Below are 70,080 nucleotides of genomic sequence, written 5' to 3'. Positions count from 1 at the left end.
GAGCCATAGGTAATTGCTGGGCATATTATGGTAAGAGTGGGGTCTAGGGACACAAAAAAGTAAAGTTTCACTTTAAGGTGCATTCACATGAAAGTTAAGACCTGAGTATTCATGTTTGCAGACTTTGACATTAGCACCTGGCTGCAAGCCTCTATTGATCTGTATGATGAATGAAGGTTACCATAAACCACAAGGCAGTGCAGGTCAACAAATCAGCTGACCATAAATGCCCATAACTGCATTCCTGAGCTGTGTGGACCTGCTGTGCCCTGTGGTAGTCACGGAGAATGTGAGTCAGTCTTTATGATACACCAGAAATATTTTACTGATAGAAAGTGACCAGTATAACCTTATTCCAGGTTTCCTGAGTACCATACATTAAGTAAAAAAATACATTTTGTGTGGCGTGGGGAAAGGCTCAAACCCCAACAATGGTCTTCCATGCGAAATCCTGTAGGCTCATATGTGAAATATGAAGGTGAAAAGAGCTGGCACTCATAGGAATCCTCTTAATGGTGTTTCTTTATTGATAAGCCATAAAAGCAACTACAAAGATACTGTATGTGAGACTACAAAAATAATTTGCAGGCTCCCTATGTCATATTCTGGTATAAATTGGTACAATCAGATAATCTCAGAGCATTGGCAGAGATTCCAGACTGCAGAAACTTGGCAGGGGATTGAGCCCCAACCCATTCCAGATACAACTGAGAAATCTAATTCAGATGAAATAATTCTTTATATTTCTCCTTTTATGTGCACATCATTTTGCTATACTTTTCCAACCCATTAACACTTCATTTAAAAAAGTCTTCCACTAAAATATGCAATACGTTTCATTGAAATATGCAAATGTTTTAAATTAATCGATAATGGCATCACACGGCCCTGAATCATCAGTGTCTATGCTTTAATAAAGAGTCACAAGTAAGAAATTGGTTTGGGAGGGATGGTATTCAGATATTTACAACATAAAAGATCCATCTGTTGGGATGATGTCTGTTGCTACCATTAACTTTTTTACAGGAAGAAAAGAATATGTAACTGATTATTTCATAGAGTGGATCATCCAATATGTGCCTCTAGAGGGGTCACTTATTAGCCAGCTCAGCACACAAGCGATGGGCAGGACAGAAGCTTCTGTGTCTACATATCTGGAGATGGACTGGACACCGAATGAAATCTATTCTGATTAGGTAATTTCAGGATTCCAGGCTGATGGGATGACCTTTGAAATATGCTGATGTTATAGAGAACACCACCCTATTTTTGTTTTGTTTCTTGTTATGAGCAAAACTGCATCCCAACATAAATAAAAAACCTAGAATCATAGGCAAGCATTACGCTTCTTTGTCCCATTCCCACCCCCACCAACACAAGACATGAGCCCTCCCTACATATAACATTCCTCTTCTTTCTTTCATGGTAAGGGTGCCAACTCATTACAGTTACAGTGGTGCTAGGTATGATTAAATCTAAACTACAGACAGATCTAAGGCAGAAATATTATATCTCTGTAATCATTAATGTATCAGTAAATGTATTTTTTTAATGCAAGCAGCGTGAGTACCTCATTTTGGCTTGCTATCAACCTCTTGCAGTCTACTGTACAGTCAGCACAGCGGAGCTCAGAGACAGACAGAGAGAAGCACCACAAAGAGCCAATCAGATGTGCTGCAGTGCAATTAGCATGCTGATGGGAGGAAAAAGCAGAGTGACAGAGAGATTAGCTCATCACTGTGCTGCTTCTCCTTTCACTTTCCGCTCACAGACTGGGGGTTTAGAGGAGACATGTAATTAAAAGCATAGAAGATCAGGTCCCCTCCCCTTCTAGATATGCTTGTGCTATGTGGCAGAGTTGTATAAATCATAGGAGAAAATGAACAGACATAAAAATCCATTGGCTGATAAAACAACTCTTATATAATATATATGGATTACAACGCACAAGCTAGGTGGGTTGGGTTGCCATAGTGCAATGCAGTGCACCTAGATCAAGCACCTAGCATGGTTCTGTGTGATGCAATAACACGTATGGGAACACAGACATTCCCATATTGCCTAGACGTGATTGGGGGCTTAAGAAATAGCAGTGGTGAAAAAAACAGTTGTTAGGTTTAACCAGTAATTTTGGGGGTATTACTTCTTAGTAGATGACGTTACTGGAGTTTGTCCCTTATCTACAAACTTGCTAAAATGTGTCTCTCTTTCTCGTCTATGAAAGTTGGGAGTAAAGTTGGCCACTCTTTGGAGATAGATGTATGTCCTCTGTGATAGCCTCCAGGGACAAACTATTGTAGATTCATTTTTTTTTATCAAGCCTACTACACTCCTTCTCTATTATATACTTTTGGCCTCCGACCCAACCCACGTTGCTTTAAGAGCTGTAGTCATGAAGCCGATTTCCTCCACTTCTTTTGGTCTTGCTCACACATACGGCCTTTTGGTCTGAGGTTACTTCCTTCATGGAGGTTAGCCTTGGTTTCCGCAACATATGCAACCCTGTGTTTTGCCTCCTGGGTCTGTTTGGTGAGTTGCCATTAGCTTCGGGAGCTCAGACACTACTCCGCCTGCTTTTATTTTATGCCAGGAAGGCTATTCTCCTAGTCTGGGGTAGCCCTAAGGTTCCCTACCTGGGCGACTGGAAGCGATTGGTTGATCAAGCATTGCCCCTCTATAAACTTACATATGAGCAGCAGGGCAACCCGCTACTCTTTGCTCGCATTTCGGACCTCCTTCTAATACAACTGTAGATTTCATTTAAATGCACCTACTGCTTTGTGTTATACTGGAGTTCTTGGTCTTCTCCCCCATTCCATAAAGTGTACTGCAATCAATTGCTACGTCTGCTATTACATCTGTAATGAACCTATATTCTACATGTGGATTCTCTTCTCTGCTCTGGAGTCTGTAAGCTTGTATGACAATTGTTTCTGGGTTTAGTCCTGCTTGTGCAAAGCAGGACTAAATGTAGAGAGGGCAACTTCCCCACAAGGACACCGCTGCCGCCCCTCTGCGCCCTGCCGCCCCGAGGCCGGGCCTCTGTGGCCTTGTGGGGAATCCGGGCCTGGTTATGTTGACCCGGTTGTTTTTGTTTTGTTTGTTTGGTGTTAATTTATACAACATTTGATAACACCAATAAAAAGCATCTTTAAAAAAAAAAAAATAAGTTGGCCACTAACTGTTTGGATTTTGGCCGATTCACAGGGACTGGATGAGTAGCCCTGTCAGAACCACAAGACTCGACAATCCTTGACCCAAAAAAGCCAATCAGCTGCCCACGCTGTTTCAGTATTCCGACAGACAGAAGCAGAATCTAGCAGTGTATGGTCACCTTTATTCTCATCATGAACATAGATGTGTGTCTATTTGTGTGGAAGGAACATACACAATGCTGTCTTAGCTTTGATACAACAAGACACCTGATATTAAGCTGCTCTTACAGATACAGAATATGTTGGTTGTATGGTCTAGTTTGAGCGGCTCCTCTGGGTGTTTCATTGAGTGGAATAAAATAAAGCATTGAGTTGTCTTAACAACATTTGGGATGAGACTTTTCACAACATATCCCTTTTACTTCTCTGTCATGAAAGTATAACATTCCCTGGTCTCGTTCAGAACAGACAGAAACAAAGACACATTATCTGCTATTTTGTGATAAGATAGGCGCCCACTAGGCTCCAAGGCTAGGTAAGAAGGGACGCCAATGAGACTTCTAGATAAGGTCTTTTCTTGATAAGAAGAGAATGTAAATGCTCTTCTTATGAGTAATATTTGGACAACCACCCCCCCCCCCCCCCACCCCGCTCCCTCACTCTGCTTAGATATAGCCATACATGACAGGCACTAAATTTGAGTTTCGATGGTGTAGCTTGAGGGTTGTGGTACTGCATGACTGACTACACTCTTATATTATATGTAAACCTGATCACTAAAATCTTATATAATGCTTTACATGTTCATGTCCTTTCAAAGATATTTTGCAATATCTTTAAATCTGCAGCATTTATTAATATAATACCTGGTAATAGGAAGCCTGATAGCCATGTAGGTTCTTATTCCGGCATTTACTGTTATTGGGTGACAAAGCTTTGTCTCCAAAATGCTATCCTGCATTGTCACCCCATCACATGTGCTTCTACAAGCAGCCATGTTGACATACATTATGCAATCAATGGCCCACCACTATTAGAAGGTTGGTCCAGAGTAATGAAGCAGATCAGCGGCACTGAAAAAAAAGAAAGAAAGAAAAAAATGTGGTGTTTATGATATATTGTATATTGCTTTAGCAAGGTAAAAGCCAACCAGGTAGGGGTTAGAGTTAATCTACAGGCATCTTTAGGGCCCATTCAGGTAAGTATTACATGTTGCATGTCTGCGCACCCACAATTGTGAATGAAATTGTATGTACATGGGTGGAAAACTGGCTGCACGCATAGATCCAGAGGTTAGTAATAAATGGTTAATTATCTAATTGGGCAAAGGTTGTGAGTGGGGTGCCCCAGGGTTCGGTCCTGGGACCGATTCTGTTTATCTTATTCATAAACAACATCGAAAATAAATAGTTAAATCTCTGTGTATGTGAATGATACTAAACTGCGTAGGGCAGTACATTCTCAGCAAGACATAAGTTCACTTCAACACGATAGATAAATAGATAAAATTGAGGCGTAGGCTACAAGATGGCAAATGCGATTTAATATTATAAATTGCAAGGTTAGGCAAATGGGAGCAAAGAATGTGCATGCAAGCTACTACCTAGGGGGTGCTCCACTGGGGAAGTCGGATATGGAGAAAGACCAGGGGGTCCTAATTAGAGATGGGCTAGATGTTCGAGTCGAACAAGAGTTGGACTTGTGGTTCGTGTGATAGAACACACAAGCTATGAGTGCCCCACAAGGCACTGCGCACCGCACCGTGCACCACAGGTCAGTAATGATTACTTTGCCCAATCATGGCTCACAGCTAATTCCCAGACCCACACTAAATAAGGCCGCGTATAACCGGTTGTTACTTTCATCCAATGTCTGCAAAAGAGGCAACAGAATTTATCCAAAAAATCTCTAACCTTGTTCCTACAATGTGTCCTCTTCATACAGGCTGCCTCCATACAGGTTTAACCTTACTCTGTCTTTGCCACACGCTCCCGTCTGAAAATCCAAAACTGTTCGGGGCGGGCCGCAGAGCATCTTGGGGCGGGCGCATGCGCAGTTTTGATTTTCAGCCGGGAGACGAGCAGAGACGCAAGATAAGCCTATGGACGCGTTCCCCCGCATGCAGACACCGCGGGATCGGAAGTGCCAGCAAGGACTGAGGAGTCAGCACTGGATCGGAGAGCAGCCGCACCGCTGGAGGGACAGATGAAAACATCAAGAAAGAAGAAGAAGATCGGTTTGAGAGACATCATTTAATGCAGGGGTGCCCATAAGGTCGATCGCGATGTCCTCTCCTCCCGCCCTTTACATATCAGTTATATGTACCGGTCCTCTGTGCAGGACAAACACTGGAGCGATCAGCTGATCACTCCAGTAATTGTAAATAACTGGGGACACATAGCACTATATGTCCCCAGTTATGAATGAACAGTATATGATTTTAAATATTTTCTGAATGAATGGGAAGCCTCTGTGCAGAAAAAGAGATTGAGGACTTTGTGTCCTCAATTTCTTTTTCTATTTTAAAAGGGAAATATCAGGAGGCTGTTTAGACCCCAGATATTTCAACATAGCCTCCCCAAGAGTTAAAAAAAAATGAAAATAAATAAATAATGAAATAAGAAATAATAACAATAAAATAAAAAAATAAAAGAAATCCTGGTGGCAGGGCGCTGGGTGACATCACACGCGTGTTGGGGGAGGGCGCAAAAGGAGCTGGCTACGGCTATACTCCCACGGTGCTCGTGCGGCTGTCGGCTGAATGTGTCAGAGGCTGCAGATGGAAAGGGGCAGGACACCTCTCGCCATGTGCAATGTCGGCCACACGAGCACCGCGGCCTCTAGGACGCACTGGAATGTAAGCCGGCCGACTCGTTCAGGGGCAGGAGGGGGTGTGGGGTTTTATTGAAGTCAATGGCACCGCAGCCATGCCCCCCACCCACAGTGTGATCGCCCGCACCCAGAATGCAGGTACATTAGTGCCTGCATTCCGGTCCAGTGCGATCTGCAAAAATAGTGCTTGCAGCATTTTTGCGGATTGCACTGGACTGGAACACAGGCACTAATGTGCCTGGGTTCTGGGTGCAGGCGATCGCACTGTGGGCGAGGGGCCTGCCCGCGGTGCCTGGCTGCGGTGCCATTGAAATCAATGCACCGCCACACCTCCTCCCGCCCCTGAATGCAGGTGTTTTTTCGTTGGTAGATCCCATTGAGCTCGTCATTTGAAAAGTAGATCTCCAGACGAAAAATTGTTTTAAGATAAGTGCTAACATTAACATTGAGGGGATGGAATTTTTTTTGACTTTAATGTCACTTTAAAGGAAAACCAATTATCGGCAATTTAAATGTCATTTTTGTCTTTAGAAATGTCAGTCTTGCTGCAGCAGGTTCTATGCATTGTACAGATCCGCCACTTCACAGGCAGTTTAAGGGGACCCCCCAGGCATAATACTTAAAGGATTTTTTTCATTTTTATTGTTTCACTTTAAGCAATGTTAAAATCACTGCTCCTTTAAAAACTGTATTTTTTAAAAGTGTTTTTTTGCATTAATACCTGTCCCCCAGGGTGGTACCCACATCCACATACACTTTTTTATGTTCAATAACTTGCATACAAACCTTCAAAATAGGGATTTTCCTAGTTCTGGTCGCATAGAATTTCATTGAGTTCCAGTTAGAACTTTTTCTATGTTCTAAAGTTCAGCCCATCACTATAGATCACAGATTCAGCAATAGCATGCAGTGCCAAGCAGCAGCCAGCAAAACAAGCAGAATATTATCCTGTATTAAAAGAGGGATTTTGGCAAGGGATAAAAACAAAATGTTACCACTTTCTAAATCACTGGTTCAGCTTCACCTTGAGTATGCGGTTCAGTTTTGGTCACCAACCCTCCGGAAAGACGTCCTCGAACTTGAGAGAGTTCAGCGAAGGACAACCAAATTAATAAAGGGGATGGAGGGTCTGAGCTATGAAGATCACCTCCAGAAATTAAACTTGTTCTCCTTAGAAAAGGCACTTAAGAGGGGGCCTAATTGCAATGTTCAAAATCACTAATGGGGACCACAATATCTGGAATAAGATGTTTACCCCAAGAACTGTATTGGTGACACAAGGACACAACAAGAGGTTAGCAGAGAGGTGGTTTAATCTTAGACTGCATAAGGGGTTTTCTACTGTGCGAGTAGTAAAAATGGGGAATTCTCTTCCACAGTCAGTGGTATCCGCTGATAGCATTGATAAATTCAAGAAACTTTTAGATGAGTTTCTTAATTCACTAAATATATCAGGATATGGGAACTGCTAGAACCAAGTAAGTATAGAGACACACACGTATACACACAAACACACACACACACACATACACTCACTCACTCACTCACTCACTCACTCACTCACTCACTCACTCACACACACAAGCACACACACATAGGTTGAACTAGATGGACTTGTGTCTTTATTCAACCTTACCTACTATGTTACTATGGTACTACGTTACTAAAGTAAAGCTAGGCATACATCGGCATACACTGACCTTCCTATGTAGCACTGGGACTCACCGCTGGTTTTCACGTCACTTGTGGCATGTGGCAAATGTATGATTTAGACTGAAAAAAAAGCTTTTTTTGAGCAATAAGAAATTATAACAACCAGTGGCGTCACTAGGGTGGTTCTGGGGGTGCGGGCTGCAACCGGTTGACACCATTGGAAGGGTGACACCAAAATTACTGACAGTTATTTTGGTGTCACCCCCTCTAAAAACTCAGGCACTCAGTCATGGACCAAGAGCTTGACAGTTGCATGAGAGAGGAGGGGACCCAGCGGTATACTTTATTCCGCCGGCTAACAGCTAGTGAGTGAAGGCCCATATAGCCTTTGAGTCCAGGAACTGGTATTGAGCAGGAAACAGATGAAGGTAATCCCAGCAACAAAAAAAAGGTAAAAGAGGCAGAAATCGGACTACAGCCATAGCAGGTAGGTAGGTCAGTCAAATGGAAACTAGTCTTCAGATGTTAGAGTTAGTGGTAGAGGAACCTTAGAAGCACCTGGCTTCACCCAGAACCACTAAAGAAGTACAAAGAATTTCTTCCAGAATGCACCGCCATGGTTTACTCAACCGGGAACAAGCAGAAGTAAATTTACACAACCCAGAAGTGGGCAGAAGCTTGAGTGGTGAACCCACATTTAGGAGATAAGGTCAGAATCAAGCAAGGAGTCAAAATTGAGCGTCATCAGCGTACTGAAGATGGTGGTAAGCCATGGTAGAGTATCAGTGCATGAAGTAACTGGTCCAATTTGCTAAGAGTCAAAGGTAGAGGTTTCAGGCCAGAGGCCGAATGCATAAGCGGCGTCTAGGCAGCTGAACACTGAATATGAAACACTGAATTATTTGCACTTCCATAAACGGATTGCAGGTTTACTTTAGCTGTTAGGAAAGAAGGAAGGGTTCTTGTTAGAATACACATTATTGTATCTATAGCAACAACTTCTGCAGTATACAATTTCAGTCAGTAGATGGCAGTGTTTATAAGTTCTGTTATATATCTTTGGTAGATACGCTGTTGTATTGAATAAGGTAGAGAATAAAGCTGTGGCTTCCTTTCTGTTTTTAAGCCATGTGTAGCATGCATATCAGATTGTGTGCTTGTGTTTCTCTGTGCAAGAAGTTCCAACAGTTCTGCCATCACTGACCCAGAACAAATGAGCAAAATTCCTTTTCTCTATAACATTTCCAGGTCATTGACAATACAGAAAGTACTGACCCCAGCACAGCAGCATAACAGCCAGGGGACTAACAATTTCACATAGAAGGTAGCCATGGCAGCTCTCCCATGTCTCCTATAAAAGGTTTACAAAGGGAATCACAGAAACCTGTATTCTTTTCACATTTTTGGCAGCAATTCCTAACTACTCAACAGTTTTAATGCAATCAGAGTCTCTTATGGTAACATAGCTCAAAAGAAACACACACTAATGTATGGAACTCACACACACAAGAACCCATGTGTGCTGAAATGTTCACAATATACTATAAACCAGCTTCATTAAAATGCTTTTCATAGTGTAATGTGGATGTCCTGACTTGGAGCCAAGTCTAGAATAACTTGCAGGTGATTTATCATGCAATTATTGTATGTCAGCATCTTGTTACCCTGTCACTTATTATTTTTGCTATTTTATCCTATTTTTTTATAGGATTAGTAACTGTATTTAGTTTTCAACTGTTAACACTGAGAAACAAAATGTAACTGGCAGTTGAAACTTCAGATGACAGAATAGGTTGGTGTCAGTGAGGCACACAGCTGGCATGAACAACGGACTGCCACTCTCATCGTCTCCCTACAGTGAACGCCAAAACAGCAGAGTGGGTGGGGAGGGGGTGGTTGAGGCTGCATTTTAGGAAAGCCTAAACATCACTGCTCCAGCCCATGAAACTCCCCCTGGCTCACACACAGCCTCTCACAAAACTCTTACATAAAACACAAGCCAGACTCAGCCACATACACTATACACTGTGCAATAGGATCCTGGCCATCCCTGCCTGTCTCCAATGCAGAAAGAGCACAGCTGCACTCAGCATCCTGGTACTCTGCTGTATTCCATCAACCTGGCTGGCGGGGTATAGAAGATTGAGTGCCCACAGGAGTGAGAGCCAGCCTGCTTGGTAGAGGGGACAGAGATCAATGCCCATATAGCTCCAGCCTGCAAGGTAGAGAAGAAAGGGCTAAGTGCCCACAAAGGAGTGAGCATCAGCCTGCAGGATAAAGAATATAGAGCTCAGAACCCAGCTGACATCCACCTGCAGGGTAGAGGGGATAGAGCTTAGTACCCAGCTGAGATACAGCCTGCAGGGTAGAAGGGATAGTCCTCAGTACCCCCTAGGGTAGTGTGCTACAGCCTGCAGGGTACAAAGGTGACCTTTTACTACCCATGTAGTGGTGAACTCCAACTTGCAGAGTAGAGAGGATAGCCCTCAGTGCCCATAGAGTGGTGAACTCCAGCCTGCAGTATAGAGAGGATAGCCCTCATTACCTATACAGTGGTGAGCTCCAGTCTGCAAAGTAGAGAGGATAGCCTTCAGTGCCCAGTGTGATCCAGTCTGCCCATCTGTGCCCACCATGAAGGGGTCTCCCTGCTGCCCAGCAATGCTCATCCTGATTTTCCATTCCCTCCTCCTCCTCCGTGGCTCCTCAGCCTGCCCATCCCGCTGTGATGTCACCAGGTGCCCGAGCCCCGTCTGCCCCAGCGGGTACATCCCTGACCGCTGCAACTGCTGCCTGATCTGTGCCGCAGGGGAAGGAGAGTCCTGTGGTCGGGAAGGGGATCCCCCTTGTGGAGATACTTTACACTGCAAGACACCGACTGGCAAGAGAGGTACCAAGGGCACATGCCAGTGCAAGCATGACTACCAGGTGTGTGCCAACGATGGCCAGACCTATGACAACCTGTGCCAACTGAAGCTGGCAAGTCGGAGAGCACTGCAGCAAGGACACCCCCCAGTGGTGCAGGTGCACAAGGGAGCTTGTCAATCGGGTAAGGAGCGCCATGACATGTGGGGTGACTCTATGGGAAAAATATATTGTGGAGTACTGGTGCTGATGGGTAAGACTGGGTGTGTAAAACTGCAAGTCTCAGCATACCTTGGCTGGCTTATGTTCTTTCTGAATTAAAGAGCTGCCCAAGCTCTGGGAATCCAGTTCATGCATGGGTACCATTATTATCATTTAATTGTATTTAAAGCATATAACATTGAGGATATATTTGATTGCACTGAATTATGATATATATTCATTCTATCTATATCACATTTGACTGAAGTATGAAGTATTGTTTAAAGTCCATCTAAAGACAGAACTTTTATTTTATTTTTAGTTATAGATAGGGTAGGAAGGTTTGGAAAATGTGTGCCCAGGAAGATTCACCCTCTTTATTTTTTCCAAGCAACAATTGCCCTTTTTTGGGTTGTCACTAGAACTGGAAATGTTCCAATGGGGACACATGTTTTAGTGACAACTGAAGACAGATTTCATCAAGCAACCTGTTGATGCTGATATGTTTTTATTTTGTTACTACTTCCGCATATTCGTGGAAGGGGAGGAGAGAGTTAGTAGTTGTAAATGTGTGTGTGAATGGTACTATATGTGTTCCCATGACAGTGCATGGTTCTATTCCTCGCACTTTATTTCGGGCCCCGGGGTCTGTGTTCCTGCTGTTTAATGTTTAAAATGTGCAAAAAAAGGAAAAATAATTACCTTTCTAAAAAGAAGCACCCTGTTGTGTCTACGGGGCATTAAATAATGGGAAATCTCCCCAGTGGGACACAGGTGATAACCCCCCGATAGTCAACCCTTACCTATTCTTCTTCTACTCTTCCCAAAACTAAAAAGAAAAAATTAGATTTTGGATATACTTTAAAGAGCAACTGAAGCCAATTTTTTTTTTAGTTTTGGATAGAGTGGAGAGGGATTAGGACACATCAGGTTTTTATTGACGTGTGGTGTGCATGGTGCACGCACGCTGCAATGCATAGCTAAAAAAAGCAAAATGTCCTGTTTTTTTCTGCCCACACCAACACAGCATGTTGGTGTGAACTGAAGGAATAGGACATAAGGTAGTATGGGACATCTGTGCATTGGGACTGTGTTTTCAAATGAGCCCTTAGCCCCCATTCACTTAAAGGGTTTCCAGAGGCCCTTCATGCTTGACACTCAGATTTCCATGTTATTCTATTGTGTCCATTCACATCTGATTGATGCGCCGAAGACATACAGGAGCTACTTTGAGGCGTGATCACACATTGTAGGCCCCCATAGACTTCAATGGAAGCACCTAAAAAATGCTTAGAAAATGCCTTGTGTGATTCCACATCTAGCAACTGTCTCGTCCTCTAAGGAAGTACACTGCCTGGCCAAAAAAAAGTTACACACTCTTATATGTCATTGGGCCTCCTTTAGCTATGTTTACTGTACGCAATTCGCTGTGACATCATATTGGTAAGCTTATGCAATGTCACAACATTTATATCCGCCCAGAGTTGCATTAATTTTTCACCAAGATCTTGTAGTGATGATGGGAGAGTCGGACCACTGAGTAATGTCTTCTCCAGCACATCCCAAATATTCTAAATGGAGTAAGGTTTTTGAAAATGATGTCTCATGCTCCCTGAACAAGTCTTTCACAATCTGAATCCTGGCATTGTCATCTTGGAATATGCCCATGCCAACAGGGAAGAAAAAACCCATTGATGGAAAAACCTGGTCATTCAGTATATTCAGGTAGGCAGCTGACCTCATTTTTGGGCACACAACATTGCTGAACCTAGACCTAACCAACTGAAGCAACCCCAGATCACAACAATTATCCAAAGGGAGGTACTTATTTTTCTTAGCTAAATCCAGGTGGTGACTTTTTTGGGCCAGGCAGTGTAGCTTTCCATTGGCTGAAACAAAAATGTTGAGCCTGAACACGCACACAAAATGCAAAACAAACATGCTTAAAAACGCACAAATAATGACCAAAGAAGCCAACACTGAAGTGTGAATGTAAATAAGTAAATTTCCGCTTCCTGTTTTATCTTCGTTATGTCAAGGAAAATTACACCTGCATGGCTCAATCAGACAAACAAAATTACTGAGCGGGGTTTGAACCATTCTTCCCTACAAGCAATGCGCAGTAAGTTACAAATTGGAAATCGCTTGTTCCGTGTCCTAATCTGACACTGTAAAATGAGGTTTATGGTTGCAATGGCTTTCTGCAAATGGTCGCTCGGTGCCCATCGCAATACCTGTGCACCAACTCCGAATGACTGATCTGTAGAAAAACATTTATATGGTCCTGATATAATGGAGCAAAGTTAATCTAGAGCAGTTGCCCATGGAAACCATTCAGCTTCTTTCTTTTGTTTTCAAAGCTTAATTGAATATATGAAAGAGAGAAGCTGATTGGTTGCCATGAGTAACTGCTCCAGATTCTGCCTGCTCCAGTTTTGATAGTCTTTCTCTGATACTTTGTTATGTTGTACAATAGGAGGCACGTTATTATTACTACATGGGAGAGTGCTTTATAATACAGTGAGGACTGTAATAATAAAAGCCCTTTCTCAAGGCACTCTGCCAGCTGTCTTTGAGAATTTGTGTCTGGCGAGTGCAAACATTTCCTCATTTGTAAAAGAACATTTGATAATATCAATGCCGGCACTCCGGGAAGGGTAAACAGGCTGGTAATTACTATTGTTGACTACGTAAGCAATTAATGTTATTAATGCTCAGACGGCATTAGGAGCAATCACAATACATGCCAGCAAAACAAATGTACATAAAACAACTTTCTTTATATGATGGGAAGACTTAGAAAACACTCTCCGCTCTACAACGGGAATAGATTACTGAGAAGATGCCGTTGGTAAAACAAATGCTGGCGGGTTATTGACATTGTGGACTCCAGCTATTCGTTTATGTTCAAAGACTGCCCCAAGATGGCCAGCCCTATTGTACACTGTCGGTAGAGCATTCCTGGTTGCAAAAAGCCCGGGCAGGGAGATGTGTATGGGAGAGGGATGGGGAGAGAAAAAAAGTCAGATGTCCATGGGCACACTTTCACTGACCCATGGAGCTGGTCAACATATGCCATATGTGCCATACCCTGGATATGTCACTGATGGTCAGGAAGGTAAACTTAGCCTGTAAGTCTTCCCCAGTTTATACAGAAGTACAGGGTGCACCATGATTTGTATAACTCAGGTCCAAGTAATCAGGAATGCTACTGGTAATACATAAAAGCAAGGTGTTTTCCTTTAAGACTGAAAAGTACTATTGGCTATTGCAAATTGAAATAGCCAATAGTAATGTCCCAATGCTTTTCAATGGGAAATTTCTCTATTCTGACATCGCTCCGTGTCAGAATAAAGAAAAAAAAAGACACAGTGGGGTTTCTCTCCTGGGCAGCCGGACGCGGGAGGCTCCCAGAGTGCCCGGGAGATTCTGTTCGGCTCACTTCACTTCTGATCGGTCATTCACTTGGCTGCCCTCGGCAGCTTAGTGAATAGACCCCTAAGTGTCAAACGTTTTACTACTATAACTGTGTCCATTGTGTGTTCTGTGCTGCATTCATCGTAGCGCCGTGCCTTCTGTGCTGGGTGAGGCATCCCCCAGCCCGCGGAAGCTCTGCCCCACCCCGATGAAGCCTCACCCCCATCCCGCCAAAGTCCCATCCCCATCCAGCCGAAGTCCCGCCCCAGCTCGATAACCAAGCTGTGTGGGGAGGAGGAAGGGAGAAGACAGGAAGGAGCCTCCCGGTCCCTCACTTGCTGGTCACTGGTGAGTCATTGCTGAGGCATCGAGATCGATGACCTCAGTGGGGTTTTTTTTTCTTCATAATACTAGGTGAGGCTCTGCCGCACCTGCCACCCCAGACCGCACGTCCCTGATTCATTGTATCTGCCATTACCCATTTGACCATTGCAAGCACAGGTGGTCACTCATCACTCATTGTAATATGTCATGTATGACACCCCTAGGACTGAGATGACCTACACAAGTTCACTGCATTTATGTGAAAATTATATGGACTCACCAAAATAAAAAATAAATTCCCAGGGCTGAGGGGTAGGCAGAAGAGTTGACATCCTTGGGTGCTATATCAGAAGGAGGCACAAAAAGGCAAGACCTAAATCCAATGCTGCTAAAGTAGTTCATTGGGGAGGGGGGCGCATGTTGGCTAATTCACCTTGGGTGCTAAAGGACCTTGTCCTGGCTCTGCATGGCATCATCACGAAGAACCCTTATCCTACAGCTTCCTAAAAAAAATGAGTACAACACAGTTTTGTATTCTTCCAGCTCTCTGGATTTAGTTGCATAACATCTCATAACTGCAGAGGAAGTCAATGGTGGAAAACTGCAGGTCTGAACAGGGTTAAAATAGCTATATAATGCCCAGGTGTTGTCACTGACTGCGGGTCACTCTGTGACAGGTCTGAAGGAGAAGTATCTCCACCAACCCAACATATGTCATTTATACTGTTCTGGGAGAAAAAATGTCCCTCTCCTCCCAGCCCAGTTCTTCCCTGGCAGCAGATGTGTCTTCAAGTCCAACAAATTCAGAAAAATATGTGCTTTGTGTATAAAGTTGCATCAAAATTCAATTGCACCTACCCTCAAAAGGATTGCTAGGACATTTTTACCATGTGCTGTTTCAGTGCACATCTCCTAATATGTTATAATTCTTGGGATATTTCAGTTTATATTATTAGAACAGCAGCAGAGGACTGCGGTCAGGTGTCATAAGGAAACATAACCAAACGGTGTTGTTTTTTCTTGATGATCCTTGACTTCTGCATAATCATTCTTTTTCTGAAATGTAACTGTGCAAGATGTCAGAGATCTTTTCCACTTCCAGTCTATATGTTGGAAACCACCTCTACTCAGTGAACGTTCAGTGGTTTTCCACGGCTGGGCAATGTCATAGTAGAAGGGTCATAGTGAACAATATTTTGGAGGATGTACAAGCCTTGTGTTCCCCACAGGCCAAATCAGATTACTAGAGTTGATTAGATGACTAGAGTTGATTTCATAGGCTGGATGTGTAAAGTCTCTTTAGATATATATAATATTGTATATGTTCAGTTTTTTTAACATATTTTAAGTAGGGATGTTCAGATACCAAGTGCCATACTTGGTATAAGTACAGATACATTTCCAGCTCCAAGACTAGACTAGAGAAAAACTCAAAAGTTAGGAGGCAGCTGTCATTTTTAAGGAGCATTGGCTATGGGGCTCCTGGGATTTGTGCTTCCCTGTTTTAATGTATGTTTTGTTTATATAAATATATATATATGAAGGGATGCACCGATACCATTTTTTTTTAGTACAAGTACTGATACTTGTCCAAGTACTCACTACACTCTGCACACTGTAAGTGATATAATCTGGCTTGCTCAACTATACTCTGGACCACTCCACTTTATACACTGGGGGGAATTTATCAAAACTGGTGCAAACAAAATCTGGAGCAGTTCCCATGGCAATCAGCATCTCTCTTCAATTAGGTAAGATTTGAGAATGAGACAAAGAAGCTGATTGGCTGTAGTGCAAATCTGCTCCAGATTGTGTCTACTCCGGTTTTGATAAATCCCCCATTGTGTTTTGTGCACTGTACTGTAAGTGACATATTTTGGACCACTCCACTTTGTACATGGTGCTGTAAGTGACAAACTACAACCGCTTCACTCTGTACCCTACTCTGCCACACTGCCCTATTTTATATGATGTGCAGTATGTAATATACTTTTTGCTACTGCACCCTGAATGCAATGCTGTATGTTGTATACTCTACACTGCTACACTCTACACAGTATTGTCATACAGAAGTTATGTGTACCAGTAGGTCTTCTAAATTCCAACCCATTCAGAGAATTGTCACACTCTTGCTAGTAATTTATTATACACAGTACTTTAAATTAGCATTTCTATTGTTCTTATTCAGGCCAGTTTACATTTTTAAATGTCTTGATCATTTGCAGCCAGCGGGGGACAAGCTCCAGCTAAAGCACCAGCTTTCTGCAGTTTTTTTTCATTATCTTATAGCTAGACCTGAATAGCTGGAAATATGTCAGATTACATAGGCTTCTGAAGGACTTAGGAAGGGGCACACTTCACCTCCCTTGTTTTATCCAACATAGGATTGTCTTAAAAAGTACTGGCCTTTCTAATTATGATTCACTGCTCAGTTTTTTTACAGCTCTTTGGGAGCCTGGAAGGATCTTCTCTCATGACTAAAGGTGCCCATCAGAGATGTATCAGTACTCGTACTTGTAAGTACTCGGCAAGTACCAGTACTCGTACTCGCAAAACTGGTATCTGTGCATCCATTTATTTATATTTATAAAAACAAAATCATACATTAAAGCAGATATGTACTAATCCCAGGACCTCCGTGTGCTCCTTACACATGACAGCTGCCTCCTAATTTTTTTAATTTTTCTCTAGTCTAGTCTTGGAGCTCAAAAGTAACTTATTCTGCATTGCTGTATAATCATCATACAGCAAAGCAGATTACCACCAGCTGTGCTGGACTACATGTCCCAGTAACACACACACACACACTCTCTCTCTTCCCAGCACCAACTCCCACTCCAAACTTACCTTCCCTCTCCTGCAGGCCCATGGCCCTCTTCCTCGTCTCGGCGGCCAGGGGGCGGAGCTAAGAGGAGACGGCCCTATTAGCTCCGCCCCTAAGAGGTGGGACCAGCTCATTCTCCGGGATCAGTGACAGCCTCTCCAGCCCTTTTACACAGCTGCCCGTACATGCTGCGGGTGGCTTTGCGACAGGGAAGGAGCGGCACGATCGCGGGGTGGCCCTCTACTTCCTTGCTGCGACCCTGGTAGTTCCGCCAGTGGTGCCCATACACCTTACAATTATCTGCAGATTTTCTGTGGTCAGATGGAAAAAGTGCAACAGATTGGCCCAGGTGGAGATTACTCCAGCCACACAGTTGAGTGTAGATGGAGGAATCTGTTGCACCCTTTCCATCTGACCACAGAAAATCTGCAGATAATTGTAAGGTGTATAGCCAGCTTAAGAATGGTTGAGCTGGTCCTTTTAATTGACCATTTGTCATTAGATGGAGTTCCCCAGATATTTAATGCTAATAAAAAGTATAAGAGCTTATTTGGGGCATGATCATGCCTTTTTTAGCCCCAATTGACTTATTGGAAATAGACAATAGAAGTACCTGAAAAACACGGGTAATTAGTTTGGGGCTTAGCAGCAAGCTTGGCCCCTCCTGAACAGCCGAATCTTAGGTTTTGGAGGCTGCTGGAGGTATGTGTAGGATCTCTGGGTGTCTGGATTTTATACATGAAGCTTCCCCCCTCCAGAGACTCTTTAAGGCTTAATAAAGAGCCAGGGCCTAATCTGGACTTGAGGTGAAGTCATGACCCTGCTTATAGCCAATGAGCTCCACAGGGACTGATTTGAAGACTAAGGTACATTCAGACCCATAAGGTGCCTGCAAGTCACGGTTTTGACTTTCGGGCCAGCTCACATTAACTTTATGTAAAAGGTCAGTGAATACCTGGTGCCATTTAGGTCAGCTGTAAGTTCATAATCACCATAACTGATCAAGCAATTGCAAATCAACTGGATACAAAAGTAAACTAACCTCTGATACTGGCACCTTTCCCTTTTCATGTGCTTACATTTGGGAATCCCTTTTTTTGCGTGGCGGCAAACCCCAATGTATACTTTTTCTGTAAGCGTGCTAAGCCGTCCAGACTTAAAATGGAAAATAAACATCAATCTTCCTCTTCTTTCCTACAGTATATGAGTCAAAAAACAAAGTCAGTGAACTGCAGCTTCACATCTGCAGTTGCCCCGGTATAACCGGTAGCTGATGGGTTTATTGATGTTTGCACTGAGGCCCATAATGTAAAATTTTATGGCCATGGGGTTATAAAACGTGTGAAGGTGCCATACATCCAGGTGAAGAGTGAATAGCAGAGATCTTTTCTTAGCTATGCAGAGATCTCTCCAGGGAAAAGAACGCATATAACCCATGCTAGACCTATATATTTATTTACAGCCATTAGCCGGTAAAAAGGGAGAGTCAAGTGTTTATTTAGGTGTCTCTGTAAAGATTTAGAAGCGGCTGTCAAGTCTTTATAGGGATTTTAACGTTTTTAACCTTACCTTACTTAATGACTTTTTTTTTTACTACAAATATTTTACATGTGTTCAGCATAAATGAGAATTACTACAGCTGATTTGTAGGTGAGGTTTTTAAAATTTTAGTTTGCTACTTTAAATACCAATGGGTTATAGAAAATACAGGATTAATTCATTAACCACTTCCAGGCCAACCGTTGTAAAAAAACGGCCGGCCAGGAGCTCTCTAGATCTGAGCGGGCGTCTTTAGACGTCCACTCAGCCATGCCCCCTCGCGCCTGCCACACAGCGAGCAAAAGCGGGAAAGTCCTAAAATTTAAAAACAGGCAGCGATGCCTGTTAACATACAAGTGATCCACCGGCTATAGAGCCGGCGGATCGCTTGCATGAGGTCCCGGTATGTGCGCCCCCCCTCCGCGGCTCCCCCCCCTCCTGCTGTCACGCTGGTCCCGGGGGTCCGCTGTGCCAGGTGCGAGCCCGGGACCAGCATAGTACCTCTCGGACAGGGGATCAGATGGAGATCGGTACACGATACATCTGAACCGAAGGGCTGCTGAAGAGAGCTGAAGGATCAGCCGAAGATACATCTGTATCCTTCGGCTTAATAGTGAATAACCCCCTATGGTTTCCCTCTCAAACTGCTCTGAGTAGCCTGGAATCTGCAGAAAGTCCTTCACCAAAGAAACAGCTAAAAAATAAGAAAAATATTAAATAAAAATATTTTTAGTGTGTAATATGCTGTGTGAATGGGAACACGTAACAAACACATCGTGGGAGTTTTCTCAAATTTGACTGCAAAAGGGGAACTACACTTTAAGTGTTCCCGCAGCTTGACAAATCAAGAATAATCTGTTTTTAAAAGGTACTTTCCTTTGAGCATTTCAGGGGTTATAGTCACATATATTTATTTAAGGTATCACAATGGTATATCACTGTAGGGCAGCTTCTAAGGTTCAAATACTGTACACTGAAGACAGCATACTGTAAAACGTTGGATTTATTTTACACTTCTTTTTTGATAAACATGTGACAACAAAACAACAAGCAGTTAAGGAGCTTTAAAACATTGACCTCTGTAGTTGCAGGCACTGTGGGGAAATTAATCTTCCAAGTTTACAACAGAAACTCTAAAGTTTGAGCTCCTGTCCACTTATTTTCTCTTGTGGCAGAAATTTGACAGCCGGCCAGCTTTCTAATGTAAACAAATAGAAGGTGCTGAAAGCTGTTAAGAAACTGCCGAAAAACCAACTTCAAAGTCTCTACTGTTATAAACTCACTAAAAACCAACATTAGAGTCTGCTGTGATCTTTGAGCATTAATATGGCCAGAGTGCCTGCATCTACCGAGGTCAGTGAAGGCTTGTATTAACCCCTTCACGACCATTGACGTACACTGTACATCACTGGCATCGGGCCCATTCAAACAGACTCCCGGTGGGTTTTACAATAGAAGCAATTCTGGCGACTCAGCTGTTGCCAGATCACTTCTACAGGCCAGTGAACGCCCCTCACCCGACACCCCCGCAGTGTTTCCCAGGCTCCGCTGCCCCTCCTACGGGCCTGGGACTGGCATCTCAGGTGTCAGTGGGAAGCTGGGGAGGAGAGCGGCGAACGTCTTTTCACCAATCTCCTCCTCGCACCATGGGACAGAGAGCAATGCAAATTACATCACTTTCGGTCCCATAGCTGTCATTGGTGGGCTCCTGAAGCCCAACAAAAAGCTATTGAAGTGCGATCTGTGAGCATGCGCATCTTCACGTAAATACGCCTCGGGTGCACCTATGTATGAAAACGACGATCGCGCTACACATGTTGGGTATCGCCGCACACACCAGAGTGAGAGCAATAATTCTAGTGCCAGTATTTTTGGGTATCTCTAAACTGATGACCTGTGGGGGCTTTTAAAGTGTCGTCTATGGACTTTTGGGGATACTGAATTTTGTCACAGTTTCACGGACGCACACAATTTTTAACCTAGGCATGTTGCGTATCTATTTACTCATGGGAACCTCACCTTTTATATTGTACAAAAAAATAGTATTTTATTGTGTTTTGGGGCATTTAAGTGCATTTTTCACTAAATGTTGGGGTTTGATATGGAGTTGCGCTAATATTGTGCAACATAAAAATTTGCAACTGCCACCATTTTATTCTATGAGCTCTTGGCTTTCAGGAAATATATAATGTTTGGGGGTTTGAAGTCATTTTCAGGCCTAAAATGGGGGTTATAACATGGGTGCAAAAACAGGAAAAAAGGCCTCGGTCATGAAGGGGTTAAAGCTCTTTTACTGCTTGCTAAGAATATGTAAACACTTAAAAAGAGCCATGTTATTACAAATAGAAACAGGTATACCTGCAAAACAAGAGGCTAAATACTTACTTTTTTCTGCATGCCATTACACCGTTACAATCAAGAGAAAACCTCCTCTGATGTCTGCTGAGAAGATGACACATCCAGAATATTGATCTTCTTAGTTCCTGTTACAGTAGTTCCTCTATTTCATTAGAGTGGTTGGAGCTATTGTTCAATTATCTCGGTTACGTTGGTTTGGAGCTATTGCTCAATTATCTCGGTTACGTTCCAATTACCCCATCTTATGGATGAACATGGAATAGTATTACCCAAAAATTCCTTTGCAGTATTTGTCTTGTTACTAGGGATGCACCGATACCGTTTTTTCGGTATCAAGTACGATTACCGATACTTTGCTTTTGGTACTCGTCGATACTGGGTCTCGATACCGGTGCTTCTGCTGCCATGGGGCCAGCTTCCCGGGCAATCTGATTGCCCGAAAAGCTGGCTCCATGTTGTCTGTCCTGCTTAATTAAGCTTGGCCTGGAAACTGGTTTCCCAGCCAATCAGCATCGAGCCGGCTTCCCAGCCAATCAGGAAGCAAGGCGGCGAGTAATGACCCAGCTTCCTGATTGGTCGGCAAGCCGCCTCCATGCTGATTGGCTGGAAAGTCGGCTTCCCAGCCAATCAGCATTGAGCCGGCTGTTTGCCCGGCTCGATGCTGATTGGCCAGGAAGCCGGCTTCCTGGCCAATCAGCATCGAGCCGGGAGGCAGGCCACTACTCGCCTAGCTTCCTGATCACACGGGAAGCTGGCTACATGTTCCCCTACAGTACTACCGGTCAGAGGAATTCTTCCTCTGACCGGAAGTTCCGTTATCGGGGAAGGTATCGGAGCATTTGGGCGAGTACGACTACTCGCCCAAATACTCAGTATCGGCACAGATACCGATACTAGTATCGGTGCATCCTTACTTGTAACCATCTCAAACTTTGTGGAGCACAGTTTTTCCAAATAGTGATTAAAAGAAACCAAAAGTAGTATGTAAACCACATACAGTGTTTATTACTGACTCTTTTTTTGGCGTTTTGGGTATGTTTTCTCCCAGATTTCCCTATTTTTCTGTAAAAACAATATTTCATGTTTAATGGTAAGTACACCCCCAAAGTAATAATTCAGTTAAGGGCTAGTGAAAAGAATTGCTCCCCATCTTCTTGTATGACTCCAGGTATAAGAACTCCCTGCCATATTTTCTGGCTCTATTCCTCTCTATCTTGGGTTCCCAGTTTTTTTTTTTTTTGCATTTTCCATTATATAAAATAAAGTAAAAATCCAAGCGGAAGAGTTGGACTCACAAGTGATGGCTATAGCGTTTATGCAGACCTTAACACAGAAGTGCTGACATTTAGTAAGCTATGTTCCAGAGGAGGCTTGAAAAAATGTTATGTGATTTTTGCTTTCCAGCATCAACCAAAAACTAAAATATGACCTTCCAATGGGCTACACATTTAATTTGCGAAATATGACCACTTGTATGTAGTAATCTTCCCAATAGATAGCTTTGATATGAACCAATTTGTATTTTTGGTTTAGAGGAACTTTAAATGCCAGTATTGAATTTTTTTAATGCTCTCAAAAGTTTCCATGTTAAGATGATACTGTTGGTTGGGAACCACATAAAACTTCATTGCTCTGCATGTTTGGGAACCTTGTTACATAAACATCACAGTCTGTTTTCAAGTGGACCTTTCATGTGGTCATCCACAAGTAAAGCTACTTAACCTCAGTGAGTCGAGACAGAGAAGAGGCTACAAGATGAGTCTGATACATAGAGGAGAGTCTGGAATTTTGTGTATAGCATAGGGCTGAAGTAATTAAGTTCTGTGTCAGCCCGTTTTGTAAGTATGGACTTCTGTAAATAAGAACATCGTTGGTGGAACAAATGACGTCTAAAGCCTCCTTCAAAGCTCTTTAACTCTCATATTATTTTTATCACAGATTGCTTACTTTAAGAATAATGGGGTCAGCCAAGGATATGACTTTGCACGAGTTTAGAAGGCAGAGTCTAAAGCCAGAAGTTAGAGCTTGAAGACTGTAATTAACTTAATCCTGACTGTGTTTAGAAGGTTTCATCAAGGAATGTTCCTACTAACATACCCAATTTTTTCTGCCAGTATAGGTCACCAACATGCCAACAGTCCGAGGTACAAATTTAACTTCATTGCTGATGTGGTAGAGAAGATTGCCCCAGCTGTTGTTCACATTGAACTTTTCTTGAGGTAATATCAAGTGTTTTAATTTTTCTGATAAAATGTTAAATGTAGTAGAATTTCTCTTTGTGCAGGATGACGCCCTTGCACTGCCACACCAAATCCACCAATACTGCTTGTACATTGCTAGAAGGAAACTTTCAGAGAAGCAAAGTGCACACGAAATGACCACGACTAATGGCCCCAACCAGCAGCCATGTGAGAAAGCCTGCATCTCGACAAGCACTGCTTGCCTCACAGGGCGTATGTCCACTTGATAAATATTTTTAAACAGTTCAGGACTAATTATTAGCCTAAGAAGCGATGGGAGGGGGTGCTTAAAAAAAGAGAATAGCTGTTAAAAAATAAAAATGAATGGTTTGATATTGGAAAAACAAGTTATGGTGGCTATTGGCAGCTATAGAAAGTTCAGTTCTCTGCCATGGGTCCTATACAATTCATGTACCAAAGACTCTTCCTTCAACTACACCCTAAGCCTCTGTAAAGTTAATTAATCTCTTGTGAAAATGTATATAGTACAGAGTAATACTGCTGCATTTACATAGTTGGACTACATAGAGCCATTCATACCAGTTCCTACCCCATAAATAACTTTCAGTGTAATGTCTGTAAATAACACAGGTAGAGACAGTAGAGCTAATTTGGTTGGAAACTAAACATCTAGTTTTTGGGGGGAAAAAACGCACAAACTTAAATGGGGAGACCATATAGATTCCTTGCAGCTAGTGTACCTAGCAAGAGTGCTAACCAATTAGCTACTTTGCTTACCATGATTTATCCATGACAAGCCACTTAATGTTAACCTAATAATATTAATTTCTAAAGTCAGCATGCTGAAATAATACCAATGTATGCAAGGTGATGTTATACTCCGTTACAGCCACATCATGGAGCAATGAAAAAGAGAGTGGAATTCATGTGATGTAACTGGTAGATGGATAAGACCAGAGGGACCAGACAGCCCCAACCCCTTCCACAAACAAATATGCACACGAACATATGCGTATGAAACAACCGTATAAACAATAATTGGGCAACACATGTTGGGTATTGCAACACATTCCAGAATGAGAGAACCAATTCTAGGGCCATCATTTATGATTAGTACTAAGCTGATGGCCTGTAAAGGCTTTTAGTGTGTTGCCTATGAACAATTTTTGGTATTGTAGATTGTATATGTGTATCTGTGTCACGAGCACAAACAATTTTTAGTCATGACATATTTGGTATGTATTTACAGATTTCATTGTGTATATGTGTACTAAATAAAAATGAGAACCCGACCCAGCACATAGCGGTTTATTACCACTTTAACAGGCCAAAAGGTAGTAAATGGAAAGTTAATTGTTTGGGTTTACATACACTTTAAAGAGACACTAAACTCTGGAGTTAAATCTTAAAAATACATTCAAGTACCTTAAAGGAGAACTATGAGGTGAGTGATTTTTACTCACCTCATAGTTCTAGCCGACCTGTGACAATGAGACTGTCACAGGTCGGCTCAGTAGATCGGGAGGTGAGCAAACACATACCGGCGTTCGCTCACCTCTCGATCCTGTCACGGCTCTCTGCCGTAAAAGGGAGGGGCTGGATTCCCCCCTCCCCGCTCCGATCCGCCAGCGCTGACTGGCGGAACGGACGGGGCAGGGGGGCGGTACAGCTGGCTCTGCCTTTAGATATTCAGAACCAGCTGTCAGTCACGCAGCTGGGCGGATCCCGGCACAATTGTCGGGATCCGCTTCAGCTGCGGCGTCTCAGTTTACCGGGAGCAGCTGCTCGCAGTATACTGCGGCGTCTCAGTATACCGCGAGCTAAAGCTCGTGGTATACTGAGCCTAGGGTGACGGGAGGACGCTAGTTTGTGTCCTCCCGTTACCCTAAGGAGAACTATGGGGAAAAGACTTAACCCCATAGTTCTCCTTTAACTATTAACAACAATGTATCTTATTTGTGTATCACTCGGCTGTAGATTCTCAATTCATCTCTGAATTCATGCTGGCATTGTCCTTCCTTCTGCAGGGTGGCTACTTTTATTCCCCATGGTCCCTGTGTGTGTAGTAAAGTAGTCAGCGCCCCAAGCTCCTCCTTATATGGACTACAATCTCATGTTTAGTTTACTAATTTGTATTGAGATTGTAGTCCAAGACCGAGCTTGGAGCGGTGAGTACTTTACAACACACAGGGACCATGGGGAACAAGAGTAGCCCCCCTCCAGAAGGAAGGACAGTGTCGGCACCAATTCAGAGATGATTTGAGGATCTACAGCAGAGTGATACACAAATAAGATAAATTTTTGTTAATAGTTAAGATACTTGAATAGATTTTTAAGAATGAACTTCTGAGTTTAGTGTCAATGTAATGTTATTTCGTTTTTACAATTGTTACATTGTTACATTTGTATCCTTCTCATCAACTGCTTTGAGTTTTATGGAGATGGAGATTCAAACGCCTTTCATCATTGACTTGATACATTGATATAATAATCTGAGTAGTATACTTAGTTGCAACTTGTTCACAGTACACATCTAAGCTCCATTTTAGAATGTTTGTAATTTCTCCATCGTTGCCCATTCTGTGGAATATACACCTTTTTTTCTCCTTTTTCTTTTTTTTTATCTGAAGGGTTTATGTTGACAAGTATTGTTGTTGAATGATTCAACAGTAAGGCTACTTATAATTCATAACTTTAAATGCAAAATGCAGCAAAAGATACTTTGTAATTGTTTTGCCTACAACACAAATACTTGTTTTGCCTACACCCCAAGCTACTTAAGGAACTAAGCGAGGTTATAACAAGACCATTATTCCTAATTTTTAAGGACTCTTTAATGACTGGTAGAGTTCCAAGTGATTGGCGGACGGCTACGGTAGTCCTAATATTCAAAAAGGGGGCAAGATATCAACCTGGGAACTATAGACCGGTGAGTCTGACATCGGTAGTTTGCAAACTGTTAGAGGGAATGACTAAGGACTATCTGGTAGAATTTGTTCAGATTAATGGCATAGTAAATGATAATCAGCATGGGTTCAGGAAAGACCGTTCCTGCCTGACTCACTTGCTAACTTTTTACGAGGGGGTAAGTAGAGATCTGGATGGGGGGAGGTCGGTGGATGTGGTATATCTGGATTTCTCAAAGGCTTTTGATACGGTACCACATAAACGCTTACTACACAAGCTGAGATCCATGGGCATAGATGGAATGGAAGGAACGTGTCCAGAGAGTATTGGTAAATGGCACCTTTTCAGACTGGGCTAGTGTCATGAGCGGTGTACCTCAGGGTTCTGTGCTGTGACCGATGCTATTCACCCTGTTTATTAACGACATCGGGAAGGGTGTGAATAGCAATATAAAAGTGTTTGCTGATGATACCAAAATCGGAAGGGTAATAGAAACGGACCAAGACAGTATAACATTACAGGAGGACCTGGATAAAATAGGGGAGTGGGCAAATATATGGCAGATGAGGTTTAATGTCGATAAATGCAAAGTAATGCACTTTGGGATTAAAAATAAGCATACACCTTTTTTTCTCCTTTTTCTTTTTTTTTATCTGAAGGGTTTATGTTGACAAGTATTGTTGTTGAATGATTCAACAGTAAGGCTACTTATAATTCATAACTTTAAATGCAAAATGCAGCAAAAGATACTTTGTAATTGTTTTGCCTACAACACAAATACTTGTTTTGCCTACACCCCAAGCTACTTAAGGAACTAAGCGAGGTTATAACAAGACCATTATTCCTAATTTTTAAGGACTCTTTAATGACTGGTAGAGTTCCAAGTGATTGGCGGACGGCTACGGTAGTCCTAATATTCAAAAAGGGGGCAAGATATCAACCTGGGAACTATAGACCGGTGAGTCTGACATCGGTAGTTTGCAAACTGTTAGAGGGAATGACTAAGGACTATCTGGTAGAATTTGTTCAGATTAATGGCATAGTAAATGATAATCAGCATGGGTTCAGGAAAGACCGTTCCTGCCTGACTCACTTGCTAACTTTTTACGAGGGGGTAAGTAGAGATCTGGATGGGGGGAGGTCGGTGGATGTGGTATATCTGGATTTCTCAAAGGCTTTTGATACGGTACCACATAAACGCTTACTACACAAGCTGAGATCCATGGGCATAGATGGAATGGAAGGAACGTGTCCAGAGAGTATTGGTAAATGGCACCTTTTCAGACTGGGCTAGTGTCATGAGCGGTGTACCTCAGGGTTCTGTGCTGTGACCGATGCTATTCACCCTGTTTATTAACGACATCGGGAAGGGTGTGAATAGCAATATAAAAGTGTTTGCTGATGATACCAAAATCGGAAGGGTAATAGAAACGGACCAAGACAGTATAACATTACAGGAGGACCTGGATAAAATAGGGGAGTGGGCAAATATATGGCAGATGAGGTTTAATGTCGATAAATGCAAAGTAATGCACTTTGGGATTAAAAATAAGCAAATGGGCTATACAATTATGGGTATGCCACTAGGGAAGTCAGAAATAGAAAAAGATTTGGGGGTCATTGTAGACCACAAACTGAATGGTAGCTTGCAGTGCCAGGCTGCGTTAAACAAAGCTAGCAGGGTCTTGTCCTGTATTAAGAAGGGGATGTATTGCAGGGACAAGTCTATAATTGTGCCTCTATATAGATCGTTGGTTCGGCCACATCTGGAGTACACGGTCCAATTTTGGTGGCCTGTACTGAGAATGGATGTCCTTGAACTGGAGAGAGTCCAGCGGAGGGCAACCAAACTAGTTAGGGGAATGGAGGACCAGAGCTATGAGACAAGGCTACTGAACTTAAACATGTTTACACTGGAAGTAAGGAGATTATGGGGGGATATGATTTTCATGTACAAGATGTTCAATGGTGACAGCAACATTAGCAACAAACTCTTTACGATTAACTCCGTAACAAAGACTAGAGGCCACCACCTAAAATTGGTGGGAAAAAAATTCCAGCACAAGGGGCAAAGGGGGTTCTTCACAATTAGAGCAGTTAGGGTCTGGAACTTGCTGCCACAAGCAGTGATTTCAGCTAAGAGTGTGGAATCATTCAAGAAGCTTTTGGAAGATTTCCTGAGAGACCGTAATATACAGGGGTACAGGTACTCTTAAAAAAATAAATTGGACTTGATGGACTTATGTCTTTATTCAACCTCAAATACTATGTAACTATGTAACAAATGCATCTCAATAGGTTTGATAAATGATGGCTTTAGATGTAGTTTAATGATACTCAACACACAAACTATACTTTGTTCAAATTTTAAAATGCACAAAGCTAGAGATTTTACAGTCTGTCCTGGAAACAGAAACTCTTCTAGGGACAAAATGTCCAAGAATATGTTTTAATCACATGCAATTGTCCCTGGAGATGGAAGCCAGTTAGCTCCCAGGTCATCTAACAAATGGACAGATATTCAGTTTTGATGAATGAACCCGTTATGTGCAGTAACATGGCCAGGTGCTGTATATTACATCTTCTTGGAGGAGTTAGAAATTTCTTGAAAAGCATGGACAGAGATAAATTATATTTAAGCTTGGCAGCAGAGGATGCAGTCTACACCACAATGGTAGAATTAAATGATTATCTGGCATTAATATGGGGAGCCAAATATGAGATGGGTTTCGCTCATTAAAAATGTAAAGCTACAGAATAGTTGTGTTGAATCTGTGGAAGAGAAACTGCAGTAAGTCATTTTAATTCTGGAGAAAGTTGCCTGTGCCAAAGTAAATTATGGCCTCCCGCAGCTATAAAAATTCTTCAGTTCTTGCCATTTATTGGGGCCTGTTCGTTCCATCATTCATAATTCGAAGTCCAGGAATGCTGTGACCTGAAATGACTCAACACTAGATCAAGGAGGAGAGAGATTGAGTTTACAATGGGCTGCCTTCATAACATGGATTAAAACACTGACCTTGTTTACTAAAGTGGGATTGCTAGGCTACTGTGCGGCAGAAACACGGTTTGCCTGACTCTTGCCCAGGACTCTTCAGGGTTATTCAATATATAGTGCAAGAAGCAAAGCAGTAACCCATTGCAAACAATTGGAATTGGATAACGTGCCAGTCTTTGCAAAACTGAAATCTCAGATTTTGGCAAATGCAGGACAATTAAACCATCAAATATCGACCTATAGCTCACAAGGAATTTCTGTGGCAAAATGTCTGCAAACCTTCTGTGGCCATTATGAGGGGGAACCACTGTGCTGAATTTTTACCTTATTTTATATTGTATTTTAACATATTACATTTCACCTTATTTTATATTTTAATTTCTATTAAAAAGAATGTGCTGATGAGCCATACAAATAATGATGATTGCATAAAATGTCTTCAACACTAAAAAAAAGGGTGAAGAGTTTGGAGAAGGCAGGAGAAGTGAACAATCTAGGACAATAAAGCTGAACTGGAAAGTGAGCTGAATTGGAGAATTTTTCCAAATCAGCTATGTTGTCCTAGATTGTTCACGTCTCCTGCCTTCTCCAAACTCTTCCACCTTTAGTGAATAGACTTTTAAAAATGCAAAACATTACTCACATTTAAAAGCATTGCTCCTCGCCTATAAATTACCATTAAAGGTGGGGTTATAGTGAAACATTTCAAGGTCATGCAACATTTTCTAGCTGTTCACACTTTGATGAAAATTAAAGTGAATGTGTGGGGTTAAAAAAATGGCATATGGCTGGCAATAGGATTAACACAACAGCTATTGTTATTCTTTGGATTGGGTTGGATCAAGGTTGCTTACAATGGTCACCCTTATTCATGTGGTTTAACTGTAACTGCTTAGAAACTATCAGTAATGATTCACACTAAAGGGTCTATTTACAAAGCTAGCTGAAGAATCAGCCGAAGCCGTACGCCTGGCAAATGACATCCCGGCAGAGCCAGCCGTGATCTCACGGCTGGCTCCGTCCAGTTGTAATGACAGATCAGCGCCCCCAAATGACCTGAACTCCGCCCAGTTGTTATTCATTGGCCGGGACCTGCTAGAAGACTCTAGCAGGTTCCTGGCCAATAGAAAACAGTTGGGCGGAGCTATCTTTCACTGCTAGCTCCGCCCAATTGTTTTTTTTCTTTTTTCAAAAATCTTTCTTTTTTTAATTTAATATTTATTTACATAAAAAAAATAGATTTTCTATTCTGCTGGGTACCACAGAGGTATCGAACAGAATAGCCAAGCTGAATGCCGCTCGGCGACATTCGGCTATTCACTCACTGCCGTTCGGCCCCTATGAGAATAGGGGCGAACGGCAGCAAGTGAGCTGCTGGAACTTCGGCTCAGCCGATCCAGATGTTGGATCGGCTGAGTCGAAGTCCTTCTGCATTTCGGCTCAGCCGTACTGAGCCAAAAGTGAAATCAGCCATACTGAGCCTAAGTGAATAGTCAAACGTTGTTCGGCTCACTTCACTTCGGCTCCGTTATTCACTCAGCAGCCTCTGGTAGGTCACTGGTATGCTGCATTACTATTCATTCTGAATGGCACCCCAACGCATCTTCTGGAGGGATAGCACTAATTTTCTTTATTTTTTGAAATACATTTTTATTTAAGGTTTTTTAAAAACAAAAGCAAGATATACAAAGTACACAAAACAGTAGGCAGAACAGAATAACTGCAGGGAGAGGTCAGAGAAAGAGAAAAAAACAGCAGGTCAGTGAATTGTTCTTTAGTTTAATGCAGAAAGGTTTTCCATAATGGAATGCAATACTTTTTTTGCACTGCACAGCAATGTTTTAAACGCTATAGTGGTATTGTGCATTGCAGCACAACACACACCAGCCGGGAGGTGCTTTAGTGTGCCATTAATAATGAATGGCAACACAATGCACAAGGACACCTAGCATGCAGTACAGTGTGATAGTGTATGCACGGGTCCAGTGCCTTTAGGGTAACACTATAGTGTGAGCTGGCCTTTAGCTGCAGTTAGGCTTTAGTTTGTTTGCTGACTACCTAAAGTTTATTTCAAACTACATGTCCATCTAAGCCTACCCTGTCCACAGGGTGACAATAGTGCTGTGCAATTATGACGTGGAACAAACAGTGTTGTCACCCTGTTAAAGGGTAAAGTAGAACAATAACAGATCTAATGGCAGGATCAACAGGTACTAAAACATTGTTACAGAGAAGGGTGGGGAGGAATCAGAAAATCAAAAACTGTTGGGGTAATACTAGTGACACACCAGCAAATCATTCATTTTTATTTTGCCCATAGTTCTATACTAAAGGATTGTTGCCCTGCTTCACCTCCCCGATATGTAGTGAATTAATTTTTCTTATTTTTCATCAGGCATCCCCTATTTGGACGTAATGTACCCTTGACCAGTGGATCGGGCTTTATCATTTCGGATTTGGGTTTAATTGTGACCAACGCTCATGTAGTGTCAAGCAGTAACACTGTATCGGGTAGGCAGTACTTGAAGGTACAGCTGCACAATGGGGACAACTATGAAGCGACTATAAAGGATATTGATAAAAAATCAGACATTGCTACAATCAAGATCTATTCAAAAGTGAGTACTCTATAAGCTACATATAGGCAACACTGTAAGAAAACCTGTACTGACAGAAATATGGAAGCTGCCATTGTTGACTCATTTTCTTACAATGCTAGTTGTCTCTGGCTTACATTTTTTCTGATTCCCCGACTTGACAAATATAGACAGAACTTGTTCCTGGTCAGTGAATACTAAAGCTATCGGATCAATAGTAACTTCAAGGAAGTTGGTATTTTGAGAAGTTATTGTCATAACTGGCAGTGAAGGTTTATTGTAACTATTCTCTTGCATGATATCTTTAATGGCCAATGCTTAGCAAGCATAATTCCCCTTTAATGCGATTTTGTTTCACACCAGTAATCAATCTGTAAAACTGACTGGGAGTTGTTCAGCATTATAGCCTGAGGACATCCTATGGTACTAGGCAGGTAACATGGGGCAGTTGTCAAACAAGCTAAACATTACTGTGACACTGAGATTGCCTTGCAGCTATAGAATCGATTAATGAAAAATGTTTGTTGCCACCTTGTATTCTGTTTTTGGATGAGAAATTACTTTCTTGGAATATTTTATACTTTGCAATAATGTACAGTTAGCGTCATGTAGCAAAGCTGGGACTTTCTTTAACAGTTGTGTATGCCATGTCTACAAATGTAGGACTAGCCTGAGCAAGGCAAGGTTTTGTGGTATTCATGGTGTGATTTCAATATGTCTTGATAGAGGTATTTTTTTTTTCTTAGTAGAAATATACAGGGCTTTTCACAAAAGGGTGAAGAGTTTGGAGAAGGCAGGAGAAGTGAACAAGCTAGGACAAAATAGCTGAACTGGAAAGTGAGCTGAATTGGAGAATTTTTCCATATCAGCTATGTTTTCCTAGATTGTTCACTTCTCCTGCCTTCTCCAAACTCCTCACCCTCTTGTGAATTGCCCTGCTAATGTAAATATGTTTAGAAAAAGGAGCATGTGCATTGTTACTTGTCCCTCTGAACAATTGTAACACTTTTATTCTACTTTAGAAAAAGCTACCAGTCCTAATGTTGGGCCATTCAGCAGATTTAAGACCTGGAGAGTTTGTTGTGGCTATTGGAAGCCCATTTGCCTTACAGAACACAGTGACCACGGGAATAGTGAGCACAGCTCAGAGAGATGGAAAGGAGCTGGGCTTAAGAGACTCCGATATGGATTATGTGCAGACTGATGCCATCATTAATGTAAGTTAACTTCATAAGGCCCATGTTTAGATGAGAAGGGCTGATGTTCTTTATGTTGTGGACCCACATGTTAGCATAGTATAGTTTTCTGGTTGTGGACCCTAGATAATAGTTTGCCAGTTGTTATGAAACATACAATATGAATTTCCTTGTGGAACTCCAATTCATTAGCATTTGCTCCCTAATGTAATACCTATAACATATACTGCAGTGCACCATAGAGTACATGTAAACCGTCTTTCCCATCCTGCAAAACAGCTCACAATGTACTGTCTCCACCAATAAGCACATTTATACACTGTCATGGTCAGTTAGGTAAAACACTAGTCAATCTACGAGCATGGTTTTTGGATTATGAAGGTAAATCAGAGTACGTAGAGAAAATGAATGCCAGTATTTACTGGACAGGACCCTAGCAGGATTCAAACCCAGGTTCATGATGTGCAAGACAAGAACGCTTACCACCTAGCCACAATGCTAATTTCTTGTGAATCTGAGAATCAAGAAATGTCTTTTGGTGCCATCACACAGATTCTGGGTAAAATTATTACGTGTGGGACTTTACAGTCTTTGCCAAAATGTTGTACAGTCTGGTTCTCTACACCAAAGTGGCTATTCAACAGGAATTTGTCTTGCTACAAGTTCTGAGATAAATTTTAGGCTAACTTTTGTTAGCTGTATTTGTGGGAGAAGCCCTACACTTTAAAACCCCTCTGTTCCCCTACTTGCCTCGTTCGTGTCATCCCACCCTCCCTTACCCTTTCATTTATCATTTACTCTTTTGAGTATGCCCCCCTTTTGGCACACTGTCCATAGTAACCACGGCACACCTCTGGTTCACAGGCAGGTTGGTGATCTCCATGATCGGTACGTATCAGTAGGGCTCTGACTACAAATATATATTTATGACTTTTCAATGTAGTAAAAGAAAAGATTAAAGTTCAACCATACAGAAGTAATCACAAACAACATTAAATCAGCTCACCTGGCTAGGCATGCATTGTCCCGGCATCAGCAGAGGGTGATCAGGAGTCCATGATCCTTGATTTTAGAGCAAAACATATTAGAAGGGAATAATTTGGTTTTAGCTTGATATAAGTCAATATAACATACATGGAGTATTGGTTATTTGGATTTGCATTCAGTAGTAATGGCACCCATAGGACAACACTTACTGTGATGCCAGATATCAGCAATTATATATACAGATGTTCCTCACTTACCGACTTACCTGTTTTGCGACCACTCGCACTTACGACGGACCGCCGATCAACCTCCGACCTTCCGCGTCAGCGTCAGTGCGACGGGTCGCCGGCGGAAGTGACATCCCCCGATCTTCACTGCAGGTCTCGGTAAGTATTTCCATTGCCGGATGTACAGTACACTGTTCGGTACTGTACATCGGCAACGCTATACAGTACTGTACTAATGCAGTATAGTACTGTATAGAGTTCCTCACTTAACGACCAATCCGTTTAACGACCTGGTCGTAGGAACGGAACTCGGTCGTTAAGTGAGGAATACCTGTATATATATATATATACAATACAAAATATAGAACAAATATGGTGGATTTCTTTTTCCCCATTCGGTACATACACCTTCGACTACTTGGCTACCATTAAGATCAGTTTTAGAATTTCTGATGTTTAGTCAAAGTCATAGTTTTTTCATAGTCTATCTATATCTTCAGAATATATTTCCTGAATATACTGTGGTCTGGTTATTGTATGGCTTCCAGTGGAAATATAGCATTATCATCAAGTAATTCCTATGCCATACAATATTCTATTTTTAAAATGTGCCCACAAATGCTTTAAAATATAATCTCAGAGAAACACATTGAGTGGAAATGACAAGCTGAACATCATTTGCAGAAAAGCAAAATGCTGCCTTTGTCACCCAGATCCCTCTGTTGACAGTTACCTTTCACTTCTATAATTGTGCTCTAAGTACTGATCTTTTTTCAGTGTTCTCTTCTCCCTGCATGCTGATGAAAAGAAGAAAATAACAGTCTTAATGGTGGACAGTCATAAGAGATAAAAAGAACATACCATACTTGACCAATACAATTTTATTCCATCTCAATTGTGCATTTTTTCAAGTGCAAATAATGAATGAATTAGTTCTACAGTGACTGTTTTATGTGTAGTTTTATATAGTAGATTAATGCAGCAACTAACACTGAACTGTCTTAGGACCTTCCACTGCTAGTAGGTAGAAACGTTGCTGTTTTTGTGCCAATTTTCAGGTTCTAAATGGCTTGCTTTTGACCTTGACACAGATTGCAATTTTCAGGTTGTAAATGGCTAATTTTTTGCCTTGATGCCCATTGCTCTTCCTTTCTCAGCACAGACAAAAGAATGGCCATGGAGCATAGTCAGTTAACCTACCAGCATGTTTTCCTAGAAGAAACTCTAAATGTAAAAATGTATAATACAAGGAAAACATCTCAACAACTAAATGCTACCAGTGTAATGTGAAAACCAAACCACAGCCTTCAGGGCTGCAAGATAAGACTGATAACTGCTCAGCTCCTGTGCTGCTTACTATACTGAAACAATATTCAAACAGTAGTCTTAAAGTGAACGTGAAATTGAAGAAATATACTTGAACAGCTAGTTGCACCACATAACAGGCACCTTCAAGTTCTGGACTGTCAGTTCCCTTTTCTTATTAAGTGCCCAGGTTGTCCTGAATCCATCAGCACACAGACATGCAAATATTATCCAGATTTTCTAGTCAAAAGCCTAACCATGCCCTTCTTATCACCTAAAAATACATCTGTAATTTTTCCCCTTACCTTTAGTTCTGGTGGCAGCTTTAACATTTAGATTTACTATCCCTTTATTTGTGCATTACACTGGTCACAAAAACAAATACAGAGGGTCTCCACAAAGAGCAATACAATCCTGAAAAGAGGTCTTACCACTTTCTTGTTTTATCCAAAACTTTAAAAAGGTCTCTACATATGCTTTGACTCTTACTCAAAGGTTATTTTTAAAATCAAAACTTGAAAAAGGATTATACTGTAAGCCTTATTCATGCTAATAACATGAGTGTCACATTTTCTTAATGTAAATAAAGTGATCAGCACATTTGAATAGGCACTAGAGCTGTTTTAGCTTACCACAGTGTGCTTTAGTGCTGATGTGTTGCGTTATGTAATTTGCAAATCGCTGTCAATATAAGCTGCCTTATAGAAGCTAAAATGTATTTCAATTAATATTTAACTAATCTTAGCTGCATTTGATTTTAAAATATTAGCTTTTCAGTATATTTGTGAAGTGCATCATTCACCAGGGTTGATTTGTAATATTCACTTTGCAAACACACAGTCATGTGGAAGGAAAGTAAAAACAAAACCTGAAATTTGACTTGCACATGATTGGATGATTGTAAGTGAACATTCTCTGTTGTATATTAGCCCCAATGAGTAAGGCATTTAACAAACATACTGAAAAGCAAAAATATTCAATCTAATGCAACTCAATGTAACATCACAGGATATTAAGATGTTAGTTTAGTAAAATATGTTGGGGGGACCCAACAAATATTTATGAAATGTATATTACCATGTATGCAGTATGGAGATTTTTAACCGGGTGATTTTTGTATCTTTTGTTTGTTGAAATGATCAGGTCTTGTATAGTGGTTATCTTCTAAAAAAGATGTATCTTTTTTAGAAGAAAAATAGTATATAAAATATAATAATGTTGAACAAACATAACAGCACATTCCCCTGAGACAACATAAGCAGTCCCTTACAAAAAATTTCCCACAATCCACATTAGCATTTCCCTTTCTTTTCCATCCAGCATACATAAATCTTCCACTAGAGCAAAATAAAGTTTTTATAGTTAGAAAAATATGTTTTGATTCTTGTAAAACATCCAATTATTAACAATGATCTACTTTTTCAGGCCAGGTGTTGGTTGTCCAGATATTCATGCCTTCATCCATGGATTGTGCAAGTGTTCAAAATATTTATTTCATCCAAGCTTCTGAAATGGAAATTATACAATTTCCTAACTAACAACATTCATAAGGGATAGTTTTCTTTCCTGGATTAATGCATCATTTTTCAAGACAGGTTTCTAAATTTACGGTTCTAATTCTATAATCTTTGTGAAACTCAAGAAAGTTCTATGAGCATGATTTACTAAGGGAAGTAATTTTGTTGCAAGACAGAATATTAAACAGCCCTGTAGAGATAATCTGCATTTATTCAATTTTTCTTTGATCCAATTAGATGTTTAAAGCAAACACGATTCAAATGTGTCTAAATTGAACATCCTTGTGCAATCAACACCTATTGGAGAGCTTCACAACTTAGGTCTTCATGAGCTGAATAATGGTCAGCATTCTCAAGCTAACCTAGTAAAATTATTTAGTAATCCACACTTTGTTTGTATAATCATTGTACTTAAATATGTGATGTCTTGAGTTTTAGAGCTACGTGATGACTGATGACTAGAAATGTCTCCTTGTCGCTGGTTAGCAGAAGGTTTTAAATGACCATGTATATATTCTCTGTCTCTACAGTCTGTAGTATGCTAAAAATGCTGTTTTGTAAGTCATTTTTTAAAATGTTTTTGTTGTTAATATTTTAAAGTAAATCTAAAGACAATGTTTTTTCTAATTTGGATAGACTAGGAAATGGTTAAACCCCCTGTCAGTTATTTATTTTTACCATGGGTGTCTCATTCATTAATTATCCATTCACTGCTTGTCCAGCAGACACAACAGTAAGGGAGAGGAAATTCTCTGCAAAAGTAGGAAAATCTCCTCTACAGTTGTCACTGGAAAAAGTGAAGTGAATCTCATCAGTGGCAACACAGACAACAACAAAAAACACCTGATAAAGTTTCTAACCCTCCCCCACTTTATTCAAAAGTAAAAAAAAGTTTTGCTTTTAGGCATTCTTTAACTCTACTAAGGTTATGTACACGTGGATTTTGCATACTCAGGGTTTCCATGAAAGCTGGGAAGAGTCGCAAGTAAAACAAGTATATTAGGAATACATTAGGATGTTGTGAACTACCTACAGCTTTGCCTCCTTTTTCATGGAAACCACGAAGAGGCCTCCTGTGTACCACCTGTGTACATGTATGCTGATTGTTAGAAGATATTTTTTGCCAATCAGCATCTTGTGCAAGCACATGAATTTATAATTAGTTTACTTTGTATGCTAAAATGTTTTTGCTTTTTTATAGTATGGAAATTCTGGGGGTCCTTTAGTAAATTTGGTGAGTGTACATATGCATTTATTGAACTGAATGATTACTGCTTGATGAAGTGTAGAATGAGTCATGAGTGGACATTTTCATTCAACTTGATGTATACTGTGATTGTTTGGTATCAAAACTTCAATATATTTGGACATCAGTGGGGCACTCAAAAAAGTCAGAACATTTCAGTTAATGTTTTCTGAGAGGCTAAGTAAATATAGAGATATACACTATATGGCTAACAATTTTTGGACACCTGACCACCACATCTATATGAACTTTTTAGACATCTCATTCCAAAACCATGGACATTAGCGTGAAGTTGCCCCCGCCCCCTAATCCCCTTTGCTTTTTTGGCTATACCAGCCTCCAATTTTCTTGGGAAGGGTTTATCTAATGGAATTTGTTACTAATGAGCCAAAAAATAGCATGTGAGGTTAGGTATTGATGTTTGATGAGAAGACCTGGTGCGCAGTCGGCTTTCAAATTCATCCCCAGGGTGTTCAACAGGGTTGAGGTCAGGACCATCTATGAGCCACTCAAGTTCCACCACATCAAACTTGTTAACCCATGTCTTTATGGATCCGGCTTTGCACATAGTGACACGATCATGCCGCAGCAGAAAAGGCCTTTCCCCAAACTATTGCCACAGGTTGAAGTCTAAAATGTCTTTGTATGCCACAGAATTACTAGTACCCTTGTGGAGAAGTGTACAAATACTTTTGGTGGTATAGTGTAGGTGTGATGGTCAGGTGTTTATATACTTTTGGCCGTATGCTTTTGGCAGTTGAATGCCTCATCCTGCCTCAGTCTATATTTACTGTTTGTTCTCATCTGTGTAGGTGTTGTGACATCATCATGCCCTTGTTTATCTCTACAGGACGGGGAAGTGATTGGGATTAACACTCTCAAAGTTGCAGCCGGAATCTCTTTTGCAATTCCATCTGATCGCATCACAAAATTCATGACTGAGTCACGTGACAAAAAATTTAAAGGTAAAAAAAGGAAATGCTTCAAAATAAAAGATATAATATTTTCCTTTTGTACTGCTTTGCCCTGCTCCCTTTGGAGAAAGTCCAACATTTCCTTTTGGTAATTATACAAATCCAAGCCAGGATTTGCAGTGAATCCGGTTAGTCCATGGAGAGCATACAATTGCTGAAAGAAGCAATTTGCTTAGTAAACTGGAAAAGGAGTACTTTATACCCCTTGCTAGCGCACTATCATGGTGAGCCGAGTTGTGTTTCACTCTTGCTAACCAAAGAAGTAAGGACCAATAGGTGATGCATATTTTAATGATGGCATGGCATGCCTCCAACAGCAGTGGTGAGTGAGGGACATGAACTTTGGAAGGCAGTACAGGTGGGAAGGATACCTGCACTCCATTGTATAAGGTCCCCAGGAATGGATACAAAGGCCTCCAAGGATGGGTCCATAGGATACTTTACCCTTTCACACCAAGGCAATCACCAGTGAGAACCCTGCAAAGGGAATTGCAAGTTCACATTCCTTGGATCACCAGCAAAGCAAATCCACTTGGATTGCTCAATACCAGTAAATGCAATCCTGTCTATAATGATTCCCAGCATACATATCATCGGTAGCTAAGTCGACCATGAGGAAAGTTGAGATCCTCATTCTTTGCCTCTACTAGAGGGCTCTCCCTGAAAAGGTAAATTGAATCCTACACACTGGTTTTATATATCATATGCCACCCAAAATGTAATGAAGAGTTTAATTTGAAGGTCTTTTTTAGGATAACATATCCCAGGTTTGTGTTTAATTGTCATACAGCAACAATGAGATGTTGATGGCTCAAATTGTGTGCTCAGTATTGCACCACGATGACCTACACTATAAATACAAGCCTTTTATTGAATAAAGTAAAAGAGCCCATTGCACAATAAGGCAAATATATGTCAATGATGTACAATTTTACAGTATATGTTAATGTGGTGTATATTTTTCCAGTGCAAAGGACGCAGTTTGCACCTCATGAACGTTTCTGATTTTCCTGTCTCTGTGTTTATGTTATGTCTGAGAGACACGGAATTGGAGACCAGGGATCTGGAAGAAGTCAACAATGTTCTTAGAAAATGTAATTCTTTTATATTTTTTATTGTGGTCAAATATTAAGATTCCCAACCATCTTGTCACTGTTTGTTTCTTCAGACGGGAAGAAGCGTTTCATCGGGATAAAGATGCTGACTATAACTCCTACGTAAGTCAAGAAGAGGAAATTGTCCACATGCCAAAAATGTTTTTTATTGCCTGACATTGAGGAGTTTGAGCTGCAGTGTTTGAAATTTTCACAAAATACATTTCTGGCCAGAGCTTGTGTACACACTGAAAGGATTAATGTTTTGGAAAGAAAATGAAATGCTTTTGGTTTTTATCTTCTTTTTGGTTGCCATGTAAGCTTTTACTATTGGATAGGAATGGATGTAAGAGTTCTTTTGACAATGGGAAATTGTCATTTTCATTAAAGCTGTACTCCAGACTAAAAGCTAAAAACACAAATTAAACACATACAGTATTTGAGAACTAATATATGTGAATAAATAGTGTTGTGCTAATTCACATATATTAGCAACAGATTTGTATACCTATTTCAGAGTTGCTGCTTTCTTTCACATATTGGCGCAGGATTTTTTTTGTTTATATTTTGCAGTATATTAGAGCTGTTTTACCTGCCAAAGAATTTGTATTTCTGTCCATCCAGTCCTAAAATTTAAGTTGGCTGTACACTGCAAATTTCAGCCAGTCGTTGAGGAACTAGCCGATATTTGCACAGTGGGTGCTGCAATTGGCACCCTTCAGGCTTGCATTCCTCGATCAGAAGATCAAAGGAGCTGGTTAGAAAATCTTTGACCAAACAGCTCTTGCAGCCCGTCTGCACCATTTGCTTATTCTGACAATGATTGAATAAAGAAAATATAAGGGAGTATGGCCAGCTTTACATGGTTTGTCACACAGCACAGCCCTGTCTAACAGGAGTAACAGCAGACTGATGAGTTCATCTCACTGTCACTTTGCTCTCTCTCCTTTTAACATATTTTGTACACTGCAGCACAGCTCCTTGTGCTGTTTCTCCCTCTCCTCCCTGAGCTTAGCTGTGGAGGCTGTACAGTAGACTGCAGGAGGCTGATGCTAAGCCAAATTCACATACATACACTGTATTTATTCACTGAACACTGAACATATCAGTGGCAGTTCAGTGAGACCTTTGTGATAAAACACCATAAGGTCTAACTTTATATTTTCCCGACCCCACATGATAAAAATAGGGGCACTGTTTTTGCTCTGTAAGAGTTTTGGAATGAGGGATCCTTTTGTGTTATTATATTCAAAGATAAGTCAAGACTCAGAGTCACAGTTGTGGCAATTTTCTAAGATTTTCTGGGTTCTAAATCACTAAATGGTGCCCCAATTTAATAGCATTTGGGGTAGTAACACTTGTAGCTAGATTACAGACATGGCTGGCTTAGAGCTAAAGGTGAGGCTATACTCTCATCTTAAGTCTCATGACTCCACTGGATATACAGTATTCAATATCATGATCAGACCCATTTAAAAGTTGAGAATGGCTTATAATGGCTTATAATGTACAAAGTGTATGTGTATGTACAGTATATATCCACTCCACTCTGCTAAAATGCCACACTATCCTATATGGGCAAAGATTCAACTCCTGGATGCTGGTAAGTTCTGACACTACCATGATGTGTTGGTGCTTTGTCTAATCAGAACAGCCCTATATATAATTGGAGTATGGGCAAGAAAAAATGAAGAGCTAATAATATTCTACTGCTTTGGTTTTAGACTTGTTGAAGAGCTGAAATTAAACAACCCAGATTTTCCAGATGTTAGCAGTGGAATACTTGTCCATGAAGTGCTGCCCAATTCACCATCCCAGAGGTAAGAATCAAAAACTATGTTTTAATAACTTATTTACAAACTAGGGCTGAGCCTAAAACTAAGCGAACAAAAAAAATGGTTTTATTCCGAGTTCGTTATTTTGGATAGAACTGGATAGTTACAACCTCTGCCAGGTTTGCTTTCTGTCTGTCTCCCCTCTAGGAAGATTTCCCCCCCTACTTCCTTTCACAATGGCACCTAAAAAGGAAGTGAAATGACAGGTAGTGATTACCTCATTTAAACATCTCTCGCTTGCTGCACTCAGCAGGAATTCAGATGTGATGGGCAGCAATTATATGTCCTAATGTTGCCTTCTGTCAGGAGTATATGGTAATAACATAGGAAACGCTCTTATACACTCTCAACATCTCAACTTTCATTTCTTCACTACTTCTATACTGTTTAGAGTAGTAACAAAAGAGGATATTTAAGGCAGGGAGTTAATCCAGATAAGTTTTGGCTGATCCTGTACATGTTTGCAAAAAATGCCATGACATATTGTACATCCTCTTCCTTGAAATTCGAGTGTGTTTGGTCACCTGGTACCATTACCAACAATAGGCAACACCAGGGGCATTGCTAGGATTGTAAGAGACCTGAGGCATCTATGTGTGCCCCAAGGAGAATAAAACTGTGGGCTCCGCCAAATTGCATCAACATTAGGAGGGGCTTAAAGGATCATAGGTAAAGTGACATTAAACTCAGGAGTTAAACTTTGAAAATACATTTTAAGTACCTTAACTATTAACAAAGATGTAGCCTATTTCTGTATCACTCGGCTGTAGATCCTCAAATCATCTCTGAATTGGTGATGACAGTGTCCTTCCTTCTGGAGGGGGGCTACTTTTGTTCCCCATAGTCCCTGTATGTGTTGTAATGTAGCCACCACCCCAAGCTCACTCATGTGATGGGCTACGATCTCAATATAAATTAGTAAGCTAAACATGCGATTGTGGTCCATCACGGGAGTGAGCTTGGAGTGGTGGCTACTTTACAATATACACAAAGACCATAGGGAATAAAAGTAGCTACCCTCCACAAGGAAAGACACTAATTCAGAGATGTTTTGAGGATCTACAGCCGAATGATACACAAATAAGGAACAGTATAGTTAATAGTTGAGGTAATTTTTAAACATGTACTTAGATTTAGGAATTACCTCCTGAGTTTAGTGTCACTTTAAATAAAATCTGGACCTACTGCCTGTATGCACAGGACACATATGCCACAGTCCTAGTACCCATGAAATATGCTTTAATTGCTGTGTCACAAGTGAGAATCTCACAGACATGTATACATCTCAGAAGTATCATTTTTAACAAATGAAACGCTCCCATTACATATGGTTTTGTGCTCACTGAGAATAAGACTTTGTCTAAGCCTACCTTAAAGAAGAACTTCATTAAAATATTAAACTATAACCTAACCTTCTGGTCTCACTGGAGCATTTTACCATATTCCCTATACAAAGATCGATAAAGACTGGTTAAGACTATAAATTATGACTTTTATATTATTATTAATCCATTTGATTATTTCTGCAGAGGTGGGATCAAAGATGGGGACATCATTGTCAAGGTTAATGGTCGATCGCTGATGACATCTAATGATTTGCACAACGCTGTAATGAATGAATCACCTTTACTACTTGAAATTAGAAGGGGAAATGATGACCTTTTATTTAACATAGAACCTGAAGTTTCCATGTAATGAAAAGAAAAACACAAAACAAAAAAATAAACTTTTATACAAGTCGGAACATTAAGCTCAGAAAGTCACAATCCACCTAATGGAAAGTTCTGAGAACATTGCTTCAGTATGATCAGATGTTCTCTTGAAGCGTATAAGACATGTTTTCCACTGAAGCATTCGGAAATGTGGCTGGGGCCAAACTATGGAAGTACTGGATCTGGCAAGAGAACTGTTTTTTTCTGGTTTCTTTTCAATGGATGCGGAATAATTGCATTGAAAGTTCCGCACAACCACAACAAAAAATACCTCTTTTTGAAAGACTGTGTTGGTGGGTTAATTGACCATTTGAGCTTTGTCTGTACTGTATTTCATTAACGAAGAACTTGCAGGTCAGTCGAAAATCTTGAAGTTTTACTTAACATAAGAGGTACGAAGACAACTAAGGAGTAGAAACAATGTGGAGACATATGACTTTCCTTAGGCTGTAGAATAGATAATGTTTCTATAAAAGATATATAAACACCACTGTACAAAATTAAGCAGGTCACCAAAATATAGCATTACATCAAACCTCTTGAATTGAATCCAGACCAAGTAGTGTTAGCCTTTAAAATTTGTAAGGCAAAGCAACAGGTTTGCGTTAATGCCCCTACGTAGCAGCATATACTCACCTTTCCTTCTCTTCTTGGGTGGTACTTCCAGGTAAGGCAGACATATGACTCTCTCCTCTTCCTCTCATGGGACAGTGCTGGTGCTTTGCAATTGACATGTCACATGAGGGTGGAGAGACAGTCCTTAGCCTTGTGTATGTTCCAATTACGGAAACTTGAAACTTACAAATGACCTAACACAGAACTATTGGTATGCGGTAAGTGTTTTTCCCCATAGTTCTCTTTAGGGTCACACTAGGGCATATCCTAAACTTCTCCCGTGACGCCAAGCTCAGTATATAGCAGACTATTGCCCATGATATACTGAAAGCGCCGCAGCCTGGACAGATTCCGACAATACTTTCGAGATCCACCCAGCTGCGTGAGTGACAGCTGGCTCTGCCTATCTGTGCCCGCCCCCTCCCCCGTACGTTCCTCCACTCAGCGCTAGCGGATCAGAGAGGGGGAATCCCTGCGGGGAGCGGTGACTGACAGTCACCGCTCACTGCTTGGAGACGATCGGGAAGTGAGCGGATCGACTGCATGTTTCCGCTCACTTCCCGAACTGTGACAGCTTCTTTGTCACAGGTCGGCTCTAACTATGAGGATGAGTGGAAATCACTTACCTCATAGTTCTCCTTTAATGTTCTCACTTCTGGTCAACGCTTTGACAGGAGAATGAAGCAAAGTGAGTATGTGCTGCTAAGTATTCCTAGGAGGGGAAGTGATCTACAAAGTACTGAATATCTAATAGCTTTTCGAAAATAGAAACAAGGATTGATGTTAGGCTTTTATACAATACAGCAATGTCATTATTGAGTTTGCTTGTACAGCATATAGCTGCCTCCACTGTGTGCAGGCAACACAATAGTTTAACATACATACATATGGCCTTTGAATATTGTAAAGTCACGTTAATCAGTATATAGGTACAATGGACCTATATTCTATTCTTAATCCTCTTATAAAAATTGCCCACCTAAGCAATGAATATAACAGGTACAAAGGAATCAAAAATATCTACCTTACCCTTAGAATCATTGTACAACTAAATGTGGAAGCGCTGGTGATATGACATCTAACCAGCATCAGTAGGGGTAGAATTTCTAGGTCAAACATGTATAGTGAGGTTGTATATTTTATACACATACGTCCTAACCCCATCTCTTTCACTCCTATCAAGACAGTCTGTTATTTCTAAGCGCCAAAAGCAGAGATAATCAGAGGTATGTCATAGTTGAGTGAGACTTTCGCAACCAATATGATGTGGTTTTTTTTAGCTAGATAATAAAAAAAAAAGAAAAAAAAAGAAAGGCTTATCAAAAATGGGACTAGCCATACCTTTAAAAAACTCAAAACATGGCATAACCCTATTTGAGTTATTCTGCACTTATTAATATAATAATTAGTATTAGCGCCAGTTCTATAATCTACTGATGTGATTTTCAGTGCACTTGGGTATTATTTCCACAGCTGACAGGTCCACTCTAAATAAAGAAATGCAATGTAAATTCCATCAGAATCTAGTAATTCTAGAATATATGACATGATTCTTATAGAATATATGACTTATAAATGCACAGTAAATACACCTTGTGCAAAGTCCTACGGGTACCTACCAGTGCCTTGTTCCACAGGAAAATCATCCCATTTTATGCAGGTATTTTGTGTACTGTATATATTTCTGCTGTAAAAAAATAAAGTTTATATACTGTATAAAGGTATGTCAAATCCATTTTGTTTTTCAATTTAAGTATTGTTAGGTGTCAGTGCTTGTGGATAAATTACTGTCACAGACTGGTGTAGATCCCTCACCAGTGGTAGACATAAGCACATGTGGATACATTACTCTCATATCTCAAGACAAAATCACTGCGCTAAAAACTTACAACTTATACATAATTATACATAAACAATAAAGTGCCTAGTTATTGCCCCAACATAACATGCAGCCTACCCTATAGTTAAATTCAATAAAATCTCAAAACTGCATGTGCAATGTGTTGTGATCCAGATCACATGTGCAACTTCACAAATTGGTCTAAAAAAAAAAAGTCTCTTTAAGAGGTTATGTCAGCAATATATAAAGTGCAATTGTTCCATATTCCAAAAAGGTATTTCTTAGTGTGATATCCTTAGTGTTTCTGTGTAATCAATACACTCACCAGACTTCTTTGACCACTATTAAATGGTCAAACTGCACTCATATTACAATCCATAGCGACCCGCTCTCCCAGGATAGCTGATGGGAACCTCCTTTGCAGTCAATAACTCCTTTCAGTTTGCTGGGTTTTTTAAAAAACTGTTGGTGGGTTCAAGTTGCTTTAATTCTTGTCAATCCACCTTCTAAATGGCCAATATTAACCTCCATCGCACATTTCTCATTCAAGGATTAATAGGCAGAGCTGTATAATTCCTCCACTGGCAAACACCTTCTCCCCCAGTGACCAGCTTGATTACATCAGCTTGTTAACTCCTCCTTGACATGTTTCGTCATGAAGACTTTTTCAAAAAGTACTCTCATAGACTGGTGTAGATCCCTCACAGGTGGTAGACATAAGCACATGTGGATAAATTACTCTCATAGACTGATGTAGATCCTGCACCGGTGGTAGACATAAGCACATGTGGATAAATTACTCTCATAGACTGGTGTAGATCCCTCACCGGTGGTAGAAATAAACACATGTGGATAAATTACTCTCATAGACAGGTGTAGATCCCTCACCAGTGGTAGACATAAACACATGTGGATAAATTACTCTCATAGACTGGTGTAGATCCTGCACCGGTGGTAGACATAAGCACATGTGGATAAATTACTCTCATAGACTGGTGTAGATCCCTCACCAGTGGTAGACATAAACACATGTGGATATATTACTCTCATAGACTGGTGGAGATCCTGCACCAGTGGTAGACATAAACACATGTGGATAAATTACTCTCATAGACTGGTGTAGATCCCTCACCAGTGGTAGACATAAACACATGTGGATATATTACTCTCATAGACAGGTGTAGATCCTGCACCAGTGGTAGACATAAACACATGTGGATATATTACTCTCATAGATTGGTATAGATCCCTCACCAGTGGTAGACATAAGCACATGTGGATACATTACTCTAATAAACTGTTGTAGGTCCCTCACCAGTGGTAGGTATAATCACATGTGGCTACATTACTCTCATAGACTGGTGTAGATCCCCCACCAGTGGTAGACATAAGCACATGTGGATCTATTACCGTCACAGACTGGTGTAGATCCAATGTGTCACCAGCAAAAAGTCGATTGTCCCTAAGAACCTCTAGCAGGAAATTTAGCTGTTTGGCAATGCCAGTTGACAGCCCCCATATTTGCCAAATTGGATACAGTTGAAGACCTGTCAGGGAACCAGGCTTCATCAACATACAAGTCAAGGTCATGGTTAGGGCATAGCTATAATATAGGTTGAAGTTGAGCGTTGACAGCAGCCAGTCATAGAAAAGTAATCATAAAAAGCAAAAACTTGATCATGGTATACGGTCAGGATACAATAATAGAACTCAGAATGAGTCACCACCAGGATAATATATGAAGATATATGATACTTAGATTTAATGGCCAAACTCGAGCAATATGAAAAATTAACCTTTGATTAGCTACAGTGCCAGTGCAGTGAACTGACAGATGATATCTGCCATAAAGCACTTGTGCCAGGGCCTGGCGTATGTGGGCTTCTAAGACTATACCTGACACCACAAGAAAGAGTTGAGGATTTAGTTGCCACAGAAGATGTAAGCACTGTTTTGCAATTCTTGACAGTCACAGGCTTTTTTTTGTAACAACCCCAAGTGCTATTAAGGATTACTAAGCAATTTTTGCATTTAAGATGCCAAAAGCATATCTCCATCAGAACAAAAAAACAAGAAAAGAAAACATCAATTGTCTCTGTGTTTCCTATAGAAAACTGGAGAAAGTAAAATGTGAGGACATAGGGTGCTGAAAAAAACTGTTATGAAGCAGATGCAATAAATTATATTTACTGATTTCAGAAGCTACTTAGCTCAAAACAATATACTGTTTTTAATCAGAGCATTGGCCTTCTGCATCAAGGAGGAGAATTCATAAATGAATAGTACATTATTTGTGTGGAGTAGGCTTACTGCTTTCTATTATCACAGTTCATGAGGCCTTTGTTACATGTCCTATAAATGTAAATTACAACTTGGTTTGGTAACAATTAATCCAACAATCCAGGAGACATCCACTGAGCACCGTGGCTCTTCCAGCTCTTCTCTACTTGATCACAAGACACAGTGGTGATGCAGAGGTCAGTGGGAGAACTATAGCATACCTCCTAACTGTCTGTCCCGCATTTGGATGGACTGTCCCTCATTTGGAACCAAATCTCTCTGTCCCTCCTTCCTCCTCAACTGTCCCTCTTTTTGGTCTGATGTACAGATATGTAAAGGTATCACATCACCAAAAGTGTTTTTCTGCACTAAAACCATTATCTTATCTTGTTTGCTATTTAAAAAGCCATTATAAAGGAAAAGTATTGGTAAAAAAGACAATTCTGAGGGCATATTGGTTTGGGCATATACAGTTTGGGCATATACAGTACATTCTCAAACTGGAACTGGAAGCGTGGCAGAGGTGTGTCCATTGCCTAAATGCATTGTGCTGGAAGGTGTCCATCTTTCTCATCTCAGGAAAGTTGGGATGCAGGCTATGGGGGCAGGCAAATGCTATCCAACATGCCTGGAGGTTTTGGGATATTGGCAGCAGGGGCTATTCAAGAAAGCAAAGATATTATCCCCTGTCTGCTAGAAAAGTAAGTTGTTTTTTTGTTTTTTTACAGGGAGCATGCATATTTATTTTTGGCTACAGAGTTGCATCTACAGAGATGTTTTAACCAATCTAAAACTATGATTACCCCTTTTACAAAGTAGCTTAGCTGCTGTGTAATTGTAGAAAATAACCAATTTCTGTGAAACAGAGTTTATTGAGTTCACATTCTCCCTTAACACCATGTTTCCCCCGAAAATAAAATATAAGACACAGTCTTATATTTTTTTTGGCTCAAAAAAACACACTAGGCCTTTATTTCGGGGTAGGTCTTATTTTTTGTACAACAATCCACACTTCTTCATGTAGAAAAGTTTACATGTATTGATGTATAAAAATATGGTGATCAGGGCAATCAGGGGTGCCGTACCTTTCCAAGAGCAATTTGCTAACCAATCTCTGACTAGAATGAGCGAAGTGCACTTTCACTATCAATTCCTCACAGGCGGAGATAATTTGGTATCACTCCGCCTGTGACAGGAGCCAGCGCCATACAGGAGGCATCGGTTTATGCGGCTCTGATCCCTCCGCTGCCGCCTTGCTTCCTCTAACGCTGGCTTCGTTGGCACCGCTGATTCTCAAGTTCCCCCTTATGCCACCACCGGCCCTGGGAATGGTCACAACTAGGTCTTATTTTCGGGGTAGGTCTTATATTTCAGCAATTGCCAAAAATAGTACTAGGTCTTATTTTCGGGGTAGGTCTTATTTTCAGGGAAACAGGGTAGTTATACACATGTGGAAAAAATAAAAAATAAAATAGAAGCTGCATGTGGCCAGTCCTCTAGAGCAGAGCATAGCTGACCAAGGTAAAGGCCAGCACAGACATTAAATAGTTTCCAGTTATAGTAAACCAGGCAGGTAGGACACAGCCATCTAACTTTCCCTGGGTCTAAGATGGATAGCAGAACATTTGTATAGTAGCAGATCTACCAGCAGCGAAGTGAGAGGAACCACAGAGCACAGTGGGGGACCAGGCATCCAACATACCTGGAAGTGTCAGATGCCAAGATTCTGCTGGAGGCCATAGCTCTTGAAGAGAGAAAAGTGAAGACTTGCTGCCCCCAATAGAGGTATAAAGAAGTATTAAGAGCCTTATTTTGCAGGCTACTTGTCTTGTGATGTTTTTTTTAAGTGACTGAGTCACTTTAATCCATAATGAGGCCCAAGGACAAATGTCCAAAGCCAAAGACTGGCCTGGAAATCAGGGACAACTAGCTACTAAGCCTTCCTTCTCACAAAGCAGACATGCTGAAACAAAGTTTTGCAGCAGCTACAAAGTCATGGGTTTGCTCTCTGCGCTGCAGCAGTCTTACCAGTTGGTGGATTCTCCACTTTTGCGGCATAAACAGTTAAAGGTCGGAGAAGTCACACCACGGTCTTTCATGCAGCTGTCTTCTACCACAGCTGTGAAAACATCTGCACTTCAGACATGAATGAAAAGGTTATGGTGAGAGGAGACATATAAACAAACAGAGTTTAGCCAAGGTGCAGACGTATTACTTCAATCTTGTATTACTAGGAGGAACATATTCTCCCTGCAGTCATCGGTTTGGTTGCAGGATGTGCGCCATGTACAATGCATCACATTTACAGCATCATTGTGCAATGGGCAGCAGATCCTTCTTTAAAGGAGTTGTAAAGTCCCATCATACACTATCCTGGTATAATATAAGCATTGTAATAGGAATACATACTAGAGTTGTATTTCATAATGCAATCAAAGCTTACTTGAAAAAAATCCCTTTTATGTAGTGAGTGCTGCCTTCTGACTGCCCATCACTTTCATCAACTTCCTGGATTCCCAGTGTGCTTTGCGTCTCTTTTGCTGATGCTTGATGTGATGCAATCTCAATTTCTCAAGACTACATATCACATAATGCATTGCTTCCAGCAAGCAATGATAATGTTACCCTGTTCAGCTGTTGAGTTGCAGTGCAGGCTCTGTGAGAGTTGTGAGGAAGTGCATATTAACAGTGAAATTGTGTCAGTGCATTAAAGAAGTACATCCTATGGTCATCTTCAATACAAACTTTTAGATGGATATGGTTATTAACTGTGGGATGAAAATTCAAGATAGAAATAAATATTTATTTTTAGTTTGTGACCATTGATACCCTTTAACCACATTGTGAGAACCCAACATAGATCTACATCACTCCTCATAAAGTAGTCTCCTATTTTTAAAAGACATTGGGGGGCGAATTTATCAAAACTGGAGCAGACAAAATGTGGAGCAGTTGTCCATGGCAACCAATCAGCTTCATCTCTTCAGTTTTGATGAATTCCCCTCACTGTTTCTTTAAGTGAAGTGGTTGTCCTAATAAAACCCGTGATGTAGCAGCAGGACAATAATAAATCCTTCATGGATTGTAACAGAAGGGTGAAGATAAAATGTTTTAATGGTATCATGAAATATTGGTAGTGGTGTGTGGTTCATAGTTCATACATAACGAATTAAGTCACAATTACACGTAATCCAAAATGTAGGTATTATCCCAATTTGCAGTAAATTGAGAATGTGTTTCTGTAATTTTTCAAGGATACAATGTTTTGGTTTTATCCTGCCTTTTATTTGGCTATTGTGGGATCTGAAAGAATAAGATACACCAAGACAATGGAGATGTCTAAATATTTCATAGCTAGGGCTTTCATACAATGCAAGTCTGTGAGATGGCCAACTGACTCACTGAAAACAACGCACTCCCTGTGTGGCTGATGTCTTGTCCCAGGCAGATGTTAGCATTGAATGACTAGAGCTCCTTCTAGAGTTTAAAGTGACGGTATCCCTAGATTAAAAAGTTGAAAAAACGCTTCCTCTAAAAAAAGGTTGTTACTTAATTGCCCTGCTTCCCACGCCACCGATCTTTGTATGGTGGTTGAAGTACCTTCTATATCTGACAGATACCTGGTCCCCCATCTGGTGGCACTACAGGACACAGCAATGATGTATGGGAGGTTGGATCAAGAGTGCACAGCGGAGGACCAGGGATCTATCAGATGCAAAAGATTCTTCAGCCATTCTACTTCTTCAAGAGACCAAAGATTGGTGCATGTGGTGTGGCCGGTCAGTATTAACTCTTTAGTAGCTCTTTTTTCCCACTTTTTATACTACACATCTGTATATTTCCATACACAACACAAACATTAAAGAGTAACCATTTAGGATGTGAATGTAAGTATAATAATTCCTTTAGGCCTTGTTCACACCAAGCGCGTTCCAGGGTCAGAGCAGTTACAGACCGGATCAAAACTGCGTCCAATGTATTCCAATGGTATTTTGGGCTCTAGTTCACACCGCAGCGTTCAGTTCCAGATCATGTAAAAAAAACTGCAGCAAGCCCTGTTTTACCTGTTATGGAACGCTCTGCAATGCATGCAAATGCATCAAAAACGCATGCGAACGCCCTGGAACACACTGAAAGCCTATTTTAAACTAAATTTTACCAAAAACGACCCGGAACGCATCAATAACGCGGCACAAAACGTGGTATGACACACTGCACTGCGTGTGCAGAAACTTATGCAGATCTGGTCTACATTTGGTGTGAACAAGCCCTTAGGGTAAACACTGCATTAATAACTCAAAATGTGAGCTTGCTGACAATACAAATATTGTTACATCAAAGGAATTATGGAATCTTAGATTAATCCGAAATAGATAAAAAAACTCTTAATCAATAATTTTCAGTTTTCTGATTAAAAAAACCCTTACTCTTCCAGTGAGGCTGCCCCCACACTGCAAGGGTTAAGTGATGGTTTTGGGTTGGAATAAAGCTGTTTTACTCACCTGATCCCAGCTCCCACAGTGGTTGACATTCACCTCTCTCCCCCTCTACCCCTGCTGTGAGATGTCCCCCGTCTAATGCCTATGTCTAATGCAAGTCAATAAATGATTGAGAGAGTGGAGTAAGAGGACTAGGTTGACCTCATCCATGCAGGGCCATCTTTGATATTGATTGGACCCTGGGCAAACATTTTCTTGGCCCCCTCACCAAGCCAAGCCCGCTAACTGCCATGCAGTTTCTCTCTCCACCCCAACATCCCAAATCAATTTATTTATTTTATATTGTTTTTAAATGATTGGCCCAGTAACTTAAGGAGTGTGACAATCAGCCAGCACTGTAGATATATAAAAAATATATCTGCGGTGCTCGCTGATTGTAACACTCCTGCAGTTACTGTTTGTGAATCACCCCCCTCTGCGGTGTTCACAAAGTCCGAAAGTGACATTTCAGACTGATCAGTTGTTCTAGGCAGATGATTGGTTCTCCTCCAAAATGCTGATCTGCCCTGGATCAGCCGACAAAGCGTTGGAATGCTTGACCCAATAGGCGGTCACACATTCCTTCGCTGTCAAACTGAGCGGGACTACGTTGTAATGTGTGACCACGTCATCGGTCACACATTCCAACGTAGTCACAAACTTTGACAAAACACCCGCTCTGTCACTTGCAAATTTGTCCCCTTATTAGTATCCAGTAGTGTGGGAGGAGCAGGGCACTGTGGCTCTGTCTCTCTCCAAAGCACATGGATCAGAGCCTATCATGAATGCCTAGACCAGCCGGCCCGCCCATCTGCATCATCAGTTGCTAGGCAGACAGGGGGCTGATTAAAAAAAAGGTCCTGATCTTCTGATCTCTGCTGTCTGTCTGCAAGGGGATCAGAGTCAGTTATTGAGCCTGTGATCCCCGTGCTCTCCCCACTCATCCTCTTGGTTTACTTAATCTCTCCCCCCTGCTGTTACTTGCAGACAGGCAGCAGATCGGGAGATCAGGACTTTTGTCTGCTCTGCCTAGCAACTGATGATGTGATGGGCGGGCCGGTGTACGTAATTATGACAGCTCGCCCATCAGCATCATCAGTTGCTAGGCAGAGCAGACAAAGGTCCCCTTTGCCGATCTCTGCTGTCTGTCTTATCTCTGGAGAGATAAGGGAAACCAGGAGGGTGAGGGGGAGAAGAGACGGGACACTGACATCCCGCATCTCCAGGTAGGGAGCGAGCAGTGCAGGCTCAAGGGGCAGCTGCTTTGGGCCCCACAACAATGACTGGGCCCAGGGCAACTGCCCCTTTTGCCCTGCGTTAAAGATGGGCCTGCATCCATGTGTTGCTGCTTCTTCACATTCCAGTCACAGCCCGGGACTGTCCTTGACCAAACTATATTGCTTTAAAGTGGACCTTTGACCCCTTTGACTAAAAATCACATCAGCTTGCAACTCTGCATGCTGATATGAAATCATCTTACATTCATTAGTTAAACAAACATATGTTGCTTTTACTTACAATTACTGTTTTTCTACTTCCTGGTCCTCTTGGGCATTAGTGATGTCATCTGTGCCCAAGCATTGTATCCTGGGAAGGTTACATCAGTGGAACATTGCTGGGAAATCTCAACTGTAATCTCATGAGATCTCAGGGAAAGGCATTTTACTCCCCTGAGATGATGTGCATGGTCACATGTCTTAGTCACATGAGCCAGAGTTCCAGGAAGTAAAGGGAGATCTGGTAACCTGCTCTTAGTAAACATGGCCACTTTGAGAAGAATGGGGAGGAAAAGAAAAATAAGGTATGATAAGAATAAAAAGCTGGCAGTTATCTAGAAGTATCAGTTTGTAGATTGGCATTACTAAACATTTCTAAAGGTGTCTTTGTTGTTATTATGAAGATATGGGTAAAGGTCCTCTTTAACTTCAGTACAGAAAAGTGAGGTCGGATCCTGACAGTGCTTTCTGATTTGAAAATTACAGATTTTTTGGCAGGTTATGGTTTACACTTACACATTGCAGCTGTGACTGTAGCTGTCTCCTCTTTCACTTTTAAGTGCCATCCTATACATTGACATTTCTTATGGTAACGCCAAGGGGTGGGGGCCACTGTATAAAAATACAGCTGTCCTTTAAGTGGATATATTGCATAATACTCCTACAATTTGCTATCATTTAGCTGTCTGTTCTATGTTACCTTAATATTAAATTACCTCTCTGACAAGCTCTCAACCTTAAATTGGAGAAATCCAGAACCGCTGCTAGTAATATTCATACAAATGTCAACACTTGAGCTGTTTATCCTTAGACTGTTTATACAAATCAGATAAAACTTCTCAAATTTGATTGAATTTTACAAAGTCCAGAAACTTTCTCTTTTATACATATTTAAGCCAAGTGTTAAAAGCAAACAACTGACAATATTATTGTTTTATAATGCCTTTTGGATGTAAGATAGTATACTAAAAATATGGCAGAGTTAGACCCATACATGTGTCATTGAACACAGGGCTTGAAAAGTGTACAGGTCAGATGGCAGCTAAGAGTACCTGCCTGTCATCAGGTAGGTAGCACTTTGGACTTTCTTGGGGAGGATGGAGGTGCTCCTCTATATATTCTCCCTCCCCTACATTGTAGTACTGGCGTACATTGATAGATGGCTCCATTACTGGTTTTGGCACTTTTCAATGAAGATAGTGTAGGGTAGAAGGACAAGGGTTCCAGTGTAGTTTCCCTATTCACTCACTAGATGACACTATATCTGGATGGAAAGTAGTTGAGACTTTCGGAGCCACTATATGGGTTAAGTATCAAGCCTACTCCTTTAGTAATAGGGCATCTTGAGAGAGTGGCTGAAGTGTATGTTTAGTAGGAGAAGAAGTATCAGAGATGATGGATTGGTCCATGGGAAGGTAAGAGGACCAAGTACAGCAAGAATGTACATGCTGATTGTTGCTTTGAGCTTCCTCTTAAGAGGGAAGCAAGGGGAGCAGAAGCAGGTCATTTTGGGACTACTCACAGGTCCATGTGGAGGATAAAGGGTGATGGGCAACCCCTCCAACAATCTTGGCTTCATCTCCACTCGTCTCATTGGTATCTCATCTCTGAATGTAAATGTTACCTCTCATTACTAAGGATTATACCATCACCTGAATAGATGACTGAAGGCTGAAAATACAGTATGAGCAGAATTAACTTTCAGTAAAGCATTTAAATCCCCAAAATGCATTCAAGTACCTTAACTAGTAACACAAATGTAGCTAATTTGCTCCAAACTCACTCTACAATCTCATGTTTAGTTTACTAATTTGTATTGAGATTGTAGTCCATCCCGGGAGTGAGCTTTGAGAAGTGACTCCTTTACAACACACACAGGGACCGTGGGGAACAAAAGTAGCCACCCTCCAGAAGGAAGGACAGTGTCAGCGCCAATTCAGAGATGATTTGAGGATCTACAGCCGAGTGATACACAAATAAGATACTTTTGTGTTAATAGTTGTGGTACTTGAATGCATTTTTCAGATTTAACTCCTGAGTTTAATGTCACTTCAAAAGGCTCTCTTTCTGTGGGCTGCCATAATCATTTTATTGGCTGGTGTGTATTCACACAACAAGAGGTATCCAGTGGGTGCGGAGAGATGAAGGATTCCATCTTACATCATATTTGGGAGCTTCTTCGCATATTACATTAACTGTACCTTTGAATGTGTCAGGGACCAGATTAATAGACCATTCTAAGAACCACAGGAGTCCATGGTGCGCCTTTATGCTTGAGTCCCCATGGTTTGTGTCCTGCCCTCACCCGGGGTATATATTAACAATTACGCTTTGGCAAGGCATCATCGATTAACAGTCTCATTCATTCTCCTGAGGAAATGGACTTACATCCAAGAAACACATTGAGAAAAATCCGTAGTGCACCACCTACTTAGCGAATTCATGATTCTGTGCTCCGAGGACTACAGAACCAAGCTCCTCTATGTAATAGAATTGGAGAACTGAAAAAAAAAACAAGGAAATATGCATTCAGTGTTAGTGTGTAATAACATCATGACTGGTGAGGTATTTCTCCTGGTAAACTCATTGGGATGAAAGCAGATGTTGTTAACCTTACAATTTCTGCCCACCAACATGCAGAAAGGCAAATACTGGAGGAAGACTATAGTGAATAAATAGTTTAAAAAGTAATATGATGCAAAATGTAGAATTGTGACATATAATTATCAAGTGGTTCAAGATTGCATTGGAGGAATCTAAAAGTAATGTAGGATACTAGGATACACTTTATGCTTTCATGGTTAAAATATATTAAATGAATCATGCTGAATCCTCTCCTTTGTGACTCAGAGCGCTGTATCCCGGATTCACTGGTGACATTGATGCCGTTATCTGATGATCTGGCACCTGGCTGGCTAATGTTTATGGCTGAGCCGCAGAGTCCTGCTGTGCTCACTGGTACGAAGCAGTACACAGAGTATTCATTCCACCATGATTCAGTGTCTGGACTCAGTCCAGCTGTCAAACATCAGCACAGGGAGAGTGAAACATGCCAACGATAAATGATCCAGAATAATTGTGCAGTCGCTCAACATTACTGGGCTGATTTAAAGGTACACTCAAGATAAATTTAAAAAATAACCTTGAAATGCATATAGAGGACCCTGCAAAAGGTTCTGCCAATGACGCAGCGCCCGGCTTTTTGATTGGTCGGGAAGCCGGCTTCATGCTCCCTCGTCACCTCATGACGAGGGAGCATGTAGCCGGCTTCCCGGCCAATCAGGAAGCTGGGCGCCGCATAATTACAAAGCACCCGGCTTCCTGATTGGCCAGAAAGTCGGCTCCTGCTTGACGAGCATGGGGGCGGCTTCCCTGCTAATTGGGAAGCCGGGTGGTGAGTTTTTACACACTGCCCGGGTTCCCAGCTAATCAGAAAGCCAGGTGGCGAGTCATTACACACCGCCTGGTTTCCTGAATGGGACTTCTGGTACTCGGTATCGGCGAGTACTGAAAAAAAATATCGGTACTCGTACTCGATACTGATATACCGGTATCGGTGCATCCCTAGTATCTATGGTCAAAAAATAAGTATAATTCTGTATTTCTGTATTGAATTTCTATTAATTCTATCCCACTCCTAATAACCATATCCATCTAGAAGTTTTTACACTTATTTATTGAAGATGCCCATAGGATGTACTTCCTCAATGCGCTGACACCATATCCCTCAGCACTGTAAATATGAACTTCCTTGTTTCACCTCTCTAAGTCTGCCTTCTAAACTACAACACAACTTCGGAACAATGTAACATTATCATTGCTTGCTGGAAGCAATGCATGATGGGATATGTAGTCGTAAGAAATGGAGATTATATCACATCAAGCAGCAGGGAAAGAGATGCAAAGCACACTGGGGATCCAGGAAGTTGATGGAAGTGATGGGCAGATGGAAGGCAGCGCTCACTGCACAAAAGGGATTTTTTCAAGTAAGCTTTGATTGCATTATCAAAAACAACTGTAGTATGTATTCCTATTACAATGTTGATGTTATAGCAGGATAGTATATGCTGGGACTTTACAACTCTTTTAAATGCCAAGTGCTGCTCCCCCCGTATGGATTCCAATGAAAATATCTTGCTCAGGCGGAGTATTATCCATTGACATTCAATATGTTCAAGACCAGGCTGTGTGGGGCCGCCATCTACATGAATGGAGGTGCAGGTGCTGTGAGTTTATTGCTTGTCATTGATGATGAGGGAGAGCATTAGAGCCCATTATCGTTAATTCTACCAGAAGTGGACACAGCACAGCAATAAAACTATGAGTTTCTTACACTTTCCACTGAACTAAAACAATGTTCTCAATAAAACTGGGCTTTAATGAAAACATTTTTATCTATGTGAGATCATGTGCCTTGTATTAGCCATGAACATGGGGGGAAGACATATCTGCATGATATACGGTATATAATGCAGTTAATGGAAATATGTCCTTAGATGTGGTGGCTACATTTTTAAATGTTTTCAGGCCAAGCACATGTTCAGCAAGTACAGAAAATACCTGTTGATATGGCCAGAAATGCATTGTCCATTTAATTTCCTTTAAAGGAGAACTATGAGGTGAGTGCTTTTCACTCACCTCATAGTTCTAGCCGACCTGTGACAATGAGACTGTCACAGGTCGGCTCAGTAGATCTGGAGGAGAGCGAACACAAACCGGCGTTCGCTCACCTCTCGATCCGTGACAGGGGAGTGGCTGGATTCCCCCCTCCCCGCTCTGATCCTCCAGCGCTGACTGGCGGATCAGACGGGGGAGGGTACAGCTGGCTCTGCCTCTAGATAGGCAGAGCCAGCTGTCACTCACGCAGCTGGGCGGATCCAGACATAATTGTCGGGATCCGCTTCCACATCTCAGTATACCGCGAGCTGTAGCTCGCAGTATACTGAGTTTAGGGTGACGGGAGGATGCTAGTTTGTGTCCTCCCATTACCCTAAGGAGAACTATGGGGGAAAGCCTTAACCCCATAGTTCTCCTTTAATACTGTTATCTTCCTTCTGTATACAATTCATCTCCTCATTCCTCACGTAATGAAGATGATCAATCAATCCAGGGAGACAACCATGGCTCCCTCCATAGATACAATGGTGTAGTGAGCGTAGCCACTCTAAGACAAGAAGTATGTTATTTCCATCAATATCAGGTGAAAATAAAGGATAAACAGCATGAAAAAGGAAAACCAATGCAGCCACCTCATTTATGGACTGGTAAGCTGCAATATATTACATTTTTGTTTTTGGGATTACATACGATTTCATGTTAACACAACTCACACTTCTTAGGAATTTGTTTTATTACCAAGAAAAAGGGAGTTAAAAATAGGAAATTCAGTGTATTCCGCAACAAAAAAATAGATTTGTCCTTTTTTTGTTTTTGTTTACATTTTAATTTTGCCATCTGGCTCTCTTTCGGGGACATTTACACACAGATTTTGAGATATACTGTACTATACACAGTTGTCCTCAAATAAGGAAAGTGCCAGTATAGAGTTTATGAAACAACCAATCAGATTTTAACTGTCGTTTTCTGTAGTCCAAGTGAACTTTTCACCAGATATATTCCTGGAAACAGAAACAGCACAATGCAACGTATCCTATATAAACAGAATAAAGCCTATTACAGTGCATGTGATGAAGATAAACATATAACCAGATTTAAAGGTCTAGGGGGACTTGGCCTAGAGTAATACAGAAATATGGGCCAAAGAGTTTACTTACAAATGTAGTAAAGGTAAAAGGAAAACAATAAAGGCAGAAAAGCACACACACACCATGTTATTGTAACGTATAAACCTTTATTGTGGTATGAAATGTAATTATGGACAGATATAGAAATCCCATTTACTTCCTAAATATACATTATTCACGATAATTAGAGTAGTCTGACAACGCTTAACTGCCTATTTTCAACATGGAGTATGGCAAAGGAATGCAGCCTGATGAATGAGGTCTATTGTACACATATGGAGTGGTCCCACAACACATTCTTGGGGTCCCTAGATTCAGTGGTGTAACAATAGCCATAGCATCCCATGGGGCCTGGGCTAGGAGGGGGTCCCATTAGGGAGGCTGTTAAAAGAAACTAAACTCTGATGTTTCCAGTATAGAAGGACTGAAGTCAGGCCTCAGTGCTAGTCACAGATCCCGCCTACTGTGCAGTAAAAAGCATTTTCTTAGCTGTGCAGATTTTTTTCCCTCTGAACTTTTAGCTGAGGAGTTTCTTCTCAGCTAAAACCTTATAGAACAGGTGATATCATTACATTATTATTATTACTACAATTACAAATTTTATCTACAGCAATGGCCTCTTGTAGAGTGCTGACAGTGCTCCGGTGCATATCCATGATGCATGTCATATATTGTCACAGTTGACACCACAAGCTGCTAAAGAGAGTTAGCCAGAGGGCTCCAATACAATTTTGCTATGGGGCCCCACTATTTGTAGTTATGCCCCCACACAGATTTCTATACAGCAGTAATAGGCAATCTTGGCACTTTTCTAACTATCTTCTATTGAATTGTATTGTAATGTTTTCCTTATATTGTAAAGCGCTGCACAAACTTTTGGAGATATATAAATCCTGAATAATTATAATAATAATAATACAATGAATGTATATTTAATAAAATTCCATTGAGAAACCTAATTTGGGGGCCTGTGGTATTGTGTGGCAATCCCACTGTAGAATTGGATGTGATGATCACCTGGGACTCTCAGCCAGATGGGCTGAGACGTTTCAGGAAGCAAGGGATTGTCTGGATTCTGCTTGGGATCCTGGAACTGGGAGGTTTCAAGGTGATTCTGGAGGAAAGATGAGATCCCTAGTCCTGGGTCCAGGCTTTAGTAGTGGCCAGCACTCGATAATTGCACAGGTGTGCACAGCCATTAAGAAAAGGATGCTGGCTAGGGGAATTAGCTCCTGCTGGAAAAGAGGAACAGACCGTGTTCAGGTGTCAGGTGAATGCCCCCAGAAGTCAGAGAGGAGTCAGGCGAGCTCCTACTGGGATAGGAACGGACGGTGTTCAGGAGTCAGGAGGACTTCCCCAGAATCTAAAGTGGAGTCAGGTGGTGAATGTGCTGGAAGCACACTAAGACAGCCAGGTAGGCTGGGAGAGAACTGGTGAGGCTAGGAGAGCTGTGAGCCTGTGGGGCCACCAGTACAAGTGTGGGACATCACTTCAAAGAGGACCAGTGGGTCAGAAGTGCCAACGTTTAAAGTGGAAGCCAGGAGGCTATTATTGTGTTGTTTTGAAGCCTTGCACGAATGTTATGTTGAACAACCCCTGCGAGGGTATCCAAGATGGCTATATGAACTTTGTTTTGAATAAGTGGGCTACCGAGCCCTTAAACCGAAGATATTGCAAGTAGACTGCATTCTTAAGTGCTCACCATATATGCTAATATCCCCAAACATCACAGGGCCCCAAAACAAAGATAAAGTGAAAGGTAGAACAAAATTATACTTACGTAATCTGAGTTCAAATCTCACTACCTGCATGAAGTTTGTCTTGCCCATGTGGAATTTCTCCAAGAGTCCAAAAACATTTCATTATCTAAATTGGCTTCTGACCAAAGTGGTCCTACTATGTGTGCCTGCTTGATGGGGTTAATAGACTGTGAGCTCCTCTCGGGCGGGGACTAAAGTGATATATGCTGGTTCTGTTTCTCTTCTTCAAAGAAAATTTAGTTGAATTTCCATTTTCTTTTATACATTTGGATAAAGTTGTGAAGGGTTAAAAGGTCCGTTGGATTTTTTTGACTGTCTTTCCTCTGGGGGACTTTCCACTCAATACTTATCCAGGTAAAACACACAGGAAATAAGCAGAAATCCCTTCCAGTAGAAACAAACTAAAAAACCTAATTGGGGTTCCAACACTCACCTACTGTTTTTAATGCTCTTTCTGTTGCATTTTCCCTGGTGTCCTGTCCTAGTGACCACACAGTAAGTGAGGGGAAACTATACCAATGGGAATAGAGACAGCAATAAATACCAAGCAGAGAATTAGATTTTTCTACACTCTGCCGAAAACTGAAGTAGAAGAGTTGGCTGGAGCTCATCTTCAAAGGAAATGTTTCATTTGAATTAGTAATTCGCCTAGTTAGCCAAATGTGAAGTAGATCTATTAGACGACACTGAATCATTTCCATTTTATACCCCACCCTGTGCAAACATTTAAACAGCAGTCATTTGTTACCGTCACAGGTTGTTCATGAGGAATGTGACATTGAACATCTCACTAGTCCTTTGTGGATGAAATTTTTGGGATGAATATTGGTAATGAGCCGCACGGAGCCATTCACAGCCAATCAGGAGTCTGTCCTTGTACTGCCTGCAGGCTATATCTCAGAAGCTCTTTGTCTGTCTCATGAATACTTATATTGTACGTAATGCACATTTACAGGGCTCAGTGTTTTAAACTACTTAACCATTCACTACACTTCCTGCCTTGATATTACCATCAAAGACCATCAATGGTCCAGACCAGAGTTCAGTATCATTTTCTTTATGTGGTCCTAAGTTTCAGGTTCTAATGTTACAAATCAAAAATGTGAGAGTGCCATTGTGCTGGTACCCAAAATATCTTTCTCAATAGAACCCCCCTGAGTGAATATACTTTCTAACAATAAGTGGGATCTCCAAAATGTATCTGAAAACCCTACTAGAGTTCCCGGCCCACAGATTTCACATTGACGTCTACACCAGCTTTTCCGGGGGCATGTATGAAGCAGCATTACTCCACTTAGGTAATAGCAAATTCCACGTGCAAGGACCCTTCACATAAAAACTGTTCTTTTCTTTTGTTCTCATAAAAAAAGCACAATATAATAACATAATACCTTCATCATAAGGAATTAATAAACTTATCAGCATTGCAACACTGCAGGGGTAGACAACCTTGGCCCTCCAGCTGTGGTGAAATTACAAATCCAATCATACCTCTGGCTCTGAGAGTCATGTCTGCAATGCATCGTGGGACTTGTAGTTTCACCACAGCTGGAATGCCAAGGTTGCCTACCTCTGCACTACTAGAATAAAATGACTTGTATTCATATCACTGCTTCCATCTTATCTGCAAGTCTGCTTTATATACTTTCAAAATGTATGTAGAGCGGAAACAGTGTACGGAACACCCCTTCATGGTGCTATCAGATATAAACAGAGTTCTTCACATAAGCCAAAGAGTTAGAAGATGTTGGTAGGTGCTTTTTACACGTGTGTTTTACCCGTTTATCATTCATCATGCATTCATCCCTGTGCAAAGCAAAGATACAGCAAGCAGGAACTTTTTTAATGCACAACACCTAATGCAAATGATCAGGTCAGCTATCATGGGTATGTATATTGTATGTGATCGCTGTGTAATTCAAACTCAAATGGTTTGAACAGATCATGCAGAGATCCTGCGCTGCCATCATATAGGACCTCTGCCGCATAAAAGATGTCGGTGTTGACAACCAAAGCCCCATTATAAGCAATTAATGCAAACAAAGTAAGGACCGCTAATGAAAATGTCATTTTTTTGCATAAAGTAGCCGTCATAAGCATGACCCATCGTATGATAAGGACTATTCCAACCTGGCTCAATGTATGTAGATGTTTAATGGGCAAAGTCTAAACTTTTGTTAAAATCATGCACATGCAGTATGAGGGAAGAGTTTAATTGTTACAATCTTGTTATATACACTGAGTGGCCAGATTATTATGACCACCCCATCAGTACTTTGTTGGGCCACAAGATAACTCCACAAGATGACTTCGTTGGGCCGCCTCGTGACTCCACGAGATGTTGAAAGGTGATGCGAGGAATCTGACACTACACTGTTGCCCTTCTGTTGTCTTGTACCAGTCTTGCCACTCTCCGTTCTGCCCTAACATTGACTAGTCGCTGACGGCCACAATTCGCACATTCAGACCCAGATTTTCGGCTGACAGTCCAGTCTTTAAACACAGAACAGAATTCTGCTGTTTTGCTGATACTCGCTACATAGCTTGAGCGCCAACAATCATCCCACGTTCAAAGGCTGTTAAATCGCGTTGTTTACCCGTATCTTCAGAAAGAAAATCACTTCTACTGTTGTGGTAAACAACCTGCTTCCCTATTTATAATGGTCTGGCCCTCTAGCAACTTCAGAGCAAAATTATAGCTAATTTGCCTACAAACGTCAGGTGGTCATAATAAACTGGCCACTCAGTGTATATGTGTGCTACCCATTTGACTATAACAACAGTCACTGTCCAGTATATGGATATAATGCTCGAAAGCCATAGGGAAAAAAAAAGTGATCTCTCCCTAGGCTGCTCTACTGCTTTGTATTACAAACAACTTCTCCTCTCCTGTTTTGTAGTTCACCACCCTATGTAAAGGAGAAGAGGAAATGTTCTGTGAACTGCAAAGCATCTCCCCCCTAAGTAACGTAGAGGAGGAGATGTTCTGTGAACTGCAGACCATCTCCCCCCCTATGTAACGGAGAAGAGGAGATGTTCTGTAACTGCAAAGCATCCCGCCCATGTAATGAAGAAGAAGAGAACTTCTGTGAACTACAGAACATCTCCTCCCATGTAACGGAGACGAGAAGATGTTCTGTAAGCTGCAGAACATCTTCTGTACACAAAGCTGATTTCAGCAAGTGACAAAGATACAACATTCCTGGCAGGTCAGCAGGTATTTTAATGCGCATGCCACATCTAAAGGACTGGTAAGCTGCGATATATGATTTCATAGTTCTTGGAAGTTTAGGAATGAAGACTTCCCAGTAAAACAGAAAAGGTCACAATGACTTCTATTCTTTGTTATTATAACTAAGTGAAAGTCCCGGTTTATCCCGGAGCCCATCTTACTGGAAGACGTGTTTCAGGAGAACAATGTACTGTCTGTTCTTCTGATTCATGTTATCTCTGCACATACCCTGTCCTTCATAGAAAGACATTTGTGTCCTCACACTGATCCCTGTGATAAAGAATATAAACAAGAACACAAAGACGCCAAAACAAACTCTTCCAGCTGATTCATGTTTGTTCTCGGTAAATATAAAACTTGCTTTAGGCATATAAGTTGGTACATTTCTGAAGTCGGCATTTCCAACTGTGAGCTTTGCGATTATACTTCCACTAGACAGCAGGGATCCTACAGTAATACCCACAAACCGAATGTGCCTTCTGATCATGTGATCACTCTGACAGCCTATCAGGGAGAAGTATCCTAATAAAATATCCGTTGCAGCAGTCTAAGGTCCCCAAGTCATCAAGTTCTATACACAATGTATAGAACACGTGGGCGCCGTGGGACATCCCATCACTGCAGCGTAGAAGAAGACAGGCAGGAAGGAACTCTGTCACAGTCGGCAAGCTCTGAGGATTGGGTGAGTATAACTTTATTTTTACCTAGAAGAAAAAACAAGCAGTTAACCCTTGCAGTGTGGGGGTTGCCCCACTGCAAGTGTTAATACAATGTGTGCATGGAGTTCTGCTTTAATTAATGCAGATCTGTAATCATTAATACATCATCATATTTTCTTTTTGAATGCAAGCAGTGTAAGCACCTCAATTTCAAATGATATTACAGGGCTGGAGTGTGAGAGGAAAAAGCTGCACAAGTAGCTATTCTGCTCATCTGCTGACAAGAAGCATGCTGATGGGAAGAGACAGCAGAGTGACAAGAGAGATGAGTATTATGTTCTATTTGAGAGGTACAATCAGCGCTACACTTTTACTGTAGGTAACTCGGTGTAATACCACATGAAAATCCCTTCAAGAAGATTTCCTGGCAGTCCTGCCTGTCTGATGTCCTGTGTGCACATGCAGTTACATTTATCAGTACAGATTCTAGAACTGAAACAAGCTGAGGTGCAGCACATATTGTGACTGTGTTTTATCCAATAATATGTTAACCATAAAACAAGGGTACCTGCCAGTAAACAAATTAAAAGCTGGTATTGATGTTGAGTGGACATGGATAAACAGAGAAAATCTAATGTTCCATTATTGAAGGTATTTTAAAATAATCTTTTTAAATGGCCAGTACATCTCCTTTCACAAGCAAGGTAAACATGTTGCATCAGGGGGCGTCCTACTGGGGTGGCTGGAGATGGAGCTCTTGTTTTGCAAATGATGAAAATCACAGGGATGCAGAAGCTACCCCAGTATCCATATAAAGAGAAGCAGTCATGGTCAAAAAGGGGTAGGTCTTACTGTAGGGGTGTGGCTTATTAAACAATATGACCAGAACCTCTCCTATCCTATTTTCAAGGCAAATTAATCATTTTGTACTGGGTAGAATCTTACTATGGCCGGAGCTGTTGCTTTGCAGTAGTGAAAATCACAGCACTGCATAGTCTACCTCCAGTATCTATTGTGGCAAATGCAGCCAAGATCAGAAAGGGGCAGGCCTAGATTAGGGGGTGTGGCTTAATAACAAATGTAGGGGACCTCAGTCAACAGCAGGGGGATACTTTATTTGACAAAATTGTCCACAAATTGGGTATTTCACATAAAGGTTTTTGTGTAATCTATATTACAAGGCAATCTTCCTCTGACTGGAAGTTCTGGTATCAGGGGTAAGTATCGGAGCATTTGGGCGAGTACGTATACTCAGTATCTGCACCAATACCGATACGAGTATCGGTGCACCCCTAATAGTTGCCTCTATGCACATCTCTATTTGTAAATTAAACCAGAAATAAGTTCTTTAAGCAGGGCTATACCCTTACTTTTTGTTTCATCTGCTGCTGCATTTGGTGCTATGTGAAAAACTGCTCTGCTCTTTAATTTTCTCCCCTCCATGTGACTCTGAATGTGCACATTGCAGAAGGCACACTTCCTGTCTGCTGATGCCCAGCCTACCACTGACTGTCCTTGACACCCCTCCTGTGATACAAGAGGTGTCAATCACAGCTGCTGTGTCATATGTGGTGCACAGAACGTCCATAGAGCCAGTTTTAACTGGATGAGAAAGAGTTACTGCAAAGCCTATCCCCGTGCACACAGAATCCTGCCTAATACTCGGGACCTGCAGCTAACAGTGCTTTTGTGTACGTTTTTATGTTGCTCTCTATGTGTAAATTGCAATATTGTTTTTCAGTAACTTGCTGTGATCATTCTTATATTAGGTAATAATGCGTGCTGTATTATCCACTTGTATATGAGCATTAAAGTATGGAAGAGGACCTCAGACTAGTGTCCTATGCTGTGTAGTGTGATCTGGACTGCAAACACATGTATAGCAACTGATTTACTGTCGTGTACTGTTCACATTTAGGAAATAATGAGTGTATTAGTTTGGATAGGTCAGACGGGGTGTTGTGGGGGAGAGGGTGTGCTCATGCCAAAGGTTACCAGGGGGGAGGGGGGTGGTTGGGGGGTGCTGGTGATGAACATTACCAGGGGCAGGGGGGAGTTTGGCTGGTGCTACATCGGGGTCCATGTCTATCTGGCGTCTTGCCCAACTCACTGCTGTCAGTGGTTGGGACACCAGCCAGAGTGTCCCATTCAGCTCCTGGCAACCAGTGATGTCAGTGAGTTGGTCAGGATACCAGACAGAGCATCACACGTTGCTTAGAGGTCTTAGCATCCTGGGATGCTCTGTCCAAAACGAGGGTGGCATGTACACCTGCCACCCCCCCCCCCCATGTGACCCAATGAGATGCCCTAAGGGATGGCCCTGATCGCAGCTGCGAACACTAGGCAGAGCACCAAAAAGGCTTCCTGAGACTGGTCACATGGAAGGCAGAGCCTGCCAGAGGGATATAGTAAGTACAAGTCTTTTTTTCCTGGTACCCTGGACAAAAACAAGCATTTAACAAGCGTTCCCCAGAGTTCAGCTTTAAATGATATCTAAAGCCCCAAATTTTTTTTTATAGAGTAGGAAGGTCCCCGTCCCCCCAGAGTTCAGCTTTAAGGCCAGAAAGTCAGGATAGCATAAAAGGTTATTTTATTAAAGATTCAATAAAAACAAAATCACATTTCTGTTCAGCAAGGAGAATATATATATTTTTTTGAAGTCCACAATAGGTGCGCAAAAACTGAACACCTAGTGAACCAAAATACGTGCGTGTGAATACACACAAAAAGGGTGCACAGTGTGTGTATAAATGGTCCTTCACCCAAAGAGAAAGGGAAACATTTATATACTGATTGCAGTAAATTGTTTGTATTGTAACTGAGAATTTATATCTCCTTCCCTTTATCGGCCCCCTTTATATTAAAGACCAATGACATTGAGACCATGCCTAGAATGACTTCATCCTCCGCTTCAGTGTTGTCATATTCCCTTTGCTATAAGGCCATACCGTCTGCTGCAGCATGAAAAAAATATTATACTTCAGAGAGATGGAGGATTATCATACCTCAGAGCCGTGTAAGAAGATAAAGGAAATATGGGTAGAAGAGCCACAAAGGATTTGCATACAGTGATCAGCACTTTTATATCTTGACAGCTGCAGCTGGGCAATGGAAATACACTGGGGGGAATTTATCAAAAGTGGAGCAGCTAAAATCTGGAGCAGTTGTGCATGAGAACCAATCAGCTTCTCTCTTCAGTTTGTTCAGTTAAGATTTGAAAATGAGAGAGAGAAGCTGATTGGTTGCCATGCACAGCTGCTCCAGACTTTAGCTGCTCCACTTTTGATAAATTCCCCTCACTGTATGTCCATTTAAGATACAGATATAAATTATGTTCTGACATTTTCCATAACTGAAGGAAGGAAATCTTCAGGAATAAAGAAAAAAGTTCTTGGCAGGTCTGTAGCACATGACATGGATGAAATAATAGTCATTTTCAGTCTGGTTCGGTTTTTATGACAAATGGCCATTGGTGAGTCATAAGCACGTTCACCAACCAACTGCTACAAGATGACACGTGAGAGGGGTGAGGCAGACAAAGGCAGGAGAACAGAACCAATATGCAAATAGGCAGAACTTTAGGTAAAAGTGTTCTTAACCCTTGCAGTGAGGCTACCCTTGCACAAGGGTTAAGTGCTCGTTTTCATTTCGGTGCTAAAAAAAAAAAGCCAGCTTGCTTTTAGACCGGTCCCTGGAGCCTCTCTCCCCCTCCGCTGCAGTGGTCTAAGGCAGTGGTCCCCAACCCCCGGGCCGCGGACCGGTACCGGTCCGTGGATCAAATGGTACCAGGCCGCCCAAAGAACGTGTGCGACTTTCCATGGACGAGAGGTTTAAGGCCGTGACACACTGCAGTCGAAGCAGCGCGGCGCACAGGCGAGCGGCGACTGGCGGTCCTTCGTCTGTAGTGTGTCTAGTGAGTTCCGATCCCCCGCTCTGCCCGGCGACAGCGTGCGTAGCGCAGCGTCGTGAGATGAAAAAGTTAATCTCCAGCCAATCACAGCGTGCGATGCAATGA

The 70,080-nt window shown here is 41.4% G+C and overlaps 1 protein-coding gene across 3 annotated transcripts; it reads left to right on the top strand.

Moving 5' to 3' along the window:
- The first annotated feature begins 10,197 nt into the window (after positions 1–10,197).
- On the top strand, positions 10,198–43,975 carry HTRA3 (HtrA serine peptidase 3). Of its 3 annotated transcripts, none has more exons than XM_018554966.1 (9): positions 10,198–10,686; positions 23,285–23,384; positions 31,667–31,889; positions 32,891–33,085; positions 38,302–38,334; positions 39,197–39,311; positions 40,489–40,537; positions 42,139–42,234; positions 43,779–43,975. In XM_018554966.1, the coding sequence occupies exons 1-9, from the start codon at positions 10,272–10,274 to the stop codon at positions 43,942–43,944; spliced, it is 1,392 nt and encodes a 463-aa protein (XP_018410468.1). In that variant the 5' UTR covers positions 10,198–10,271; the 3' UTR covers positions 43,945–43,975. The 3 variants fall into 3 exon arrangements, with proteins under 3 accessions (XP_018410468.1, XP_018410470.1, XP_018410469.1); XM_018554968.1 differs by having other exon boundaries at positions 39,197–39,317; positions 40,486–40,537; XM_018554967.1 differs by having other exon boundaries at positions 39,197–39,326.
- The last annotated feature ends 26,105 nt before the right edge of the window (positions 43,976–70,080 follow it).

The sequence above is a fragment of the Nanorana parkeri genome, unplaced genomic scaffold (genome assembly GCF_000935625.1).
Source record: "Nanorana parkeri isolate BGI_ZX_2015 unplaced genomic scaffold, ASM93562v1 scaffold180, whole genome shotgun sequence".
In the NCBI taxonomy this organism is placed as follows: Eukaryota; Metazoa; Chordata; class Amphibia; order Anura; family Dicroglossidae; genus Nanorana; species Nanorana parkeri.
This window is presented reverse-complemented; position numbering and strand designations above follow the sequence as displayed.

Excerpts from the sequence above, each read along its gene's own strand:
- HTRA3 (XM_018554967.1), top strand. The coding sequence starts at position 10,272 with ATGAAGGGGTCTCCCTGCTGCCCAGCAATGCTCATCCTGATTTTCCAT. Across the intron at positions 10,687-23,284 it reads CAAGGGAGCTTGTCAATCGG|GTCACCAACATGCCAACAGT; the intron begins GTAAGGAGCGCC and ends CTGCCAGTATAG. Across the intron at positions 31,890-32,890 it reads CAATCAAGATCTATTCAAAA|AAAAAGCTACCAGTCCTAAT; the intron begins GTGAGTACTCTA and ends ATTCTACTTTAG.